Source organism: Lactuca sativa, chromosome 9, assembly GCF_002870075.4.
Source record: "Lactuca sativa cultivar Salinas chromosome 9, Lsat_Salinas_v11, whole genome shotgun sequence".
NCBI classification, from domain to species: domain Eukaryota; kingdom Viridiplantae; phylum Streptophyta; class Magnoliopsida; order Asterales; family Asteraceae; genus Lactuca; species Lactuca sativa.
In genome coordinates, this window is record NC_056631.2 from 199,869,219 (window position 1) to 199,933,899 (window position 64,681).

The 64,681-nt window shown below is 36.8% G+C and overlaps 3 protein-coding genes across 5 annotated transcripts; 2 read left to right on the plus strand and 1 right to left on the minus strand.

Moving 5' to 3' along the window:
- Window positions 1-23,211: 23,211 nt before the first annotated feature.
- Window positions 23,212-27,115, plus strand: LOC111918222 (uncharacterized). The gene is made up of 12 exons (XM_023913889.3): window positions 23,212-23,553; window positions 23,731-23,888; window positions 24,041-24,110; window positions 24,194-24,280; window positions 24,405-24,524; window positions 24,799-25,152; window positions 25,226-25,584; window positions 25,698-25,797; window positions 25,955-26,014; window positions 26,099-26,185; window positions 26,366-26,494; window positions 26,596-27,115. Exons 2-12 carry the CDS (start codon window positions 23,851-23,853, stop codon window positions 26,896-26,898), a joined length of 1,707 nt encoding a protein of 568 aa, XP_023769657.1. The 5' UTR covers window positions 23,212-23,553; window positions 23,731-23,850; the 3' UTR covers window positions 26,899-27,115.
- A 974-nt stretch (window positions 27,116-28,089) lies between these two features.
- On the minus strand, window positions 28,090-29,053 carry LOC111918221 (mitochondrial import receptor subunit TOM6 homolog). Its single transcript, XM_023913888.3, has 2 exons — window positions 28,747-29,053; window positions 28,090-28,264 (listed from the first exon to the last, which is right to left on the minus strand). Exon 1 carries the CDS (start codon window positions 28,942-28,944, stop codon window positions 28,780-28,782), a length of 165 nt encoding a protein of 54 aa, XP_023769656.1. The 5' UTR covers window positions 28,945-29,053; the 3' UTR covers window positions 28,090-28,264; window positions 28,747-28,779.
- Window positions 29,054-55,203: 26,150 nt separating this feature from the next.
- LOC111918220 (extra-large guanine nucleotide-binding protein 1) lies at window positions 55,204-59,233 on the plus strand. 3 transcript variants are annotated; one of them, XM_023913887.3, is made up of 9 exons: window positions 55,204-55,391; window positions 55,837-56,823; window positions 56,931-57,068; window positions 57,141-57,245; window positions 57,341-57,526; window positions 57,612-57,786; window positions 57,874-58,109; window positions 58,204-58,370; window positions 58,491-59,233. In XM_023913887.3, exons 2-9 carry the CDS (start codon window positions 55,879-55,881, stop codon window positions 59,077-59,079), a joined length of 2,541 nt encoding a protein of 846 aa, XP_023769655.1. In that variant the 5' UTR covers window positions 55,204-55,391; window positions 55,837-55,878; the 3' UTR covers window positions 59,080-59,233. The 3 variants fall into 3 exon arrangements, with proteins under 3 accessions (XP_023769655.1, XP_042753965.1, XP_023769654.1); XM_042898031.1 differs by having other exon boundaries at window positions 55,385-55,521; XM_023913886.2 differs by lacking the exon at window positions 55,204-55,391 and having other exon boundaries at window positions 55,400-56,823.
- Window positions 59,234-64,681: the final 5,448 nt, after the last annotated feature.

Sequence of the window (64,681 nt, forward strand, 5' to 3'; positions counted from 1 at the left end):
ATCCATGGTCTGCTCCCTGCCCCCACTAGTCTGCCACTTACTCATACCAGCCTACACTCTTGGCTAACTGAAACACCGCTGACTTTCAAACAGCTAATCAACCTCAAATACCTGTCGATCCTCCTGAGAATTTTCCAATTCTCCCCACTTAGAGCACTGACTACCAACCACTGGTGACCCAACCGGCATCACTTAAACATTCTTACTCAACAAATTCTCTTTTACTTGAACTGAATCAAAATGAGCAACCTCCACAAAATCACTTATTCGACATCGCACGTCTCGAACTCTAAGGGAGTTCGACTCTTAGCTGAACACTTCTCAAATCGCAATTGCCATACCCGACAACAAGATCAATCAACCAAAATCTGACCATCAATCCCTTGGATTCTAACTGATTTCAACCCCTAACTACCGACTCCTCAATAATACCATAAACCCGAAAGATCGAACGGATACAATACCATAAATTATGCGAACAAGACTAGCAGATATAATACTCCATAACAACCATAAGATAACAAGATATCAAGAAGGAAATGTACCCGCAGCTGCATCCGGCTCTGCCCTGACCTCCTCTACTATAAGTTGAAAAGCACGCCCTTGAGCCCTTGGGGGCTCTGCTCCACCCTGACCTCCTCCCGTAATCCTCAAAGTGGCCGGTGCTGGAGCCTGCACCGGTCCTGCAGTAAGCTGTGGACAGTTGGCCCTCATGTGACCAACCTGATGGCACTGATAACAAATCCTCATATCCTAAACTGGGGCTGACTGACGGCAATCCCTCGTATAGTGCCCCTCTCTCCCGCACTTGCGGCACGCACCACCAGACCTACAAACTCTGGTGTGACCCTTCCCACACTTCCCACAAGTGCGGCTGCTCTGATCTCCAAACCTAGTATCAGCGGTCTTGGACCGTTTCGGCGCCGGTTGCGATTGTGCTGGGGCCTGCCTCTGCTCTCTCAATTGTAACTCAATCTCCAACTCACACCGCCGAGCGGAATCCTGCAACTCTAACAAGGTACCACAACTCTGCGTAGACACAAACTGTCTAATATCCCTCTTGAGCATACTCAGATATCGAAGCACCTGAGCCTGCTCCGATGCAAATTCAGGGAAAAACATTGCCCTCTCAGTGAACATTCTAGTGATCTCCGTCACCGACTCTGAATTCTGCTCCAGTTCCAAGAACTCCCCAGCCAACCTCTCCTTCTCCACTTGTGGAGCATAACAGGCACAAAACATCTCCCGAAACTGCTCCCAAGAAACCGCAGCCCTCTGCGCCTCCGAATAAGCTCCCGTGGTCAACCTCCACCAATCCTTCGCCCCGAACCTTAATAGGTTCAGAGCACACCGCACCCTCTGATCGAGTTCCTCACGCTAGGGAGCCCCGGTGTTATTTGTGAAGAAGAAAGATGGATCCTTTCAGATGTGTATATACTACCGCGAATTAAACAAGCTAACCGTCAAAAACCATTATCCTCTTCCTCGAATAGATGACCTCTTCGATCAACTTCAGGGAGCCAGTTGCTTCTCGAAAATAGACCTTAGATCAGGGTACCATCAGCTGCGAGTTCATGAGAGTGATGTTTCCAAGACAACATTCAGGACTCGATATGGACACTACGAGTTTGTAGTGATTCCCTTTGGTCTAACCAATGCACCGACAATGTTCATGGACCTGATGAACCGGGTGTGTCGTCCTTTTCTTGACAAGTTCGTTATTATGTTCATTGATGACATATTTGTCTATTCCAGAAGTGAAGAAGATCACAAACAACACTTGAGGTTAGTGTTGGAAACTCTTAGATCGGAAAAGTTGTACGCAAAATTCTCCAAGTGCGAATTCTGGATTCGGAAGGTAACTTTCCTTGGTCACGTGGTAAGCGAGGAGGGTATACACGTGGACCCTTCCAAAATCAAAGCGATAAAGAATTGGTCGGCACCGAAGACACCCACATAAATCCGTCAATTCTTGGGTCTTGCTGGCTATTATCGTAGATTCATCCAGAAATTTTCCCAAATTTCCAAACCCCTAACTACCCTGACACAGAAAGGTGTACCCTTTTGTTGGATTGAAAAGCAAGACACTGCATTCCAAACGTTGAAGCGAGCCTTGTGCAGCGCACATATCCTGTCCCTGCCCGAAGGGACGGAGGACTTCGTTGTCTACTGTGATGCGTCCAATCAGGGCTTAGGCTGTGTGCTTATGCATAGGGGAAACGTTATTGCTTATGCCTCGAGACAGCTGAAAGCACACGAAGTCAACTATACAACTCACGACCTGGAGTTAGGAGCAGTGGTTTTCGCACTGAATATTTGGAGACATTATCTCTATGGAACCAAGTGCACGATCTTCACTGACCATAAAAGCCTGCAACACATCTTCGATCAGAAAGACTTAAACATGAGACAACGGCGATGGGTAGAGTTGCTCAGTGAATATGAGTGCGACATTCGCTACCATCACGGCAAGGCCAATGTGGTGGCAGATGTCCTTAGCCGAAAGGAAAGTTCAAGCCGCAAGGTGAAGACACTGACAATGACCATCTATTCCCACTTATCCGTGCAAATCCGAGAAGCTCTATGGAAGCCCTAAAACCAGAGAACGTGTCGAACGAAGCTTTGAGGGGAATGGATAAGAATCTTGAGATCAGAGGTGACGGAGTCTATTGTTTCATGGATAGAATCTGGACTCCAAAGTTCGGAGGTTTCAGAGAGGTTGTCATGAACGAAGCTCACAAGACTAGATACTCTGTGCACCCGGGTTCGGATAAGATGTACCTGGATCTCAAGAAACTATACTGGTGGCCAAACATGAAAGCCGAAATCGATACCTTTGTGGGCAAGTGTCTGACTTGCGCCAAGGTGAAGGTTGAATACCAGAAGCCCTCAGGTCTGCTCCAGCAGCCCGAGATACCGGAGTGGAAATGCGAGATGATTACTATGGATTTCATCACCAAGTTACCCAAATCTCCAAGTGGGTACGATACCATCTGGGTAATTGTCGACCGATGGACAAAATCCGCTCACTTCCTTCCGATTAAAGAAACTTTCAAGATGGAAAGACTCACGCAAATCTACATTCAAGAGATAGTCCGACTGCACGGTGTGCCTGCGTCCATTATCTCCGATCGAGATAGCAGGTTTACCTCGAGATTTTGTTAGTCCCTTCAGAAAGCTCTTGGAACTAAGTTGGATATGAGTACGAATTATCAACCTCATACAGATGGGCAGAGTGAGAGAACTATCCAAACCTTGGAAGACATGTTGAGAGCATGTGTCGTTGATTTTGGAAAGTCGTGGGACACCCATTTTCCTTTGGTTGAGTTCTCATATAACAACAGTTACCACACCAGTATCAAGGTTGCCCGTTCGAAGCCCTCTACGGTCGAAAGTGCAGATCCCCTCTATGCTGGGCCGAGGTAGGGGACACGCAGCTAGCCAAGGGTCGAGTCCCCGACAGTGCTCTCACTGGTCCTGAAATCATCCGTGAAACCACCGAAAAGATCATCCAAATCCGAGATCGATTGAAATTCTCTAGAGACAGACAAAAGAGTTACGCCAATAAGCGACGAAAACCTCTGGAATTCCAGGTTGGAGATTGTGTCCTGTTGAAGGTATCGCCTTGGAAAGGCATGATACGTTTTGGAAAGCGTGGAAAACTTAACTCGAGGTACATAGGACCTTTCCAGATCCTTGCTAGGATCGGCCCCGTAGCCTACAAACTCCGATTACCTCAAGAACTTAGCAACATCCACCCTGTTTTCCATATCTCTAATCTTAAGAAGTGCCTATCCGATGAAACCCTTGTGATTCCTCTTGATGAGATCGAAATCAACAAAAACCTGAACTTCATGGAAGAACCAATCGAAACCATGGATCGAGAGATCAAACGTACGAAACAGAGCCACATCCCGATAGTGAAGGTTCGCTGGAATGCCAAGTGGGGACCCGAATTCACTTGGGAGCGCGAAGACTCAATGAAACAGAAATATCTGCATCTCTTTCCAAATCCATGATTTGTATCTTCATTCTAAATTTAGGGACGAAATTTCCTCTAACGGGGGGATGATGTGACAACCTGAAATTTATTTCGTCACTGTAACCCATTTCCGTTAATAAAATTTATTTTTATTGAAATTTTCCGTTAACTTTTGGGTTAGGCAAATCAATTCATGTTTTTATTTTATTTTCATAAGTTCGAAACGAAATAAAAACACGTGAAACACCCTCGAATTCATTTGGAAAAGTTTTTAGTTTACGACCAAGTCGGGTTACGGCCATTTAATCGGGTACGGCCATAAACTCCGTTTAACGTCGGTATTGGGTGGATCCCCACCTAGCCACAAACTTAAACCCTATATAAGGGTTGAGTGGTCACCATTTGAGCCTTTTTTCCCACCCTTATAACTTTCTCTCTCTACTCTCTCTCTCTACAAGTTGAATTTTGGTCAAGAAACACCCCATTCAAGCTCCAAAATCGTAAGTAATCCTTCCTAGCTTGTTGTTTAGCTTTGTATCCATGCAAATTCGGGGTTGAATCATCCAAATACCTCAAAAACTTGTGTTTATGGTTGGGTAACACCTCCCAAAACCGTAAACTCCCATAAGGGGGTTTTGAAGCCCCAAAACCCTTCTAATGCTTATCTATGACTTAGAAACTTGCATGCATGAACTTAGAACCCCAAAATCATGTCTTTATGGGAGTAAACATGAGTTTACGATGCATGAACATTCATGAACCGTAAACACCTTTTTAAGGTGTCAAAATGCCCTTAAACACCTCCAAAAGCTTGCATAAGTCTCTAGAACCTTGTACCCTTTCATTTGAAACCCAAAATCATGCAAGAATGGGCCAAGCATGAGTTTACGGCCGTAAACTCATGTGTTTACAGTAGTAAACTCACCAAGGGTCCTTCAAGAACCGTAAACTCCATTTTCAAGGTCATTTCAAGTCCCAATTCCTTCCATAGCCCTTGAATCAACCCTAGGACCTTCCCTTGTGAAGTATGAGACCATTGAACACCCAAAAACACCCCACCCATGAGTTTACGGCCGTAAACTCATGGGGATATGGTCTTTTGGCCGTAAACATCCCTAAGGGTTTACACTTGAGGAGTAAACTCCTTATCAAGGCCCTACACTCCTTAGATGCAATCCGTATCACTTCCAACACTTGAGATAAGGTGTTTTCGCATATCGGAGTGTATTATCTTACTTAATTAGTGGTTCAATGTCTAATTAGATACAATTATGTATCACTTCATGTTACATAGGATCCTCGCATGTGTTAAAGCCCTAAATTGACACATAGAGTCCTACCCGGCACATCCTCGTCTGGTGAGTTCATACCCCTACCTATTATTTCGTATGAAATACTTATATGTTCTGTACGCTTTTAACACAGAAAACCATTTTTACCAACTGATTAAGACATTAACTTGTAGAGTTAGTTTCCAAACTAAAACAAGGAAATTTGTGAAACTCATTATAAAATGTTATATTTTATTTTTCACAAAGGATTCATGCCAATCATAAAACACGATTTTCCGTATTATTACTTGTAAATTCGTTATTCTTAAGATTGGAGACACGTCCTCGGTAACACTCCATAGAGATACGCGAGTGGAGGACCGACCCTGTAACCAGAATCTCCTGGAGGGAGAACGTGACTTGTTCGTATAGATCTATACGGGACTGACTATCTCGCACCTTGATGCTAGCTACAGTGGGACCGGCAGGTCTATGGGTGACAAAGTCATAAAATGATACTGGCCCCCGTTACGAGCCATATCTAGTTTATTGTATGGTTATAGAACTTGCAACTTAGATAATGGAGATTTACTTTTAGTAATAATGAACCTAGTGAACTAACCTCAAAGTAATAATTGTTTTGATTACTAGAGGGTATCAGCGATACCCTAAGGAATTAGTTCACTACCTACTGATTAGTTTTATATACGTGTTAAAACTAATGTACTTTTCAAGGATAACCAAGATTTCAGGGAAACTTCACTTAACAATACAAGTATGGTAGATACTTGTACACTTCATTCTGGATCGATAACCAACCACCAACTTTTAAGGAAAATAAGGGTTTTTCCTGAGATAACTTAACTTTTCATAAACAGGCTGTTTAACAAACAGATAACCAAACTTCTTGTATAAGAAAATACGGGATTTTCTTGGATAACAACTTTTCATGAAATCAAAGGAACGTTTTCTTTTACCAAAACTCAACCGCTTATGAACTCACCAGCTTTATGCTGATATTTTAAAACTGCTTGTATTCTCAGGTTCTCGTTAGACAGGTATCCCGTTACTTTTGGAGAATACGGAGCGTATAGAAGTCTCGTCTATACTTTTGTTATACTGATGTATATATAAACTACGTATTTCTCCACCTTCAAACAAATGTAAATATTCAGATGTAATGTCATGGTTGTGTTTACTATGCTTACTATGTACAATGGTTGTGATACTTACATGACGTCCTCCGTCCCGGAACGTTTCCGCCATCGGTTTCGGGGTATGACACATTATTTATAGTAAAACCCTACTAGATAGTCACAGATGGACATGCCCAATCCGGATACAAAACACAAGCCCATGACGCAACATAACAAGACTCAACAAGCGCGTCATGCCCTATTTAAATTAAGGAAAGTTCATGTGTCGATATACCTATTTGTGTGCAATAGGGAAACCTATTAGGAAGTAAAGTGGAAAAAAGGCAAAACCAAAAAAATATACATACACAAGACACAATATTTATGGGGTTCATTTAAGGTGACCTACGTCCACATGCAGGAGGCGAGTATTATTTATTTATAAGCTCTCAAATAGAGGTTTACAATTCACCAGAGATTCGCCTATCACTCTAAAATACAAGACACTTCGAATGAATAGCAAGCATCCCTATTTATACTGAAGAAATCAGACCTAAAACCATAATGGGCCAAGCCCATTGGCCCATAGGATTATGAATGGTGTCAACCAATCACAATTCTCCATGAAACAACTTTTGGAAGATTCATCCATGACAAATAACAAATGAGCACTAGCAACGCACATTATGGAGCACCGTGAGCCATAGTGGAGCATCATGAAGCACATGTGGCACATCATCCATCATGGTGGTGTATCATGGTGTATTCCTTGAGCATCTTCAACTTCTAAACATACTTGAATAATCTTGAGCATCATGGAGGACTTCACAGCATATGTGGCTCATCAAGGGATACCATGGATCATCAAGGAACCAAATCGCACATCAATCATGATGATGGCACATCATGTGTAAGGGTTGGCACATCTCATTTAAGAATGTTGCACCTTCCTCAGAAATGGCACATGAGTCTTCTGTTGGATTAGTGTCTAATCCCGTAACCATATTTGTCAAGTACTTGACCCGATTGTGCATGGTCCTTTTGGGTTGCCTTCACCAAAGCAACTTGACTGGAGAAATAATAGAGAAATAGGTTATTATGATTTATTAATATGTTATAAGAATAATATATTAAAGGAGAAATCATATTTGTTTAATTAATATTGGTCAATAATTAATTAAGAATTAATTTAGTGATCAAGTGTAATTAATTAAACTAGAGGGGCTGAATTGTAATTATGTGATAGTTACAAAATATGGTAATGGTTATCCTAGATATAGGTTGGACGAATTCAAGGGATAAGATATCCTTGAAATCGTCCAAAGATTAAGGATAAGGGTTTTCAAGGCTTATCTTATGGTTACTTGGTGGGCAAGCAACTAGATAAGGATAAGGACTGAAACCCTAATCTCTATACCTATATAAAGATCCCTAAGGCCATAAGAATTCGTCCATGCCTTGTCTAGGGTTCCTAGGGACGAATTGCATACCTCTTCTCTCTCTCTCTCTCTCTCTCTCTCTCTCTTGTCTCTCAATTTGCTCTTGGTGTTTGTGAGCCATTAGAGGTACTACACTTGTGGTACTTGCTTTCAAGACTTAGGGTTTGAAGATTTGAGTTGTTATTGCAATATAACAACAAGAGGTATGTGATCTAACCTTCTATGTGTATTTCGAAAATACTAGGGCATATTAGGGTTTCTATATGTGTTCATAATGTTGTGTATCTAATAGTGAAAACATAGATCCAATTCTAAGGTTGCATGTACACATAGGATTGTTTGTACAAAACCCATCAGTGGTATCAAAGCCATTGGTTTTTGCAATTAGCATACAAATGTATGAACTTTACAAATTAGGGTTTATGGCCAATAAACCCTAGGAGGCATGAATTTTCGAAATTAGGGTTCTTGAACCCTGATTTACGAAATTTGGTTAGGGTTTCCCAAACCCTTTCCTTAGCCTCCAAGATTTCGAAATTGGTTAGGGTTTCCCAAACCCTTTCCTTAGCCTCCAAGTTTTCGAATTCTAGGGTTATCCAACCCTTGAATTTCGAAATTTGCCTCCTTCCCCAAGATAAGATCCTATTTTTTAGGGATTTGGATAAATGCCTTATCTTGTAATTATCTTTTAAGTGTTTAAATTTGGTAATTAAAGATTTTGAATTATCCGATCCCATAATTTCGAATTTTAGGGGATTTAAGGGATTAGGTTAAATTAATTGTTTAATTTAAAAGATATCTTTACCAAAATAGAAAATGATTGTCAAATTAAATAGATAATCATTGCCTTATGTGATAAGTTTGATTTATTTGAATTATTTGATAGATTATCTTGCAAGAAATTGAACTAGGTCATATTTAGATAATTACTAATTAATTGGTTAATTATTATTATTTGTAATTTGATCTAGAATGTTCTTGCTTATGTTTTGAAAAGTTTCAAAACTTGCCCTCAAGTTTTGGAATTTAAATTTTGATTAAAAGTTTAATTTTAAAATGTTAAATTCTAAAACCTTAGTTTTGAAAAGTTCAAATTTCACCCTTTTGGTTTTATTAAGTTAATTAAAAGTATAATTAAAAGAAAGTTAATAAATCCATCATCATTTGGTTTATATTTGATTAAATTAAAAGTGTAATTTATAAAATTAAACCACCTAGTATTTTAAAAGTGTAAAATACACCCTTATATTATGTATAACATTAAAAGTCTAATATTATATATGTATAACTAAAATGCTAGTCTTACCGTTAGTAGGCCTCATTCACGAAGCCGATCTATAAAAGGGTATAAAGTTATGGCCTATAAAATGGCCGTTTAATGGGTGTCCACTCTCACCCACCGCTTCCTTGATTGGTGGAGGGTCGTTAGCCGAACGGGTAGGATAGGGGAAACCCTCTCCTCATTAAAGGTTTAATGAAAAAATAAAGTAGCCAAATGTTTTATAAAATTCCCAATCTTAGTTACTTTAGGAAAAAGTGAATTGATGCAATTCCATGAAATTACACTTTGTACCCTTGCTAAGACGTTAGTGGAGCGTGTGTGGTTAACCGGCACACTAATTGGGTTCTAAGAAAAGGTGGAAAAGGGTGACTCAATGTTTGTCATAGTTCGATGGAGCGTGTGTGGTTTACCGGCACATTGAATAGGTGACTGTAACAATGAGGACACCATGTCACACCCACTTTGTGATCCTCAGCATCCCAGTCACAAACAAGAGGGGCATATCGAGATTTAAACATGCCATTAAAAAGTTCAATGAATCTCAAAGGAAATCTAGGAATTCTAAATACATTTAAAACTTAAGCCTTTATGTTTTTCATGGTGAAGAATAAGTGAATCACCATTCACTTACCTCCGAATTATTTGCATGTTGGATTACGGCATCCCTCTTCTAATGTGTAAATAATGTTATTGGATCCTAGCCTTAATTTCTCATTTGGGTGTTTCATTAAGGATTCAATCAACTAACTTGAAATTTCTCCCGTTTTGTAGATGTCTGATTCTAACCGTGGTCTTTCCGAATCCCAAGGAAAAGGTATTTATGTTGAAAGTGAAAGTTTGTTCCAAAGTGAAGGATCAATGTGGACTAGCTTGATTTGACTCCCTCCTCCTCCACCCGTTGTTCTCCCTGACCCACAAGATCGAAGATTTGAAAGGTTCAAGATCACCGAAACCCTATTGGCAATGGAACAGGAAGATGGTAAACCCGTGTGTGCTCATGTCCTAGGGATGAAATCACACATTGATAGGTTGATTATGTTAGGTGCGTCTTTCCCAATAAGATTGTTGTGGACTGGGTTCTTCAGTCACTCCCTGAATCATATGATAAGTTCATAAGAGAGTATTATATGTTGGATCTTGACGCGACCCTCATTGACTTAACTTACATGCTTATTGCTGCTGAATCATAAATGATTTGGCGAAGTAATGGAGCATATTTGTCTGATAATTCAACCAACCATGCTTCTGTGGACACTCTAGAAGAACCCACCTATTTCTGCTGCCAAGAGAAGGGGAAATGGATACGAAGCTGCCCAAAGGACCTGAAGAGTCTAAGAGATGGGAGAGTCAAGAAGTATGGCTCTACTTCAGGTATAAAATCCACTATCTAACTCCATTTAAATTCCTATTCTTTATACATAATGTGATAAGATTACATTTGCATGTTTTGTAGAATTAGAGAAAAGAGAGGAAGTTTGATGGAAGAGCAAGATGAGTCTGATCACGAAGAAATGGATTACGATCGCATGGATTCGAAGATCAGATTTTGAGCTTAAGAAGTTATGATAGATTTGTTAGGAGTATTTGATTACATAGTTTTTCAGTTGAATTTTGCATTGTAAGGACATGTTTTCCGCTGCTTTTATGAATAAAATAAATTTTGGTTTTATCTTATTTGTTTATCCTTACAATGGCATATATGAAAAATTGATGTTTGTGTACTTCTATTATTAGAAAAATGGATTTGATTCTTAATTAGGTTATTTATAAAGTGTCAAGAGTTTACCAAATAAGGGAGAGTTTCTCATCGCCCAAGTTTCAAGTGGATAGGAACTTGGAATCGTGCAACAAGTATTTTATAATGAATGAGAACTTTCACATTTGGGAAATTTACACTAATTTTTGACAAAGTGTCAAATTAAGAACTAAGAGATCGAGTACACTAGGTCATACGTTGATCAAGTCTACCACAAAAGTGACAAAGACATTCGTCATGATTTACCAAAGTTTAGTGAATATGATTATACTTATAAGATTGAGTATAATTCTGGGTTGATTAAAAGAGTTTCAATTAATAGCAGAACGAATAAGAAGAATCAAGGAGGCAGAAAGATAAAAGTTTCTCTAATCTAAGAATAAGGGAGAGTACCTTTTATTATGTTTTATGATAGCAATTAATGATTAAGAATCATATCTCAATTGATCCTCTAAGTGAGTCTTAGTATAATTTGTAAGTCTAAAAAGAGGAATCGAGAATTGTGGAAATGGTTAAATCAAGAAGTCAATCATACTTCGTTCCAACATCAAGTCTTAGAGTTATACTCCAAGATTGTGAATTGAGTGACAAGTCTTAAGAAGGTTTATAACATTCATCAAATGTGGAATTTGGAAAAAGGATTTTCTTATTCTTGCACATTTGAATTGGTAAGTTGTGATGTCTTGAATAAGACGAGGACCAACTAGGACCAATTACGTGAAGTGTTTGTCTAGATAAAAGCTACACTAACTCTTGAATATTTGTTTGTCAAGAAATGTTTCTTGACAAGAGAATATTATATGTCAAGGAGTCAGTGGGAGTCTTAATGGTCTTGAAAGGTTTCAAGAACAAATCAAGAATAAACCTTATCAATCATCCTTAGCACACTACTTGAGGTTTACAACCTATCGTGTTGACACTAATTTTGTTTCTGTGCCATTCCAATTGAGTTAATTATGCATGTGAGTTCTACGAGTTCTCAATGGGTTGTATAGGGGCAAGGCACCTTGTTCAATGCAAAGTACATTGAAATGAAGGGGTGGGCTGCTCAATAACTTGGAAGTAATGGTGGGACCCTTGATGGCAAGAAATTAAGAAGAACAAGTTCTATCCATAAGAAGTTTGAATTTGTCACTAACATTATCTTGTGATTATAGTTATGACGAATTCACATGGATGGGAATGTATACACCACAAAGTCTAAGTGTCATAAGGTTTCTCTTATTCATGAAAATGGTTGTGAGGAAACGCTTTCACTAAGAGAGATTTTGAAGATAGCATTATGTGATTTGGGTTTCTCAAATTCAACTATGATTACGGCATACTTCTTCATAGTTCGAATTGTGGGAAATGGCAAATGGGTCTGAACATTTTAGACTTGTTGATATGAGTCCTAGAATCGTTTAGACATATACATATGAGCTGTCCAAGGAAAAGTGTATGAGTTTGAAAAGCTTAGATAAAGTCTTATCAAAGCATCTAGTATTAGAAATATGAACTTAAGAAATTGTTTTCTAGAAGTTAAGCTGATTTCTGAATACATGTCGAAGCTAGTGGGAGCATAAGTGTTATGCTGGTAAAGAAATAATCATTATGTAAGTGGGAGCATGATTATTATGGTAAGTATTACTAGTTAGCAATATTAATTATAGAAAACAAGAGTTATACTTTGCAAAGTCGTAAGGGTTGAAAAGTTGTTTTGCTATAATTAAGGGAGAGAATATTATACTTCGTTCAAAATCTAAAGCTTAGATTGAGAAATTTTAATAAATTTAGTCAAAGGATACATAGTGTGTTCTTAAATTTCGATTATGATTACGGTATCCTTCTTCATAGTTCGAACTGTAAGAACGTGACACATAAAATATTATGGCAGAAGATTGATAGAGTATCGTATCTTTATGTAAGACATTATGCATCGTGTCCCATACGCTTCGGGTAAAGGATCGATTGCAAGTGCTATAATATTTGACCATTCTAAAATTTTCCAAATGTCTAGCGCATTAAGAAGGGAAAAGGACAAGAATTGGTATTGACTAAGATAATTAAAAAACTATCAAATGACGATCTAAATTTCGCTGAGGATTGGTCACTTGTGAGTAGTTGGAAGTATGGTATTGAATGGACCATATCGACATTATTATGAATAGATAAGATTCTGTTAAGAATGAGTTGTCATATGGTAAATATGGAAATGTTTCCATAATTGGGAGTTGAAAATTAAGAATTTATGTCTAGATTAGAAAATTTTATGCAAAAGGATGTTCAAAGTAATGTACTTTGAGTGAGAGACATCACATCTATAAAATTGTTCTGTAACAATTTTGATAGAGTACCTTGTGATTTCGTTGGCCGAGTCTTTGTGATTTTTGTGTCGTGACTTCACAAGAGGATCATTGCATAAAATATTAGAATTTGACATATTCTAAAAGGTGGCAAGAATTTGGTATTCTTACACTAATTATAAGGATTGGGGATTGTGAAATGAGTTGTATTTGAAAAGTTTCAATTGATCTATTTCACAAAGTATGGACCATAGGAAACCAAAGTGTGCATGCTTTGAGCATGGGACAATTGTGGTTATGATTCGAGTTATAAAGTTGATTATCTGAAACATTAAACAATGGATAATGAGTAATCAATATGGTGATTAAATAAAGGTGTTTTATTTATACTCACAAGTTTGGGGTCATATAAGATTAAGTATTATCATTGTGTTTCTCTTTGCATGTTTTGACTTCCTGAATAATTAATTATTTCAGAATAATCAATTATTCGAATGGTCCACAGTCGTTCATATGTTGGAAGTAGGTATGAATAAAGACTGTCATGAATTGGTTTGTAGATTGTCTAAAGTGTATTAGACATAGCAAAGGTTTGCTGCAACGTTCATGAGTGCTTATGAATATGATTTTGAGCATTGGATTAAACCCAGACTCACTTGGATCGCTTCATGGATTTTATCACGAGCGATTGGTGAGACAATAATATCTTGTATTCTTGAAACCGAGATGTGTGAGTTGTATCTTGCGAATCGGTTACACATTGATAATATGTAAACGCACCAGTAACTTGGTGTTATAAAACTTATTGTTGTGTGTGATTTGGTGAGTGAGTGCAAGAAAACATTGAGTCGAAGTTTATCCGTTCCTTTTACCCAAAGTGGGATAAAAGCGGTATCTATGGGCCCCTCAATGATTTAGTGATGACAAACGTAAATGCTCGGCCGGACTAGGGCTAATTTGATTTGTTCAATTAGTCAGTCGTCGTAAATCGAAAATCGGGAAACAACACATAGACTGAGAGAATGATTTCAATCCATGTCTCACGTCTATATGATATCTAGAATGGAGGAATATATGATCCCTTATCTAAAGGACAGGTCCCTGATAAGATCAGAGTTCGACAGCATCTTTGAGAGCTATGATTGCTAATCGAGTTGTACTTGCATTTGTGGTTACTAGACTTATCCAAGTGGGAGACTGTTGGATTAGTGTTTAAGCCCGTAACCATATTTGTCAAGTACTTGACCCGATTGTGCATGGTCATTTTGGGTTGCCTTCACCAAAGCAACTTGACTGGAGAAATAATAAAGAAAGAGGTTATTATGATTTATTAATATGTTATAAGAATAATATATTAAAGTAGAAATCATATTTTTTTAATTAATATTGGTCAATAATTAATTAAGAATTAATTTAGTGATCAAGTGTAATTAATTAAACTAGAGAGGCTGAATTGTAATTATGTGATAGTTACAAAATATGGTAATGGTTATCCTAGATATAGGTTGGACGAATTCAAGGGATAAGATATCCTTGAAATCGTCCAAAGGATAAGGATAAGGGTTTTCAAGGCTTATCTTATGGTTACTTGGTGGGCAAGCAACTAGATAAGGATAAGGACTGAAACCCTAATCTCTATACCTATATAAAGACGCCTAAGGCTATAAGAATTCGTCCATGCCTTGTCTAGGGTTCCTAGGTACAAATTTCATACCTCTTCTCTCTCTCTCTCTCTCTCTCTCTCTTGTCTCTCCATTTTCTCTTGGTGTTTGTGAGCCATTAGAGGTACTACACTTGTGGTACTTGCTTTCAAGACTTAGGGTTTGAAGATTTGAGTTGTTATTGCAATATAACAACAAGAGGTATGTGATCTAACCTTCTATGTGTATTTCGAAAATACTAGGGCATATTAGGGTTTCTATATGTGTTCATAGTGTTGTGTATCTAATAGTGAAAACATAGATCCAATTCTAGGGTTGCATGCACACATAGGATTGTTTGTACAAAACCCATCATCTTCTGAGTGGCGCATCCTCCTTCACAAGTGGTACACCTTATTCAACAATGGCACACCATCCTTCCTAATAGCACACTTTGTCACTAAAGTGGCGCATCTATGCCTAGAGTGGCACACCTTGAGCATAGATGACGCATTTATGCACCAAGGTGCTCCATTCCAATCCCAGGTATTCCATACCTCTTCCAGGTGCTCCATATCCCCTTTTAGAAGATCTTTTCCTTTTTCAGATGATCCATTCCCTTCTTAGATGATTTGTTCCTTTGTCACATGCTCAACAAACCCCAAGTGCTCTATTGTGTTCCAAGTGCTCTGTTGAAATCAAATGTTTCATGCGATGCTCCAAATGCTCAAGTCACATTTAACAAAACCGACCACCATGCCACGATGAAGATATTACCATGTTGTTATGTCGCTAAAACTATAAATATACAAGATTTTCAACCCTATTCGATGTGCAACCATTGGTAGCCTTAGGCTGTGATTTTTATCTGACTTTTTGACGTCCAGAAACCCTAGGGGGTCGATTTCAAAGCTACATAGTCTACTGGAACAAGGATTTGAATATTAAAGCATTATTTGCATCGATATTTCACTTTGGGTTTGCTTGATGATCGTGTCTCTCAATCTTTTGGTGATGTTTTTCTGCTTTAATTTATTGTGGTGTAAAAACCTTTACTTTCGCTAGATGTAGATGAACCCTCATGAATATGTTTTGATTTCGTTAGTAAGATTATGTTGGTTTGGTTAATACTTGTGTTCAATAGATTGTTTATCTTTCATGTCAAAGTTGTGATTTTTATCGCCTATTGTTGAGTTATGTGTAGTTAAGAGGATCAATCTAACTACATTAACTTGCATCTTAACTGATTTATGATCATTAAACTGTTAGGACTAGAAATCGATCCATTCCTAGGGTTATGTAATATTAATTGTTAACTAGGACTGTGTTACAGAATCATAGATATACATGATATACTTCGATTAATTGTAATGATAATTTATAAGAATCTCTAGATCACATTGTTAATAGTTTGAATGTATTTAATTAATTATATGTTCACTAATTACATGGAATTTGTTTTAGTTGGTCATTAATTATTAGTACAAGGAAATCCAACCAAGTAATTAGTCATATTACAATTCAGTAATCACCTCAATATTCCATTTCACTTCTAATAAATCAAATATATAAACTTGGGAGATTCGTATTCTAGTGGAAGTACTTCTTATCTACTGTTTTAATTTAGTTATTTACTTCGTTTGATTAATTGAGTGTTAAAGCAAGTTTAATCAAAACCCCCCCCCCCTAATATATATATATATATATATATATATATATATATATATATATATATATATATATATATAATTTCATAAAAGTATTGAAATGCTTTTACACAATGTGGTTTTCTTTTTGTTAAATTAAGTCCAATTAAATATTATATGAGAAATTGACTTATCAGGGTAATTATCTTATCAAATTTTTAATATTTGGATAACTTCATTTTTTGTACATATCTAGGTAACAAAATTGTTGAAGTTTTTACATATGACCATTATGACCGGATGTTGCAATTTACAGCCGGTCATAATGGTCATATGTGAACACTTACAATAAGTTTGTTATCTAGATGTAACACCCAGAATCTAGAAGATCAATTGTGGAATAAATCCCCTTTTCCAAGGACCAACTTGTCGATTTGATGGTGGGCAACTCGACATGTTGGAGGATTTTGGGACACACGTTTTTATGGACCAACTCGGCGAGTTGGTGAAGGAAACTCGCTGATTTGGACTCTAATTGAGAAACCCTAATTTTAGGGTTTTGCACCTTATTTAAACACCTTAAGTCCCAGGTGTTAGCCTCATTCCCAGGCTCCATAGCCCCTAACCGTAATCTCGAAACCCTAGAGCCTCCTTGAGTGTTATGAGCTCATTGTGGGTGTGTTTTGGAGTGTTTGAAGCTCATTAAAGGAAGAGAAACTTAGTGCAAGGTGGTGGTTTAAGTAGGAGTTTTCAATTCTTGATTCTTTGCTCCATTTCCAACACATTTCGGGTAAAAGTTCTAACCTTGCTTTATATTTGCTTAGATCTCTTCTTGGGTTGGATTGTATGATGTTAGCCATGGATGGGTGGTTGATGGGCAAGTAGAAGTCCCAAGTGTTTATTCATTCAGATCTATGATCTTCATGAGCTCTTTTGGCATAAAGGAGCCAACTTTTTGGGTTTAAGGGCTTCATGCATCTATTAAGCCCTTCTCTTAGCCCTTTTAAGCTTTTGGGCTCCTTCTAGTCATGCTTAAGCATAAAGATGGAAACTTTACGTGGCCATCTAGCGTTATGGGGTCAGATCTGCATTTTTGGGTTTTGTCTTTGATGATTAAGTGCTTAATGGTTAAGCCTTCACTCTTTAAAGTCTAGGGTTTGGTTTTGGGCCCCTTTAGGTGGTTCCTAAGGGTAAAGTTGGAAACTTTACCCTTCTTGATCTCATATTGGTCGAGATCTGAGTTGTGGAGTCCCTGGAGTCGATAATGTTGACTTAATGTATTAAGATGTGGGTTTATGGTGAACTCGGTGAGTTTATGGATAAACTCGGCGAGTTGGCTTGACTTTTCCGACTTCGCAGATTGTTAGATGAACTCGACGAGTTAAAGGATGAACTCGACAAGTTGGGTCAACTCAGGCTGTTGACTTTGACTTTTGATCTTAGCCTTTGACCAAGTTATTCTAAGGGAGTATTTGAGGTAATCAGTTTTATAATCAGGAAAATTATGGGCTTAGGATAAGACCCATATGGGATTGGGCCTAATTTTTCCATAGTGGGCCTTTATGGATCTTTTGAGTTTGGGCCTCTGTTTTGGTTCATGATAGGGTCAGGGGTAAAATGGTTATTTTACCCCAAGTATGGTTGGTGGGCCTTGGGTCGGATTCTAATTGTTAATTGGGTATTATGTTGATCTGATAGTTCGGAGGTGTCGTCACGGCAGCAACTAAGGAATTCTTTCAGTAAGCTTCTGAATTCGAGGTGAGTCTCATCACTATTCTATGGGTCAAAGACACCAATGTTGGTCCATTTTGGTTTGTGTATTGTAGGAAGACCAGGGGGTGGCCCTTGGCAATCTATATGTGAGACTAGAGTTTAAACTCTGGCAGTTAACTAATTAGTAATGGTAGAATTGTATGATAGTTGTCTTTGTGGTGCTTGCATGGAAGACCAGGAGGTGGCTCCTGGCACTTGTATGTAAGACCCATGGTTGCCCGGCCTGGCAAGGAAGACCACGAGGCGGCTCGTGGCATAATGACAAGACTATGGTTAGCACATAACACTCCCATTGATTATGTTTATGTGTGATATGTACGGCTAATGATTTGTATGTTATGTAAGGCTCGTTTGATATGTCTGGTATGTGGTATTTGGGGAACTCACTAGGCTTTTTGCTTACAGTTTGTGGTATATAGTTTCAGGTAATTTCATTTCGAAAGGAAAGGGCCTGGCTGGATCGCAGCACATTCACCCATGTTTTCTGCAACGTGTTGTAACATCATGTTTCAGATCGTCCGTGATTAGGGTTCGTGGGCTGCAAACCGGGCATGAGGAGATCTCGGGGTTGCGACGAGTTGCTAGAAGCATAGGGCATCTCGTCACCTTTCCGTGGGTATAAGGTTCATGGGAATCGGGGTTATATTGAGGAAGCGATGGAAGTTTGAAGTTGTGGCAGGATAAGTCCCTTATTCGAGAAAGGTGGCAGCTGAGTACACTTGGTGTACATATGTGTACGATTAGCGTACTCATGTGTGTGATTTTTAAGCAGAGCCACCTAGTATGCTGGGCGTACTAGGCACATAATGGAAACCCTAACTTTGGATGTGTCCCTATATAAAGAATGAGATAGCCTCATTCCTGGCCACCATCCTCAGTCAATAAACCCTCTAAAACGCTAATCTTCCATTCATGGAGATTGTGAGTGCATTTGATAGCCTTAAGTGATTTTGGTGTGTTCTTGGAGTAAATAAGGAGCTTTGGAGAAGAAGAACAATGCATAATAGTAATCAAAGTACAACAACAACCATTGTATTTACAAAATTATAAGTTTTACAAATGTGATCAAAACATAATGTATATGAACTCAAAAGTACAAGTTTAAAAGACATGAGTTTATAGATCTCCGTCTTCCCAAAAGTTGTGGCTGAGAAGTCCATGCCTTGGATCTGAGCATATCTGAGTTGGAAGCTTCATATAGAGGTATAAAGCTTCAAGCCTTCTTACTTTTTTGTTTTGAGCATCATATTAGAGTATTTTAGGGTTTTGTCCCAAAAGGTGGAGACTTTATGAGATATTGAGCTCCAGAGACTATGATCAACCCCTTTGAGTGTGATTAGTAGTGTAATGTCATAAAAATCCAATCTTGGTCGTTGGAATCAAGCCATGCATGAGTTATGAGCTTTTTGAGATAAATGAGTGAGTGTTTTGGGTGTTTGTGACCATTTCAGCCATGCAAAGGCTTAAAGTCACTGACTTTATGGAGTAAGAGCCATTAGGGAGTCCAGATCTGGGATTTGAGGTAATGTATTAACTGATTAAGACCAAGTGAGTAGAAAGGGTGAATCTGGGGAGTACGCCGAGCGTAATTCCTGTATGCCCCATGTACTGCCCTAGTGTCCCCGATTGCCAATCTGGATTGTGAGTACGTTGAGCGTACCAAGGGAGGTACGCCCCACATAACCTCACTGTGGACTTTTAGGCTAGGTCTCATTTTGGGCCTTGAGTGTTGGGCCTGGAGTTTGGGCTTGTTGCAATAGAGTTTTGGACCATATGAATACATATATGTGCTTTGGGCCCTTGAGTTGGGCTTGCCTTTTTGATTTGATAGTTGGGCCTCGGGAGAGCCCATTTATTATTGGGCCTTGGTGGACCCAATAGGTTTTAGGTCATTGATGGGATGGTTAGTGGTCTACCTTTAGACCTAATGAGTGAGAGTTTGGACTTAGTTCCTAATTGGGATAATTATGGGTTTGGCACAGAGTTAGTGGTTGGTGCGTAGCAACAACGTTTATAGGGGTTGTTCATCGTCCGAGTTGAGTCTTCTCACTATACTTACCATGAGTGGTATCTTTGTGTGACTGAGATGTCTTATGTGCTTATCTGCGTATTATGATATTCTGCATTAGGTCTTTGTGATTTATGCTTAGTATTATTATTATGAGCTTATTGAGTTTGAACCGGAGGCTCCACCCAAGTTGTGGGACCGGAGGGTCTCCACTGAGACACATTGACTGGAGGGTCGTATTGAGTTAGCCTCGAGTGGCTAATTTGATGTGTGTGGTATTTTGGGGAACTCACTAAGCTTCGTGCTTACCGTGTTATGTGTTATGTGTTTCAGGTTTTTCTTAGGATTGCGGGAAGGCACCAGTTCGATTGTACACACCAGAGAAAAAGTTATGTTTTGAGGATCCTGGATTATTAATCAAACAAAATAATGAGATGGGTTTTGTAAATTAACTAAATGAGATTTTGTGAAATACGTTATGAGAATTATATGATTTTAAAAGGAAAATTATGTTTAGAAATTTATAGTGTTACACGTGTAATCTTTGGGAATGAACTCTGATAATTGTCTTATTTGAAATACTTTTAAATGTTTGGATAAAGTTACAATGGTGTTTTGATTATAATAAAAAATGAAATTTTTATCCTTGATTTTTTGGATGTTACACTAGATGTATACCAAAAAAAAATTTACCCAAATGTGAACAAAACAAAAAGGTAATAACCCTGATAATTAAAATCTTCTTCTTTTTTATTTTACCTTCTAATTTTGATTTGATATAAAATTTAACTTAAATGATTAATTATTTTAAAACCATATAATTTTGGTAAATATCTTTTTAAAATACACTACTTTGGTTATAAAAATAATAAAAAAAAAAAAAACTTATAATTGATAGGGAAAAAACATCATCATTTTATAGAATTTTATTGTTTAAGATATTAAATATAAAAATTAAAATTTGCTAGAGATGGAGATCAATAACATGAACGGAAATCTCTGATAAAGTCTGAATATTTTGGGTTGGATTATGATTTAATCCAACTTTTATTTTGAACAGAAAAGTTTTGATTATTTTATATTTTTCTCAAATTAATGAAAAGTCCTTATTTTTTTCAATAGAAATGTCACATTATCGTATAAAATTATATAATTGAGACTTTTCTGTTCGAAAAATAAATATTATGATTAAATTGTAAACTGACCCAAAATATTGATACTTTATTGAAGATTTATGATAATATGAAATGGAACACAATCTTCAATGAAATTTGCTCTATGTATTACAAGAAATTAAAATACAAAAAATAGAAGTAACTTTTATCTAAATCAATAGTATTGCTCCTGTCTCGTATATATAGAGTTATGTGATAATTATGCTACAAAAAACGGCTCTCAACATATCGTGTCCAATTTAAATGCTCATAAATTGTCATAAATATTATTTTAAGGAAATTTAAATAAATCTATTAATATTACAAATATTATAATTGATTGCCTTAATAAAAACGGCAATTGACTTATAAGGGTAATTACTTTTTCGTCTTGTTCACATCTGGGTAACTTCGTTTTTCGTTATACATCTAGGTAACGGACTTATTAGAAGTGTTCACATATCATCATTATTATTGACTGTAACTTGATACAGATGGTCATAATAGTAATATGTGAACACTTCAAACAAATTTGTTATCTAGATGTGTACAAAAAAACGAAGCTATCCAGATGTAAACAAAATAAAAAGATAATTACTTTGACAAGCCAATTTCCTATATTATTTTTTATTAAGACAAATCAGATAATATGTTTGTTTTGTGTGGATACTTCCTTGCTATCCATGATGGATATACATAGTTAGACAAAAAAGAACACGTTACCCAAATGGTACATATCTTTTCAAATTATTCCATTTTTTCTTTCCATTTTCACCTTTCACCCCTTTTGAGAGAATAGTCATTTTTTAAAGTATAAAATTTTACATTTTGGATTATGATTTGTTTACACAAAATATTACGAACCTATATTCTGTTTCTTTTGTTTTTATAGCATGTATAAATGTGGCTAGTCCATAAGAATTGCATTGACAATGTTTGAACCTGGTCTCCTAAAGTTAGATGTGTTAGTTTTTTCTTAATACCCGAAGTTTTTGTCTTCAGTTGTTTAATTTTTTGTATTTTCATAATTACTATTTGAAATTAATAACAATAATTTGCATCATTTGTTTTTATCAAAAAATATTACAAAATACGTGTGTTAATTTAGCTTGTGTTTGTTTTTTCTTAAAATATATTTTTAACCTTTTATGTCTGCGGACAACAAATGTTTTAATAATTTTTTTTTTTAAAATGCAGATTAAAAATATCTTTTAAAAGATTGTTTTAGTACAAGAAATATTTGATAGAAAAACAATCATGATGCTCTAATGATATGGTATAAAAGATCATTATTTCCCCCAAAATATCTTAGCCTGTGTAATGCAGCTTATTCTTGCACTAATGTGTTAGATATGAATATGAATAATATTCTTATGTTTTCATTTAGGAACAGGTTGTTTATTTTTATTTGTATAATAACAATTTTCTTTTAGAGTTTTTGTATTATATATCCTTCTGATGATTCAAAGTGTTAATTATTTATCAAAAAGAAACTACTATATATATACTTAAATTACTCTTTGTAATTTAGTAATTTTCATTTTCAACTACAGCAATTTCAAATGTTATTCGTAGGAGATATGAATGTTAAACCATACTATGAGCCTAGATTTTAAAAAGAAAGTTATAACAAATATATTTATTTGTCTACAAGATTTAAGTCTACTCTTTTAATATATATATATATATATATATATATATATATATATATATATATATATATATATATATATATATATATATATATATGTGTGTGTGTGTGTGTGTGTGTGTGAGAGAGAGATTACCAAATTGATGATTGTTTATATTTGTGTGATTACATGTATAGATAAAAGAGCGTGTATGTAGAGAAGTAGTAATATTTAAGCATTGAATTTGCATTTGGAATTTGCTTCTTTTGATGCAAAAGACAAAGGCTAACACTTTGCAAAAGCTACCACACGCAAAAGGTAGAATCACTTTCTAAGAGAGAGCAGTGACTAGTCAAAAGTATCATAAGCTCCCCTCCCCATCTTTTCCTTTCAATCACCAAACACACACCAATTCTGATTGCTTCAGCAAAATATTGTTGGGTTGGGTTGGGTATGAATGAATGATCAGTGAGAATTAGATAAAAACACATTCGATTTTGGGGTTTTATTGATCCGATATTCCGTAACAGAATTTGTAGGACCCGTGAAGGTGAGACATCTTTCTCTGTTTACCAGCATGTACCGTGTTTCTGATTGGCAGAGAGCCAGATAGAATCTTATTGACGTTTGTTCTTGGTGTCGTAATCTTCTGCCATTTGATAATTGTCGCATGATTTTGTTATAATAAGTTTGGCGTTTCTGTTGGAATGCTTGTTAATTTTGTCAGATTATGTGTTCTTCGCTTTGGGCAATGGAGTTTCACTAAGGATTTTTTTTAAAGCTGGGCCAGAGCAACTCGCGTTTTTATCTTCTTACTCCAGTTGCTTTTGAAGCTCGTGAAGTGAAAATGGAATTCATTGCTTCAAGGCACAAGCGCATGAAAAGGTATGCCCCATAACTGTTCGATGATTTTACTCTGAGAAAGTTTTTTAGCTATGATTGCTCTGTTTTAATGGATCTTACGAAAGGGTTCTTGAATCTGTGATTTTATAAGATCAAGTGCTCACATTCACTTTTTCTTTTCTTCACATTGACAGTGATCCAGCTACAGAAAGAATCCATGATGCTAAGAACGTCATTTTCACAGCTCAACCACCTTCAAAAAAGGTGAGAAATTTTCGTCACTTTTAAAGACTTTCAGTCATTACAAAAGTTGACTTGTTAACCATAGCATTGACTTGTTCCAATAGGCTATGGAGCAGGTGAAGATTTGTCAAGAGCCTGTACCAAAGCCTTGTGAAAGCATTGAAGTTAAAAACAACACTCTAAGAGAAGAGGTTTGTTTACCTTTTGGGCTTATAAATGTTCTTCTGCAAAATAAATGAACTTTTACATTGTTGCGAATGAAGTCTTTATCTTAAGCTTATTAACATTAATCTTTTTTTTTTTTTTTTAATGTAGATTGAACAACTCCAGAAGCAACTCCAAGACCAACTTGTAATACGCAGTGAACTAGAGAAGGCAACGACTACTAGTCAATCTTTCTTACAAGATCCCCTTGATGTAGCCTCACTTACAAAGGTTTGTGATCTTTCCCCTTGTGGTAGAAGGGCATTCAAGTCTTTTTACACAAAGAGAGGAGTTACGACCAATTTTTGTCCCATAAAAAAAAAAAGGAGGTCATTTATGCCTTTTGGACAAAACTCTTGACCCACCTTTTTTTTTACAAGAAGTTGCAGTCTTTTTGTCGACATCCAGTCCAACGCATTAAAAAATATTAGGAATTGCAACATAATGTTAAAACATGATTTTAATTAATTACAATCTTTCTCATTTTTTGCTATTCTTTACTCAGTCTTCCAAGGATCTAATCAAAGAAATATCCATACTGGAATTTGAAGTTAAGCATTTGGAGAAGTATCTTTTATCATTATACCGAAAAACTTTCCAAAAAAAGGAACAATCTTTATCAAGATCAAAGGAACAACAACAACAGTTGTCGATTGTCAACTCTACAACTTTTGTAACAGCTAGAGCCTCCTTCGATAATCCACCTAAAGATTTTTGCCCCATTATGGAATCACAGCAACTGGAAGATTCTTATGTTAATCGAAGCCACTCATCACTTTCTTACAGAACTCCACCACTTTACATGGCTGTTAATCATGCTGTGGATTCATACCATTCGTTACCCTTAGGAATGCTGGAGGTAACATTTTAATTGTAACATTTTCTAGTTTTTGGAAATTTCAAGATTTTCTTATTTGTCAACAATCTTTCAGCTTGGTAAAGATGATTATTCAAGTGTTAGTCTTTCTGAGCATCTGGGTGGATGTATTTCCAATAATATCCGTACATCAGCAAACTGGCTTTCAGAGGAAATGATCAGGTGCATCGCAAGCATATATAGTCACATTGCAGATCCACCCTTGATTCATCATCATGACTTCCTTTCATCTCCCATATCATTTCCATCACCACCAAGTGGGTCTTCACCACGAGACCAGTTTAGCATGTGGAGCCCACATTGTGAGGAATCAGTGGAGCTCAGTGGAAATTACTTTACTACCCTTGAAGTTCAAGGTATTTGCAAAAACACCCACAGACCAAGTAGTGTTGAACAGAAGCAACACACCTTCAGGCAAGTATATAAAAAAGTGCTAGTTATTACAAACTAGAGCATATATATAGTAGGAGTTTTTGTGCTTTTTAAAAAATACGAAAATGCCCTTACACCAAATAGCGTTTTTACAGGTCTCTTGTTTCTCAGTTAGAACAGGTGGATCCTAGAAAGCTGAAACATGAAGAGAAGCTAGCTTTCTGGATCAATATACACAATGCACTAGTAATGCATGTAAAGTTTCCTTCTATTTTTTACTCTTTTTGTTGTCCATTAATTATGCTTTGACTTTAAATGTCAAACAAACTAATTTTTTTTTTTTTTGTATTGTTTATAGATAGTGATTTGAGGTGGTTTAATTTGAATTTTTGTTCTCATGATTTGTTTTCAGGTCTTCCTGGTTCATGGAACTCCTCGTACTGCTCTCAAGAGGATATCATTAGTCCAAAAGGTTAAATCAGTCATTTTACATTTTCTACAAATATAACGTACTTTTAAATTGTTGTAACATGATACTTATTTTTGTGTGATACAGGCTGCTTATAATATTGGTGGTCATAACATTAGTGTTGGAGATATACAGAGTACAATACTTGGATGCAGATTGCCTCACCCTGGACAAGTATATTTTCATTAAACTTTTATTAACAATTTACTTTTATTGTAAATAATAAAAAAAATAATCAAGTATGTATGATGTAATAAAAAGAAATGAAAGTAGGATGCAATTATTATTATACACAAATAAACAAAAAGTAGGTTTGCCATTTCTTGCATTTAATTACTTTTTATTTGCTTCTAGTGGTTTCAATCTTTGCTATTTCCAAATCCAAAGTACAAGTCAAGAGATGCACGAAAAGCTTATGCAATGAAACAACCACAACCTCTTGTATACTTTGCACTTTGTTCGGGAAGCCGTTCTGATCCCATGGTAAACAGATTCTACGCTTGGAAATTACCAAAATGCCATTTTACAAAATAAATTAAAGACTTTATCATATTTGATAATATTTACATAATTTTGTGAATTAGGTGCGGATATACACGCCTAAAAGTGTCTTCCAAGAGCTTGAAGTTGCAAAAGAAGAGTACATTCATAATAACTTCAAGATCCAAAAATCCCAAAAGATGTTTCTCCCAAAGCTTGTGGATCTTTATGCAAAAGATTCGGGTTTGTGTCATGCCATTTTAATGGACATGATTGAACATTCGGTGCCTGATTGTTACCAAAAGAGCTTCAAATCGATTAGAAATGCAAAATCTTTGAAGAAAATCGAATGGGTTGCTCATGATTTTGCTTTTAGGTATATACTTTCTCCTGATTTAGCCAAGTGAAGTTCAAAATCTTGAAGGTTTTTGAAGGTTTAAATAGTGGTTATTGAGATTGAGATTGAGGCTCCTATGACCAGTGTTGTTGGATTATGATGATGTATTGTAGTGTGATATGAGTGCCATTCTTTATTACTATTATTATTCTCTTGCATTTTTATGTAAATTTTCGAATAGCAAGAGGTGAGTTTGATGAGATGTATATATATTTTCTCTTATTGTTTCTACTTTTGCAATATCTTTGAATGGAAATTTATTTAAAGAAGTCAAAGAACAAGTTTTGTAACAATTTCAATTTAATAGCACCTTGAGTAAAGGCTTGTTTTTATATTTCATTACGCCATATTGAAGATGGATGGCTAAGGAGTTGTCTTTATTTTTAATGAGTAAAGTAATAATATCTTTATTTATAAGGTTTTTTTTTTCAAAGCCGAACACATCATCTTAATGTATATAAATCTAGACTAAATAAACCGTATTAATGTGCATAAATGATCATTTTATCTTTAAAATTCCAAAAAACAAATTTCACATTCTTAAAAAATAATGACAAATAGGTAAAGGGGTGGGGGCTGCATACATTAAGCTGGGATTTTTGGTTTTAGGGTGTGCTTGGCGTATTAATTAACTTGTTTTTTGAGCTTAATGCGTGAAATTACTAAAATAGTTTTTATAAGCTAATTTCTTAAAAAGCTATCCAATATTGTTTATTAATTAACTCATCAGCTTTTCCTCAAATTTTCCAAATATACCCTTATAGATCTAAAATCTTATTTTGTCATTTTACATTCATCATCTAGCTTTATCAATTAGGCTTTAGCAAACAGCAAACACTATTACTTTATCTGCTATGAATAAAAATTAAGGGGCTATAAAAACAACCATTTTACCCTTCACTTTACAAGGGAACAACATCAAATCATGGAACAAAGACTTTGCCACAAAATTCAAAGCAATGATGATGTAATTAGTGGTGCTTCTCAAGATGAATGGTTGTTTGGCATTGCGGTTAGAAGCTGATTATCATATTATCAAAATTTAGTGTTTCACAGTTCTAGAATTTGATTCTGGATGTTGAGATTTGGTGACACTTGATCACAAAATGATACGCAAAAAAATGATTAGCTGGTCGTTCATTTATGATACTATTTTAAAGGTCTAGTGTTTTGTATCATAGTATATACTTGTTTAAAGCAATTAAATCTTTCAACGACAAGTTTATATAAATGTAGTGCCATAAAGGGATTATATAAAATCTATTCTCCTAGTTTCCTGGATTCAAAAACATAAACATAAGCTCAAGAAATTGAATCAACAGATGAGATTTTGTTTTCAAACCACACTTCTTCCACAAAGCAATATCCCAACATAGCTGCAAAAAAATAAAGATAAAAGATTATCAGATTTTTCTAGATCAAGAAATGAGGGCTTATAGTTAGAAGAAAAAACACCTGCAAAGGATTCCAAAAGCATCATAGATAACTAAGATCTTGTTTCTTTTTTACTTAAAGGAATCAACGAGAATGTGGCTGAATCAAGTAGGCTTATATATTGGTTTGTTTTACTTATTACAGAAAGAAAGACATAATAGAAAAAGCATCAAACATTAATCGAAATATGATCATGGTGCAATTGATTGTTCTAATTGATGGGCTGATGGCATAACAAATGTATTGGTTCTCATGTGTTTACTTAATCTGATCTAAAAGTGATAAATTATATTTTCTATATACCAAAATCACTAACCCTAACTTTTCATAACACCGGATGGATCACAAATTCGAGCAACTTGACATCAATTTAAAATTAACACAAAAAACCAAATAACTTCTAAGGCAATTGTTCAGTGATTACCTCTAAAATCAAGATATCATTGGAAGAACAGAACTAGAAATCAAGAACGAGCTCATCTTTGCTGCCGGAGAAGTAATGAAGAACATAAGGAGCAACACGAATGGCGACAACCCACGACCCGAACATGGCAACGTGCACACGAAGCTGCTTCAGAGCAGCTTCTTTGTCTGGTTTGCGCATGAACATACCGGGAAACATCTTCGATCCGATATGTGTAGCGTTGGTTTTCCTTTTGCGATTGATGAGATTTTAGCGAATCCGAAGAGCAATTCAAAAACCCTAGCCCTCTCGTCTTTGTCGACTCCTACGCTATTTATTTGCAGATCTAAGAACTGAAACTTTTCAGCCCACGTGATGTTTCATAGACATAGGCCCCATACCGGCCCAGTTTAGCATACTATCAAAAAAAAAAAAGAATTTAACACCTAATTTTATTAGAACCAAGAGCTAGAAAGAAAAACAAAATTACGTATAAAAATGCATGTTTTGGAGCCAATCGGCCAATTTGATATGAGACTTATGATTTCAATTAAAATAGCATAAAAGAGTGGCTACCAAAATGGAGACTTGCTTATCGTTATTGTTGATAAAAAGCAAAGTGTTTTTAAAATGCCAAAGAACCCACCATTTCGTGTAAATAATGACTTCGATGACAGTTTTCTTAGAAATATTGACTTGTAAGTCATCCACATCTTGAGCTCCAAGTCACCTCTCAATTGTGTAACGCTCGTAGATTCGGATTAGTCAATTTAAATATAATAAGTGTTAAAAATGAATTTTTGATAGAAGATTATTTAAAATAAATAATCTTAACCAAAATAATATATATATATATATATATATATATATATATATATATATATATATATATATATATATACGAAGAACGCTGAAATTTGACTTATAACGAAAAAGTTATGACCCGTCGAAGTTTTGCGACAAAACCGGCACAGCGTTGCGTATCATAAAGAGTGAATTTTTTATAAACTACTTTTTATCTTTAGAGATCTAAACGAAAGTCTTAATATGCGTTAAACCGAGAACGTACATAAAAATAAAAAGAAGGTCCAAATTTGATTTCGTTTTAGGAAATTATGATTTTTCTAAGATTTAGCGTAACAGCACACAGCCCGGAAATCGAATTTTAGATTGGTCAATTTTTATACAACACAACCTAAACTAGAATTTAATATCTCATTAATAGGAGCTCAACGATTTAAAGACAGCCGAAAACGGAAGTTGGATGAAAAAGTTATGAATTTTTAACGGACTTTAACTGTCTAAGCATGTTAAAATATAACTTTAAAAATAAAGTCAAAATTAGTCGACGAAGTCTAAACGAAAGTTGTAGATCAAGTCGCTACCTACGTGTGGATATAAAAAACGTCAAAACAAAGCTCATATGCGAAAGTTACATATTTTAGAAGATAATTAGTTTTTTGAGTGACTAGCAAGTAACACGTGGCACCATCTCAGCCACAGCTTCCTCCCCACGCCTTGTCATTAGATGGTGACACATGACACCCTAACACGACGTGTTAGGCTCAGTAACACGTCGTGTTGCTTGATTTCCAGCCTATAAATAGAGGCGCAAATCACCTCATTTCCATACACCTTCTCTCAACCTCTCTCCCAAACCTCCCCAAAGCCTCAAGGCTTTTCTCTAGTCCTTCTTAGGAGTTAGAGGTGAGTCCTGGAGCGCCAGAAGGCTTCGAGAAGAAGAGCTTTTGGCTCATAAGGTCTGCCCGCGTAGAGCCTGGTTCTTCGCTAAACTCTTTTGTAAATGAGCTATGTTTACCCTACTTTAAGTATAACTTATGTTTAAGTTCATTATCGTTATTATGAACCTATAAACAAGATTTATCAGTGATTCAAAGTCGTTACACTGATTGATCTGCTTATGGTATAGGTAGGGGTGCAAACGAGCCGAGTAAAGCCCGAGCCTGGTCGGGCTCGGCTCGGGCTCGTTTAAGTTATATGAGGCTCGAGCTCGAGCTCGGCTCGATTCAAGCTTTCTTTTACTAAGCTCGGCTCGAGCTCGTAAAGAATTATAAAATCTCGGCTCGGGCTCGGGTTCGACTCGTTTTTCATTTGATGTGCCTAAATAAGCTTAAGCTCGGTTCAAGCTCGTTAAGAAGCTCGTTTACTAAAACCCGAAATCCATACTTTCCCAAATATATTTTTATTTTATATATAAAAATAATAATAAATTATATTATATAAAGGCTCGTTTAGGCTCACGAGCCTAATCGAGGTTAGTGACATAGGCTCGAGCTCGAGCTCGTTTAATAAACGAGCTTAATATTAAGCTCGAGCTTGGCTCGGGCTCGTTTAAAACCGGTTTCGAGTCGAGCTTTTAATGAGCCGATCCCGAGTAGCTCACGAGTAGCTTGGCTCGTTTGCACCTCTAGGTATAGGTGTCTAAAATGGTCATGTTGGGTTTGGTTGTTGGATTCAGAAAAGTTATATGTTGAAATGGTCATGTCCTCCAACTGTCATGCCTGGTTGATCCTTACTTAATAGATCATGAAAGTATAATTTTAGTTAATGATGAATCTAGAATAATAATTAGTCGCAATAAATATTAAACTAAAATCTAGTAATAGTGATATTAGGTTTCATCGAAGGAAAAGACGGTTGTTAGAAGCGAAGCGCTGTCCAAATTCCGAGTCATCACTTTAACAAGTGAGTGCATAGTCCATTTCATGAACATGATTTTAATACAAGTATTAATGTAACGCCCCAATTCGCATGTATTGCTTAAATAAGATTTATTGGGTTAAGCTCTATTCAACGAGTTGGTTGACCTACTCGTCGAGTAGCAGCGGGATGGGATCGCATGTTAAGTGGCCTACACGACGAGTCCATATTGGGACTCGGCGAGTAGGAGCTGGCAGAGGAAACACTAAATTCCGGGGTTTGCACCCTTATTTAAAGGGACCTCATCCTCCCTTGGATCTCTTTACAGATCTAGAGAGTCCTTATACGTGTGTGTGAGTGCCGTTGTGTGGTGTTTGAAGCTTAGAAAGAGAATCTTGGAGGAAGAAAGCTAGGAAGTGCAAAGGAATTGAAGCAAGGAAGGCGTGGCAAGTAGGATTTACCTCAGCTAGCATCCTTTGTAGGTATCAAAGTGCCATCCTTATTTCCCTTTTCCCTTTTGTTGAGTTTCTAGGGCTTTTTATGAATTTTCAAGTTGGTATGATGAGCTATGGGCCATATCTGAAGTTGTAACTTCAGATCTGGACCATCCTTGGATTTTAGAAGCATAAAGTCATAGTTTTGGTTGTGATTAAGGCCCCTCTTGAGCATGAAGTTCCATTAAGAACTTAAAATAGGCATTTAGAGCCTTTATAGCCATGCATGCACGTAAAGTTTGCAACTTTACGTGATAAGCATGCCCTAGAAGCTTGGATCTATGAGTTGGAGTCGTTGCATGGCTCAAAACAAGTCTGTATGGAAAAAAGACTAAATGGACTCGGCGAGTCGCAAGGTTGACTCAACGAGTCACATGAAGATGGCCATGAACTCGACGAGTTGGATGAACAACCCGGCGAGTCTGATGAAGATCGTTATAAGACTCGACGAGTGGAAGAACAACTCGGCGAGTCGGATGAGTTTTCTCTTGGATATGTATGAGTGTGTATCCGTCGAGTTGCAAGGACGGAACTCGACGGGTGGCCTTAAAGTTTGATCGAGAATCAAAGGAACTCAACGAGTCACTTCGATGACTCGGCGAGTTGGAATGTACTTCAGGGAACTTGGCGAGTAGCCAAGGGTACTTGGCGAGTTAAGGTCAACATGGACTGTTGCCCTTGACTGAGGACTTTGACTTAGACCAGGGGTTGACTAGTGGGTTATGTAGTACCTTATAAGGTTAAGGACTTATGAGTATGATGTAATATGATGATAGGTGGTGGAACTGTTGGAATAATGTCTAAGGCTGCAACTATATTAGGCAAGTATTTGACCCGGTTGTGCATGGTCCTTTTGGGTTGCCTTCACCATAGCAACTTGAAAGGATGATTTATTATGAGAGAAGAAATATTATTAATATATTATGAGAATAATATAAGTAATAATAATATTATTATTTGATTAATATAAGTCATAAATTAATTAGGAATTAATTTGGTGACTTAAAGACATTAATTGAATAAATGGGTATAAACTGTCAATTGTATGATAGTTGTACTTTGGGCTATAAATCCCTTATGGATAATGGTGGACGATTTCTAGGGCTTTGGATAGGCTTAGATTTCATCCAAGGCTTATCAATTAGGGTATTGGATTGCTTAGGGCCTAAGTTATCCAATTAGGATTTAAGGGTGAAACCCTAGGAGCTTTACAAGTATAAATAGACCCCAAGGGTGAAGGGAAATTGGACTTGTGCTTTAGAAAGAAACCCTGACCGATTTTGATCCCCTCTCCTCTCTCTCAAATCATCCTCTTGCTATTTGGTGTTCGTAAGCCATTAGAGGAGTGACAATTGTGACTCTAAAGCTCCAAGGACAAGAAGATCAAGCAAGTGATTCAAGGTAAACTTCTAATTCTGATTTCATATTGTTATTATAGTCTATTATCCATTAGAAGTCTTGGATTGAATGCATGTTTAATTAGAGAAACCTAGATCCAAGCATTAGGGTTTGCATGCGCACATAGGAATGTTCATATGGCTAAAACCCATCAGTGGTATCAGAGACTAGATTGGTTTCTATTGAATTGATGCATTGTTTGCTTGTTTGATGCTTGTTAAATTCGAATTTTATTTTTCTGTCTGATGGACTCGGCGAGTCCCATAGTGGACTCGGCGAGTAGGCTTGACTCGGCAAGTCCATTGGGGTACTCGGCGAGTCCAAGCGTCAGAAAGAGCAAATGTCGGGATTTCTTGCTGTTTATCCTTGAGATACTTGCCTTTATCATATTAGATCAATATAAATCTGATTTTATGATATATATGAGTATATTCTTGATCTAATTGAAGATATTTATCAATTAATAAAATATTTATTTCCTTATGTGATAATTGGTTAATTATTTTAATTAATTTGGTGAATTGTTTTGCAAGAAATTATTAAATAAATCAAATATGGATAATTATGTGATTAAATGTTAATTTAGATTATTTGTTATTTGATCCCCTATGTTTTGAAAAGGTTTAAAACTTGCCCTCAAGTTTTGAAATTTATGTTTTGTGATTAAAAGTTTAATTTAGACAATTTAAATTTCAAACCCTAGAATTTTACAAGTTTAAAATTCAACCCTATATTAATATAACATTACAAGATATATATATATATATATATATATATATATATATATATATATATATATATATATGTATGTATAATTAAAATGCTAGTCTTACCGTTAGTAGGCCTCATTCACGAAGCCAGTCTATAAGGTGGGTATAAGGTTGCTGCCTATAAAATGGCGCTTAATGGGTGTACACTCACACCCACCGCTTGCTTGATCAGTGGAGGGTCGTTAGCCGAACGGGTAGGATAGGGCAACCTCATCTCTTCATTAAAAGTATAATATGAAATACAAAGTAACTACATGTTTTTCAAAAATTTCCCAATCCTAGTTACTTTAGGAAAAGTGAATTGATGCAATCCCATGAAATTACACTTTGCACCCTTGCTAAGAAGTCAGTGGAGCGTGTGTGGTTTACCGTCACATTAATTGGTTCTAAGCAAAAGTGGCAAAGGGTGATTCATTGTTTATCATAGTTCGATGGAGCGTGTGTGGTTTACCGGCACATCAAATAGGTGATCGTTACAATGAAGGCACCATGTGAATTTGCATGGTAATTCACACCCGCTTTGTGATCCTCGGTATCCCAGTCACAAATAAGAGGGGCATATCGAGATTTAAACATGCCATTGAATAGTTTCAATGAATCTCATCCGAACCTAGGAATTCTCAATACATTTAGGACTTAAAGTTATGTTTATATGGTGGAGAATTAGTGAATCATCATTCACTTACCTTCATATTATTTGCATGTTAGATTACGACATCCCTTTTCTAATATGTAAATATTGTTGTTGGATCCTAGCCCTAATTTTTCTTATTGGGTGATAATTAGGGATTCTTAATCTAATCTATCTTTGTCCTTTTTATTTGTAGATGTCGAACGCAAACAACGCTGCTGCTAGTTCTTTCACATTGATGAGCCTTTGTCAAAAGGTCACCTTCGATGGGACGAACTTTAGCGAATGGATAAGATACATCCGCACCATTGCTCGCTATGAGGATAAGGAGTATGTCCTCGATGAGAAGCTCGAAAAAATCAACCCTGAAATCGCTACTCCGGCTGAAATGACCGCTTTTGAAACTCACGAGCGAGATGCAACGAAGGTACATTGCATCATGATAGCCACCATGAACTCCGAATTCCAAAAGTCCTATGAGGACATGTACCCGTACGAGATGCATCGAGACTTATTGGAGAGATACCACCAAAATGCGAGACAAGAGCGTTATGAGATTTTCACTAACATGATTTCCGCTAAGATGGGTCATGGAGAGTCTCTTACCGTGCACCTGCAAAAGATGCAAAGGTATGTCGACCGTCTTCGCAAGTTGAATGTTGACTTTGGGGAAGACTTGGCGATCGACATGGTGCTTCACTCTTTTCCTCCGTGTTACAATCAATTTAGGATGACCTACCACATGAACAAAGAAGTGGTCACCTTAAGTAAGCTCCAAGGTCTCCTTAGGGTTGCTGAAAGCAACCTCAAGGACAAGTCTGCTGCACCAACTCCCAATCCACCCGCTACTCCTGTTTTGGCCATTGGGCAAGGAAGAGGAAAGAAGAGGAAGGATTCGTCTAAGAACCATCGCAAGGTTAAGTCCCGAGATGGTGCCTCTTCTAGTGGGACCAAAGTTGATCTTGCTAAACCCTGTCCTAACCCAAAGGAGGCAGAGTGCCACCACTGCCATAAAATAGGACATTGGAAGAGAAGCTGCCCAGAATACCTGCAAGCTATCAAGGAAGGAAAGATCAAGCCATCTTTTGTAGGTATTTACACAATTAAATCTAATAATTCATCTCATGCTATTTCTTGGGTCCTTGATACCGATTGTGGTTACCACATTTGTTCTGATTTGCAGGGACTAAAAAGAAATAGGGATGTGGAGCATGGAAGAATAAATCTAATCATGGGGAACTGAAGATCGTCGCTTGTGACCAAGATTGGAGTGTATTCTTTAGTGCTTAGGAATGGTTTATGTTTATATTTGAACAATTGTTGCTATTCGCCAGAAATGGCAAGAAACATCATTTCATTTCATGGTTTGTTTAGACAAGGTTTTAGATTTTCTTTTAATAATGAGAATGGTTATATTCTTGCTTATCTAAATGGTGTCTTATATTTTGAAGCAATATCGTGTAATGGAATTTATGAAACTGTTATGATTGTAGATAACTTAGGAAATGATGTTTTATGCATGGATTCTTCGCATGGTATGGATAGATCATCCTTGTGGCATTGTCGTCTTGGACATGTCAACAAGAAGCGCATAGCCCAACTCCAAAAGGATGGAGTGTTGGAGTCATTCAACCTTAGGGAAGATGACACATGCGAGTCTTGTTTGCTTGGAAAGATGACTAAGTCACCCTTCACTAGTACGTGTGAAAGGGGTGAGGGTCTGTTGGACCTCATACATACCGATGTATGTGGACCATTTAGATCAACCACGAAGGATGGAAACCGCTTCTATGCAGGGGCGAAACACAAACACTAAAGTCGGAGGGGCCGAAACTAAACTTCAAAATAGAATAATATAAACTAGTTTAATAAATTCTTTGGATTATAAAATATCAAAAAAAATTCTTATACATTATGTTTATTAGTCCTTTTTCTAACAATTACGAACTAGATATTTGAATCTAAACTATCAACCAACTAACAACTATTTTAATGAATCTATAATAATATATTAGCATTATCTTTTAGAAAAAATACCTTGATGATAAAGATTTTTCTCAAAACGGTTTTCTAATAAACTATTTCTTTATTTCTCCTCAAATCTAACTTACACAATTAAATAGTAAAACAATATACTGATACAAAAATAAAAATGAACAAGACTAATGGTTTATACATTTGTTAATAAAGATACCTCACTATCTTATATGTTTTGATAAAATTAGTAACAAATATATATATATATATATATATATATATAATTATATACTATCACACATCTATTCCAAAAGGCTAATAAAGGATATAGTGATTCTGAGCTACATGTAGTATACCTAAGGTAGTCTATAGTTCCTAGTGTTTGATAGAAAAGACAACTCTTATAGAGACACACAAACACATGCAATGTATTGTAGTCTTTGACTCCTTTTAATAACACTATACCATAAAAAAACTTAAGCAACCACCGAGAGTGGAATAAGATACAACGAACAAGTCTAGAGTTACAAGTAAGTGGAGCGGTAAAAGTGAATCTTCGTCGACGCAGAGGCTGAGAACCCAACTAGTGATAGCATTCAACGACTAATGAAGGTTGGGTTCACAGTGATACCAACACCAGAGATGAAATCAACAAAGATGGAGAATGGTGGCACATTCAGTCATATTTGTGTAGACATTTTAGTTTTTTCTTTCTTTCATAGTTATTATCAAATAGTTTGACATTTTACATTTTACTTTTGGTGGATCGTGATTACTTGAAATTAGGACTTCTAGATATTCACAAAACTTCTAGTTTTTTATTTTGTGGTGTTCAGTTCCTTTCCAGAGTCTCCAAGGCTTCGTTTTTGTTTAATATCCAAGATATAACTTTTATATATATATATATATATATATATATATATATATATATATATATATATATATATATATATATATAGGCTGAAAAGCGAGGGGGCCATGGCCCCCTCTGGCCCCTACAAGGATCCGCCCCTGCTTCTATGTGACTTTTACCGATGACTATAGTAGATATGGGTATATCTACTTAATCAAGCAAAAGTCAGAAACGTTTGAAAAGTTCAATGAGTTCAAGAATGAAGTGGATAATCAATTGGCCTGGGCAGGAAAATCAAGATGCTTCGATCCGATCGAGGAGGAGAGTACCTAAGTCTTAAATTCCACGACTATCTCAAGGAGTGTGGAATAGTTTCACAATTGACGCCACCTAGGACACCGCAGTTGAATGGTGTGGCAGAAAGGTGTAATCGAACCTTGTTGGACATGGTTCACTCTATGATGAGTCGTGCTTCGCTACCTATCTCTTTTTTGGGGTATGCCTTAGAGACTGCCGCCCATATCCTTAACCGAGTCCCTACTAAGAAGGTTGCCAAAACACCTCACGAGATGTGGACAGGGAAAGCTCCCTCGTTAGCACATATCAAGGTTTGGGGTTGCGAGGCTTTCGTAAGACGAGATACTTACGACAAGCTCGAACCTCGTAGTGAGCGATGTATTTTCATCGGCTACCCGCAGAAATCCTTTGGATATCTCTTCTATAGACCGAAGGACAATGTTGTCTTCGTTGCGAGGAGAGGAGTTTTCCGAGAGCGAGAACTCATAAGCCAAGGAGACAGTGGGAGGCAAATCGAGCTTGAAGAGATTCAAGAGTCGATAGATGAAGGAACCTCTACCGCTGGCACTCAACCCGAGGAGGAAACTCCGGTTGAACCGATTGACGAGTCATTACCTCTTAGATGTTCCGAAAGAGTTAGAGTTCAACCCCAGTTTTATGGTTTTCATATTACTACTGAAGGGGATACGTATATTAGTGATGGTACACTAATAAACCTTGATGAACCTAATAGCTATAAGGAAGCCATGGCAGGCCCGGAGTCTGCAAAATGGAAAGAGGAAATAGGCAACGAGATCCAGTCCATGTATGACAACCAAGTTTGGAATTTGGTTGATAATGTGCCCGGATGTAAGACCGTTGGGTGCAAATGGATCTTCAAGAAGAAGACCGACGTGGATGGAAACGTACACACATATAAGGCGCGATTGGTTGCGAAGGGCTTTACTCAAACTCCCGGAGTTGACTATGATGAGACCTTCTCACCAGTTGCGAAGATAAAGTCTATTAGAGTGATGCTAGCTATTGCCGCATTTCATGATTATGAGATTTGGCAAATGGATGTCAAAACCACCTTCCTTAATGGAAAGTTGGTTGAGGATGTTTACATGGCTCAGCCAGAGGGTTTTGTCGATCCGAAGCATCCAAATAGAGTGTGTAAGCTTGAGAAGTCCATTTATGGACTTAAGCAAGCGTCTCGCAGATGAAATCTTTGCTTCGATGAGAAAGTCAAAGAGTTTGGATTTGTACGAAGCGAAGATGAATCATGTGTATATGTCAAAGCCAGTGGGAGTATAGTAAGCTTCCTCGTTCTGTATGTCGATGACATACTACTCATAGGAAACGACGTCCCAACTCTGCAGGAGGTTAAGTCCTGGCTTGGGAAGTGCTTCGCTATGAAGGACCTCGGAGAGGCTTCCTATATTTTGGGAATAAGGATATTGAGAGAACGAAGTAAGAGACTAATAGGACTTAGTCAGAACACTTACTTGGATAAAGTACTGAAACGTTTTAGTATGGAAAACTCGAAGAAGGGAGAATTACCGATACAAAGTAATGCCAAGTTGAGTACGACTCAAAGTCCGAGTACCGAAGCTGAAATAGCATAAATGAGCCGAGTTCCATACGCTTCCGCAGTTGGCTCAATCATGTATGTTATGACTTGTACTCGCCCTGATGTAGCCTTTGCTTTGAGCATGGTTAGTAGATATCAAGGGAATCCTGGCAGAGCCCATTGGATTGCGGTCAAGAATATCCTTAAGTACCTTCGGAGGACGAAGGAATGGTTCTTAGTCCTCGAAGGGAGTGATGACTTGAAGGTGCGAGGGTATAGTGACGCCAGCTTTCAGACCGACAGGGACAACTACCGTTCGCAGTCGGGCTAGGTCTTTACCCTGAATGGAGGAGCAGTAACTTGGAAAAGTTCCAAGCAGGAAACCCTAGCTGATCCAACGTGCGAATCAGAGTACATTGCAACAAGCGAAGCGTCGAAGGAGGCAATATGGTTGAAGAACTTCATCGATGATCTTGGAGTTGTACCTGCCATAAAGGAGCCCATGGAGATTTTCAGTGATAATGAAGGAGCGGTTGCCTTGACCAAGGAACCGAGGGATCATGGTAGATCACGACATATCGACAGAAAATATCACTTTATTAGACATCGTGTAGAAGAAGGACAACTCGTAGTGAAGAGGATATCATCAGAAGATAACCCAGCAGATCCGCTTACGAAGGGACTGAGTAGGGTTAAGCACTTGCAGCATGCTAGGGGTATTGGGCTGAAGGATGATATTAGTATAGATTAGATAGTAGTATTGGAAACGTGTAATAGATAAATGTAATTAACGTTTGATGATTAAATAAAAGAGTATTATTTATGAGTAATGTTACTGTCTTATGTTAATTGTATAACTATTGTTTCACTTTGCATGTTTTGACTTCTAGAATAATTGAGCTTATTAAGAATAATCGAATTATTCAAATTGTCCACAATCGTTCATATATTGGAAGTAGGTATGAATGAAGATTGTCATGAATTGGTGTGTAGATTGTCTAAATGGTATTAGACATAGCAAAAGTTTGCTGCAACGTTCATGAGTGCTTATGAACTAGTTTTGAGCATTGGAACAAACCCGCGCTTGCTGGAATCACCTTATGGAATGTGATAAAAGGGTGATCGCAAGACGATAATATCATATAGTCTTAAAACCAAGATATATGGTTTGTTATTTGTTAATTGGTTGTACATTGATAATGCGAAACCGCATCAGTAACTTGATGTTATAAAACGCATTGTTGTATATAGTTGATTAATGAATAAGTAAATGCATATAAGTCGAAGTTTATCTGTTACTTTTATCATAAGAGGGTAAAAGCGATATCTCGGCCGCTCGATGATTTGATTTAACTTATGTGTCGGGCCCGGTCAGAAATGAATTGATGTGTTCAATTAAGTTCTATGTCAAATAAATCGGAGATCGAGAAACCAAATGCTAGACAGATTGTTCCATAGAATTATCAGCATGATATCCGAACAGAGGACTGTACGATCCCTTATCTAAAGGACAAGATTGATTAGATCAGAGTTTTACAGCGTCTTTGAGAGCTACGATTGCTAATCGGATTATACTTGTATATATTTACTAGACTTATCCAAGTGGGAGACTGTTGGAATAGTGTCTAAGGCTGCAACTATATTAGGCAAGTATTTGACCCGGTTGTGCATGGTCCTTTTGGGTTGCCTTCACCATAGCAACTTGACAGGATGATTTATTATGAGAGAAGAAATATTATTAATATATTATGAGAATAATATAAGGAATAATATTATTATTATTTGATTAATATAAGTCATAAATTAATTAGGAATTAATTTGGTGACTTAAAGAGATTAATTGAATAAAGGGGTATAAATTGTCAATTGTATGATAGTTGTACTTTGGGCTATAAATCCCTTATGGATAATGGTGGACGATTTCTAGGGCTTTGGATAGGCTTAGATTTCGTCCAAGGCTTATCAATTAGGGTATTGGATTGCTTAGGGCCTAAGTTATCCAATTAGGGTTTAAGGGTGAAATCCTAGGAGCCTTACAAATATAAATAGACCCCAAGGGTGAAGGGAAATTGGACTTGTGCTTTAGAAAGAAACCCTGGCCGATTTTGATCCCCTCTCCTCTCTCTCAAATCATCCTCTTGCTAGTTGGTGTTTGTAAGCCATTAGAGGAGTGACAATTGTGACTCTAAAGCTCCAAGGACAAGAAGATCAAGCAAGTGATTCAAGGTAAACTTCTAATTCTGATTTCATATTGTTATTATAGTCTATTATCCATTAGAAGTCTTGGATTGAATGCATGTTTAATTAGAGAAACCTAGATCCAAGAATTAGGGTTTGCATGTGCACATAGGAATGTTCATATGGCTAAAACCCATCAGGAACTTGTGTCAAGTGATCCGAGAGCTGGAGTTTACCTTTCGTGTTGACATCTGCGAGGTGAGTTATCCTCACTATATTGATAGGGTCTACGGCACCAAGGCCGGACCTTTAGTTGTTATTGTTATGGTATGCTACATGTGGTTATGATCTGTTAGATCGGAATCAGGGTAGACAGTATGTTATGCTCTTATGATCCGTAAGGATTGGTATGTTAGTGGCCTGCTAGGTCGGTACTCTAGTTACAGGAGAATTCTATGATTGATGATCAGTGTGATAGATATGTTTGAGGTTTGTATATGCTCGTATATGATAGTATGTGCTCATGGTTATTTGCTTGTGGTTGGGTTGAGGCGGTCATGCTTTGTGTCGAAGGCCAATATACCCTATGAGCAGTCCGGGGGGACTGTAGGCCCACGTAGCGGACCAGTCATGCCGAAGGCTTGGGATAGATTTAGACAGACTGTAGGCCCAGTAGGGCGGACCAGTCAGGCCGATGGCCCAGTATGCATGTTGATTGATTGATTATTACTGATATGGTATTGTCAGTGTGGTATTGGTATTTTGGGGATAGCTCACTAAGCCCTCGGGCTTACAGTTTTCAGTTTATTGTTTCAGGTACTTCATGAGATCATGGAAAGGCGAATGCGTGACCGTACCGCTCCTCATCCTTATGTTATGATTTTGGGACACTCTGATGGATTTGGATTTGAAAACATTTTTGTAAACAAACTTTGTTTGATTTTATTTATGATTGAAAAAGTTTAAATTTGACGTAAAATTTATGGATGTTACAATTAATTAAGGTATTAAATATATGTTTATGTGTGAAATATTTGATATTTCCTGAAATACGTGTTAAGAGCATATCTAATAATATATGATGATTTAGGATACAGAGTAAATCTAAATTAATTAAGAGGAATATCGGGTAGTATCTTCTTACGAGTAAGAGTGAGATATACACGGAGGGTAGAACTTTAAAATTTGTTATTAATCCGAGAGCATGGATTAGACATAGTCATTCGTCCTTAGTCCGAGAGTATGGAGAAGGCATGATCATTTATCATTAATCCGAAAGCATGGATTAGACTTAGTCATTCCAAGAGTATGGAGTGGGCATAGTCATTTCTCATTGATCTGAGAGCATGGATTAGATATACCTGATTCGGGAGTATGGATTAGGTAAATTTGTTAATTTTAGATCCGAGAGTATGGATCATGTCGTTGTGAGGATCGACGGGGTAGGGTAAAATTGCTCATATGAGGTGAAATTGTATATATTGCGAGTTCTAATATATATATATATATATATATATATATATATATATATATATATATATCATTGTGGGATTGAAATCCCTATGTACTCACCAGGTTTCCCAACCTGGCCCACTTAGTTTATTTGTATTATAGGTGTCGATACGAAGTTACACTACACTAAGAGATTAACGGAGATGTAAACCATTAGTGTAAATGAATGTAAGATTTGATTATGCTTATGTTTATGTATTGACGATGACGTCCCAATGTTTTAATATAAAACACATTTATTCGGAAATGCTTTGATAATATCTTTATCATGTTTACTGGGAACAAATTATTATTCTTTAAAATGGATACTCTGATTTTTAAATAAGCATAAATAAATTTTTTTAAATGACTGTGAATTTGGGGATGTCACAGTTGGTATCAGAGCATTAGTTTAAGCGAACAAGTAATTTTATAAAATTTCTAGACTTAAACCTAGAATGCTAAGCGATGATTGTGAGATGAGTGTCTGCTATATGCCTAAATAGACACGGGCACTAGCTTATTTAGGGGAGATGCCTAAATTTCTTTTATGTGCTAAATGATTTATGTTATAATATCCCTTATATGCTTTATGATGTTATCGTTTGATCGGATCTATGGTCTGTTGCTGATCTGGAAACTTTATGTGTTCAGATTTCTAAACATTTAATTATGGTATTAAAACTAGCATGTAACTTTTCGAAATGATAAGGAGGTTTATACGTCTATCGTAAATAAAGCTTTCCTTGTCTTAGTTCTCATCACTACACACTGAACGTCTGATTTGGTGTATAGATCGACATGGTGAGAACTCGAAGCCGATTGGGAACCAGTAACCAGCAGCCTGAGCTACGAGTGATTAAGCGTACACCAGAGGTAGCAGCTACACCCGAGCCAATCACGATGGCAAGAGTCCAAGCGATGATTCAGGATATGATGGTCGAACAAAAGGAGGAGATGAGACAAATGTTGCTCAATAGGGATGAACCTACTGTACCCATTGTGCAACATGAAATGAACGAGGGACAGTCAAAAGATATCATTATGAATTTAAGACATGGATAATGGTCGATCTCATAATTCAAGATTATGTTTCCCAATAAATATTTGTCACGACTTCATTTGACTACTAAATTGAATACATCAATTTCAATCAGGACCCAACCATGTACTTAAAATGTCGGCACTAAATCATCAAGGGACCTATAAATATCACTTCTTCTGTTAAGGTAGAGGGAACAAATAAACTTTAACTACATAGTTTTTTCCTGCTTCACCATATCATACATGGTGTCACACCCCCGAACCAGATGGCGGAAACGTCCGAGGGCTCGCGTGACTTAAATTGAATATCATCACAATGAATATACATGAAACATAACATAAACATCACCATGCATTAACACATTACAACTGACATTGTTCACATCAAGTACATAGTCTAAATATTACATATCCATAGCATAAATTGTTTGAAAGTTTTCAAAACATAACATCCTAACATACTTGGTATTACTCTTCAGTTTACTTGTTACCTGATAATACAAGTTATTTTGAAAACGTCAACATATGGAATGTTGGTGAGTTCATAAGCAGGGTTGTTATGTGTAACACCCAAGAATTTGAAAGCCAAGAAAGTGAAGGAAACCCTAAATTTAAGAGGGACTCGACGAGTCCAAGGGAGGACTCGGCGAGTCGGAGCGGGATCCGGGTCGATAAGAAAGTGACCAACTCGACGAGTCGGCCAAGTGGACTCGGCGAGTCTGGTCTGTGCGAGGAAAACCCTAAATCCGGGGCTTGGAGCCTATTTAAGCATCTCAATCTTCTTCCTAGGGCTCCTTTACAGCCTCTCACACCCAGAACGCCGCACCTTAAGCCCCCATTGTGTTCATTCAAGCTTTTAGCCATTTTGAGTGGTTTTAAGGAAGAAGAAGGAGTGGGAATCTTTGAAGCATCAGGGAGTGGCTTTGGATCTGAAGTTTGGGAAGCATTTCAGAGCATTGGAAGGTATCAATTCGTTTCCCTCCTTTAGATTTTCCTTGGTTATGAGTTTTGGGGCTTTTAAGCCATGTTTAAGACCAATCTTGAGCTTGAGGTCCAGATCTGAGGTTGCTACCTCAGATCCATGCTTGTTTGGTATGGAATCCCATAAAGTATCAGCCATTGGGTGGAAATTGGAGTCTCTTGGTCCTAAACCCTAGCTATGGGTGTATTTTGCCTAGATCTCACTCTTTACACGTAAAGTTTGCAACTTTACGTGGGAAATAGGCTTGGGGAGGGTAGATCTACAGTTTGGAGCTCATGCATGACTCGGAAGTCCTCTGCATGTAAGTGGATCTTAGTGGACTCGACGAGTCCTTCGAGTGTGACTCGGCGAGTAGCTTGAAGATGGGGAGGAACTCGACTAGTGTGATGAACAGCTCGTCGAGTCGGATGAAGTTAGGCATGAACTCGGCGAGTTGGATGAACAACTCGGCGAGTTGGATGGAGATTGCCGTGTGCTCAGCGAGTCTGTTCTTAGACTCGGCGAGTCAGGTCGAGTGGTCCCAAACCCTTCGAGTTAAGACTCGAGTCAGCGAGTCGAGCCAGGACTCAGTGAGTTGGACAGGACAGGAATCGAGAATCAGTAAACTCGGCGAGTCAGGGGCTGACTCGGCGAGTAGAGTCGCGAGTGGAAGGACTCTGGATTTATGAACTCGGCGAGTCAGTAGGGTGACTCGGCGAATAGGGTTGACCTGGAAGGTTGACTTTGACCAGGACATTGACTTTGACCAGAGTTGACTTGGTTGACCTTTGGAGGTCAGTTAGACTAAGTGTTGGGTTGTTATTGGTAGCTCGGGGAGCTAGCGGAGCAGCAGTTCGGAGTTAGCGGTCAGGTAGCGGTCAAAGGGGTTAGCAGCAGCAGTTCAGCAGTATCAGGTGAGTTTCCCTTTGTATGAATGGGTCTACGGCCACAATGCCGGCCCATGTAGTTATGAGTAGAAGACCCGGGGGTTAGCCCTAGGCACAGTATGCTAGTATGATATTTGGACGAGGTCCAATGACAGAGGGCGGGTGCCCAAGGAGCGGTTTATGTGATAGTTTATACTTGTTGTCTGTGTGATACTTGTATGTGCCTGGTAGGGAGGTGAGAGAGGGCGAGGTCCCGTATCTCACCAATAGCAGAGTGTGGATGGTGTTCCATATCTCAGTAGTAGCAGAGCAGGGGCGAGGCCCAAGTTAGGGAAGGAGTGAGGGTGGGCTGGGCCCGAACCTCACTGTCAGCAGGAGTATGGACGAGGTTCCATGACTCATCAGTAGCAGGACTCGGGCGGGGCCCAGAGATAGGCGAGGCCTTAGAGCAAGAGTTGTTAGTATATGTTTAGCTTATGTAATGTTATGTGATACGTTTATGTGCTATTATATGTTAGTGGACGAGGCCCTGTGACAGGCGAGGCCTAAGTGAAGCAGATCTGTATCCGAGCGGGGCTCGAAGTCAGGCGGGGCCTGGAGCGGCGGGGCTGTTGTAGCGGGCGAGGCCCGAAGTAGGGGGCGAGGCCCCGGATAGCGGGCGTGGCCCAGTATGTGCAATATGTGGTTATGCATGGTATGTGGTAAGGTGGGGAACTCACTAAGCTTCGTGCTTACGGTTTTCAGTTTTGTTTTCAGGTACTTCCGGTAGCGGAGGGAGGAGCTCGGGGTGATCGCATGGCACGCACCATAGATTAGTCAGCCTGGGAATGTTTACTCTGATAATAAACAAGTGTTTTGAAAACTTATACTCAGATTATGTTTTGGAATGATGTCTTTGTTTAAAGTAATGTTTTCTTAAAAAAGAAATTTTTGGTCTTGAATTTTGGGATGTTACATTTTGAAAATGTTTTGTGCAGTTTATAAAACCCAGATATTTTCTGAAAAGACGATGGTTTATACTAAAGTGTGAAGATCCATAAGTTTGTGCATGAATGATTTCAAAGCGTGTATAAACGAGAAGTTTTGCATTATAGTCATTGAAAAATACAAGTGAATGGTGTTGATTTCCTCGAAAAACTCGATGTTTGCCGATAATATAATATAATCGTGTCGAATTATTATACCGTCACAATGAATGATTTTGAACTCCCTTGATTACTCAAATAGCATTGGATTTATTATGTGGGTCGTTATAACCATGCATGATAATGACTAGTTCGTTTGTCTTGGCATTCTAGCGAACGCCGGAATTGATCTTAAGATTTTGTCACCCTAGACTGGCCGAGTTTAACTATAGCGAACAGCTAAGGTGTGGGGGAGTCACCCCCGTATAGATCTATACACAAACTCTCGCTCTCCCTCCAGGAGATTTTGATTATAACTACAGACTATGAACGACACTTAAAGGTGTCGCCCGTTATTACTCACTTAATCCAAACGAATTTGATTACCATTGATTAACGACCTGAATTTGTTTACTTAAATTGAAGGTAAGCCTAACAAACGAGGAGAAGAGGATTATGAGGCCCTACTAGATTACATATGTTATTTAAGGCTGTTGGGTATACGAAGGACGCATTGGCCCATTTCGCATATGATTTATTTGGACCTTACTAGCAATGCTAATGGGCCACTGAGGCCCAATAGCATGTAAAAGTCATTGAGGGTCCCTTAAGCATGTAATTGGGTCACAGGAGGCCCAATAGACATGTACTATTATTGTTAGACCCAAAAGTCATGTTTATGGGTCACGAAGGCCCAATAAGCATGATTAGAATCTTTCAAGCCCAACAATTTGAATATTTACTTCTTTTAGGTATAGTATAATTTTCAGAAGTTTGATTGAACAATTGTTAAATCGCAAAGACACGAAGCTTGTCGATTGTTTATAACGATATTTGAAAATATACGTATATTCTTCATTCTATTTTCATAAGTTATAATTTGTTATTTTTGACCCAAATATCTTAATAATAAAACAATTGACTCAAAAATATTGGTTTGACCTATTCAGCCCTTCTTTAATAAAAATGACAATCTTAGTCCCTTTTAAAAAAAATGACATTTTAGGCTCTTAAACTATTTTCTTGACATTTTTGGCCCATAGATTTACTTAAATAATGTTTTAACCCAAAATGTACTCTTTGGCAGTTTCAGCCCGTTTAGTAAAGAATTTTCATTTAAAGTCTAAACTTTTCGCAAATTTTACATTTTTGACCCAAAATCCAAAAACTTTGCATTTTTTTATCCTTTTTGGCAAAAAGGTCATTTTAACCCCTGAAATAGATTTATTTACCCTTTTACCCACTTTTTGATAAATTTACCATTTTAACCCCCTTAAAACACATTTTTTTTTCGCAATTTTGGGCCTATGGGCCAAAAAGCCCAAAAATTAGCCCATTAGGCTACAATTTACATTTATAGTCCTTGGATGAGCATAATACTCATAAAAACATCTATTTTAAATGTTTTGACCCTTTTGGTCCTTATGAAAACCGTGAATGACAACCTTTAACCCAAATTTTGTTTATTTGACAAATATGGCCCAAAAATGAGTTTTATGTTGTGATATGTTTAATATAACCTTAGTGGGTAATTTTTCTTGACTTGTTTAATGTAATATATCTTAGATCACGTTTATTTTCCTCCTTGAGCTATAGATCTCGCGATTTCTTTCCTTTTTGGCACATATATACCACATAAACACATGAAATCACACATACACATAGATCTACACATTTTACTTGTATTCTCCCCCTTAAAACTTGTGAAAACCGAAAATAGAGGGGTATGAACTCACCTTGCTTTGTTGCTCACGGTTTTGAAGAAAATATGGTCCTAGCAAGCCTTCTTGGGTGGATCTCGATCTTGGGGGTTTCTAGGATGATGATCATGAGTTTATATGAGTTAAGAAGAGAATTTTGATAAAACAAGGAATCTAGATCATGGATCCAAGCATCGACTTACCTAGTATGATGATTTTTGTGGACAATCCTACTTGTAATGCCCAAGATCTTCGAAATTTTGATGAAGGAAAGGAAATTGTTCTTGAGAGAATTTGGAATGAGAGTTTGAAGATATGTGTGTGTGCTTGGTGACCCTCGGCCATGAGTAGAAGATAAAGAGAGAGGAAGTGAGAGATGAGGTGACATGCATGGGGATATGAGATTGGTGCATGGGTTTCCAATGGATAGTTATTAGGTGTCATTCCCACATAATTCTACATTTCTCCCTTTTTTGTTTCCTACTTGGGTCGAGAGTAGAGAGAGAAAAGAAAGAATTTGGTCCCTTAAATGCTTGAGTCCATAATATGGGTCCAATTTGATGGTTTTTGGTCCATTGGGCCTTTAGAGTAGTTCACGGCTCAATTTAGCATAAAGGAATGGATTTGAGTCCAATACAACTATTTGGATTTGTTATGGCCCAATATGGCCCATTAAGGATAAACTAGCCCATTTTAGGCTTATAAGGCCCAAAAGGTTAAGTTTTATGAAAGTGGGTCCAATTAGAGCCTATATAAGAGTTCTAAGCCCAAAATAGTCAAATTGGAAGCTTATTGGTCCATTAGGCCTAATAAGAAAATCCTAGTCCAAAATGGACTTGAACCGGGATTTTTAGGGTTTCCAACCTTTTGTTGACTATTTGAACGTTTGTATAGAGTATTTGATGGAATTTTGTTGTCATTGAATAAGCACCATACATGTTTTCAAGTTTTAGCTACATTGTTATCTTTGTTAAGGGTTTTACAAAGCATCAGAATTCCTAGTTGTGACACATGGACATACCATTTATTGCTACCAGTTACAGATAGTGTCGAAGTAAACCAATGTATAACAAAATTATAAAGCAAAACCCCACATATATTTAGGTTTGAAGAATAGAAGATGTTATCGTCTTATAATTACTTGTGACTTAATCCATGGAGTAATCTCTAAGTGCAGGATGTTCCAATACTTAAATCTCTATTAAGTAGTCATGAATGTTAACGCAATCTCTATGCAATGTCCATTTTCAATGGACAATCCACCAATAATCATAACAGTCTTGAATCCCTTACTCACTTCCAGGAATACAAATCAATGTAGAGGTTTGAGCAAATTAATACTCGGGAAGTGGGTTCTAAACATGAAAAAAGAAAAACACGGTAATAAATTTAACAATTATAACATCACTAACACTTTACTAAGCCTCCATAAAATAAACACCAAATCGGTTACAATTCATACTGTTAAATGTTTCAATACTTTATCAAACTAACAACTAAAAAATTACATCATATCATCTACAAACCTAATACATGTAGATCTAGTATGACTATCATGCTTGATCCTTGATAATGGCTTCGTGAATGGATCAGTTGGATTCTCCTTTGATGATACTTTGTTCATGAGAATGTCTCCATTCTCGACGCATTTCCTTAATACTCGGGAAGTGGGTTCTAAACATAAAAAAACAAAACACAATAATAAATATAATAGAAATTATAACATCGCTAACACTTTACTAAGTCTCCATAAAATAAACACCAAATCGGTTACAATTCATACTGTTAAATGTTTCAATACTTTATCAAAGTAACAAATAAACAATTACATAATATCATCAACAAATCTAATGCATGCAGATCTAGTATGACTATCAAGCTTGATCCTTGATAATGGCTTCGTGAATGGATCAACTGGTTCTCCTTTGACGATACTTTGTTCACGAGAATGTCTCCATCCTCGACGCGTTTCCTTACATAGTGGTATTTCCTGAGTATATGTCTTTAGTTACCATGGTAATTGGGTTCTTTAGTCAATGTGACTGCACCCTCGTTATCACATGAGATTTCCATAGGATCCTTGATGCTTGGAACGACACCAAGATCATGAATGAAAGTCTTTAACCATGTAGCTTCTTTTGTACCTTTACTAGTTGCTATATACTCTTAGGGGTCATTTGATTTGCATTCTAACCGGGTCCAAAGTAGGACTGGGTCCTAATTTCTCAATTAACATGTTTGATTTACCATTTAAAACTTTGGATTCCGTCCAAAATAGGGACTCGGTCCATTAAAGTTTGTTGGTTCGGTCCTTAACAAATATGTGAAGGACTGGGAACGAAATTTATGATCTCTATTTTGCCCCTATTTTGCTCTCTCTCTCTCTCTCTCTCTCTCTCTCTTTATTCAACGGTGATATGCCCCTGTATACTCTCGATCAAGAATCGTAACCGCACCACCGCTTTCTTTACGTAAGTAGTTGCCCTGTTTCTTTCAGTCCCACAATAACCCTAAAATTTTCCTCCCATTCCATCTCTATAATGTTGGACGCACGTAGGAGCTATCTACCGGAGTAGTTATGGCTCTAGCGGCAACGAAATAGTTGAATACACCAGAATCTCCAACATGGGGATCCCAAACTGTTGACTATTTTGAGAAATTGGAACATATCGGTGAAGGAGAGTATCGTTACCGAATCCAAAGACGTTAATACTCAACTCCAATGCAATCTCTGGTCAAATCCCAAATTTAATAGGAAGTCTTTCACATCCAGATACCCATCTAGCGCCATCATCCTTAACGACTGCAATAAGTAGCCACCATAAACACCACCGTGAACAGTGTTCCAAGTGCAAGTACCCACATTAAGAACTTGTTTCTCAGAGGAAATCCGGTGATCAAGATAACAATTCTGCCCAATGAAAAAATCATAGTGATTGTATTATACATCACGAAATTGTAGGACTGATCCATATCTACTTCCGTTTGAACTGCGTTTCCAAGAGAATACCGACCCTTTTGGGTGTTAGTAATTGCCCCTCCGAGAGGATTGATAGCGGAATGGTAAGCCATCGCCACCACCATCAAGGCGACAACTATGAGAATCCAATGTTGCTTTTCTAGCCATTGTTTGTCGTCATTCAATAGGAAGACTTTCGTATGTGTATAACAATCTGTTGACAAATCTTACAACTTTGAAAACTTTAAGGGGTGAGAACAACAAGTTGACACTACAACTGCAACCAAGTGTTGATGAAGACTGGGTTCCCTCTTTCAAACTAAACCTGTTGAGAATTGGGTCTTGGAATTTAGGACAAGGAACTAAGGATGTGATTCACCAATAAGTATCTACAAGTGACGTGCAATACATATTGTCATTAAATACTCTATCTTTTTTGGTACTTTTATAAAAAAAAAAAAAAATAGGTGTAATTTTTGTTTTTTTATAAAAATGTTGTTAGGATGTTGATTTTGCTTTTATGTATTTATGTGTTGGGTAAAAATGTAATGTTATAAATTAAATGGTAAATTATAAACGAATTATTATAAAAAAATGTTGTTTGAGGGTAATATAGTCATTTTGTATAGTCAGTCGAATGCAAAATCAAACAACAAGTTTCATTCAGAAGTTAACTCAGTCAGAACTTCTAACCCAGTCAGCTTCTAATCCAGTTAGCTCTAACCCAATTATCAACTATCAAACGACTTACTCGCAATTTGATAATCATTTCCAATAGAGAAAATTACAAAAACGGTCCTTGTGGTATGACATAATAGGCATCTATAGTCCAACTTCAATAAAATGGACAAACTTGGTCCTTGTGTTATTTTAATACTACAAACTTGGTCCCTTTGACGTTAACTCTAACTGCAGAGCGTGTTAAATACAATACAATTAAATTTTTACCCTCACCTTTTTTCATTTATATATTTGTCTTTTTTTTTAAGATGCCATATAATTACAAAAATGGTCCCTCTCACCCACATCCACCCCACTAATCAAACGACCTTCAAGTCAAAATTCCAGAATTCTTGCCCCAATTAGTCAATCAATGCTTTTTTAGCGTCCTCCCTCCACCATAATTCATCGGAAAATTTATGAATTTCCGATCACAAAACCTTAACTCGATAAATTGTTTGTGAATTCTGAAATTCGGATCACGTTTGTGCTTTTCTTATATATATCGAGTCATCTTCGGTCATCGCGGAGGATGATGTCCAGTGTTTGCGAGGTCTTCAGAATTGATCCACGAACAAGGATCGACGTTCTTTACGTGGAATTTTTCCAACACTGCTATAGGTTTCATCTACAGCTTCCTTGGTGTTACCTGCTGGAACGATTAGAAGAATCGTGTAATTACGCTCACACTTCATGAAATTGGACTCGTCAGATTAGTTCCTTCAAATTTACAGTTCTGTTAGAGCTTACAAACATGGATCTCTCCGGTAATAGTCGCATTGGTTTTATTCCTAGCAAAGTTTGTACCTGGTTGCCTTATTTAGTTAACCTATATTTATCAAACAACAAATTTACCGGAGAAATTCTAGCGAGTCTCAACAATTTCTCGTTTCTGAACACTATAATTCTTTTGGGAAATAAGTTACCTAGCAATATACTAGTTCAGTTCTCCAATTTAGGCAGGTTGAACAAGTTTTCAATTGTCGACAATGATCTTTATAGTTTGATTCCACCGAGGTTGTCAAATTTTGACTCCTCGAATTTTGATGGGAATAATGGACTCTGTGATAAGCCTCTTACCAAGTATGGTAATCTAAGCAAAAAGAATCTTGTAATTATCATTGCGGTCGATGCTTTGCACTTACAATCAAGAGGTTGAACACATGTAAGCTGCACGAGAGGCAATTTCATTGGAGTTGAACAGATTAGGTCGGCTTATACATCCTAATCTGAATCCTCTATTAGGTTATTGCATAGTTGAAGAAGAGAAACTCTTGGTTTACAAGTACTAGCCCAATGGAACTTTATCATCAACATTGCATAAAAATAGGAGCTTATTATTTCTTGCTTCTATGAAAGAATCAAGAGATGTTAAGAGAGGGCCGATAACAGACTGCAACTTATAATTTGTTGGAGGTGATGGTGATTGTCGAAATGCCGGAGGTGATGGTGGTTGCAATATATTTGAACTAGAGATGGTTGGATGAATGTGGGCGAGAGGGACCATTTTTGTAATTATAGGACATCTTAATAAAAGACAAATATATGAATAAAAAAAGTGAGGGTAAAAAAGATAATTTTACTGTATTTAACAGACTTTGCAGTTAGAGTTAACGACTTAGGGACCAAGTTTGCAATATCCAAGTAATACATGGACCGAGTTTGTTCATTTTTATTGAATTTGGACTATAGATGCTTATTATGCATACTACACAAACCATTTTTGTAATTTTCACTTTCCAATATATCAATATTTAGGTTGTGCGCTATGGGCCAAAAAATGGTGTTGAGAGGCTGATGTGTCTTTGCTTAATGTCGCTAAGGCCATAGAGACACCACCCCGTCTCATTTGGTGTTAAGCTCCATTGCCCTCTCAACATTTCTCATCACAGGTTAAGAAAAAAAAAAACGACTTCACTTTTTTTTTAAATAGTGTGGTGGGTAGTTCCTTGTAAAAAATAAAAATAGAATAATGTCAAGAATGACATGACAAATGATTAAAAAAAAATAATGTTAAGAAAAAGACCATACCCATAAGTCTTGTAAAATATCAACCAAAAAAAATGTTTTGGTCATAATACCAACTTGTTTTAGCCTGGCAACCAACATGAGTGTTTCATCGCCAATAGGCAAGGATGTCAACTTGTACACATAGATTGATTGTGTTAAAAAAATCAACCTTAAAAATTTTCTAACGAAAAAGAACAAAGTTTGTCTACTTTTTTTATATATAAAAAACATTGAGAGTGAACATGTTAAAAAACATTGGGAGTAAACTTGTAATAAAACATCGTCTACTCTTATATGAACAAAGTTTGTCTACTTTCATGTTGCACCCATCTCATGGTCACACGAGAGGTTACAACCATGGATCATCCACCAGAATCTTAGTAAATGTGGTAATGTGAAAACTAATTTGCATCTACATTAGCAATACAGTGGATGAGAAAACCGAGTCCAACTTATTTATTCAAGGACAAAAGTACGATTTTTGTTAAATGTAAAATCTAAAATTTTTAAATGATAGTGATTGTTTTGTATAAACACCATGATTTAAACTGTTTTTATTGTTTACCTTTTTTAATTGGCAATGTTGAAAAAAACCACACTTCACCTAAAAAAAAAGAAAAAAAAAAACCTAAAATACTATACGGATCAAACTTAGAGGGGCTTGATTTGCTAAGCTGATATACTTGAGGGACCTGAATAGTTCGACGTATCTTACGATAAGTAACATTGACGAAGACCAAATTGAACTATGGAAGTCAAGTCCTTAGACCTTGGGGTTAGTGATGGCGGATCAGTGTTCCTTTCGTCAAACTTGTTCGCTATTATTATATGTTGAACGCACTGAATGAAGAAAAAATCAAACATTTTGAAGTGGTAAAAAAAGAAACTTCTCTGATGCCGACATATGAACTTTTTTCGTCTCTCTCCAACTTCAAGTCAAGTCTTCGTTCTTCAGTCTGGTACCTCATTGTCGATTATCTATTTGATATAGCCGCGTTAAAATTTTCCTACATCATGGCATTTTTAACTAAAACTTCACGCTTCATTTTCATGCAATTATAACGATTACATACTCTGTTTTGTTTTGGGGTAAGCTTCAATTTCGGACTCTTTGAAATGGTCGTTGCATCTTAGATTGCGACATCTTAATATTTTTCGTTTCCCTCAAAGTCAAGTCTCTATTCAATCTGGCACACTTAGTATTGTTTAATTTATTTAATCCAGTGTAGATTTGGTCTCCCTTTCACATTTGATTTTTCATGAAATTGGGAGGACTATATACTCTGTTTCATTTAATCTAAGCTTCAATTTCAGTATATAAGGTTTCTAGTTGAGAAATTTAATTAGATTAGCAAGATGGGTAGCATTTTAAGAAGTATATTACCGATTCGATCTTCAAAACAGGATGAAGATGACGATGAATTCAATCCGGAATACTCGTTTGCCATGGAGTATACTGGTCCTCCAGTTTCTTACGATATTCCTAGAGCAGTTCCCGTTGATGTTGCATATATTCCAACCGCTTCAGTTGTCTCCACACCTTTTACTTCTGGTAATCTGTCATTACCAGTAATTCATCCTGTTATTAAGAGAGAGCCAAAATCAATCTCCTCTGAAATCGAAGATACTTCTTTAGTATCTGGTTTGATTGTTCCTGATACACCACCAGAGGGAGAGGGAAGTTCTGCTTCATTAGGGTTTTCTGATAGTCAAGAGAATTCTCAAGAATTCTCCATGAGCTCAGAAGGCGATGGTTTGGATAACTATTGCCATGAGATTGTAGAGTTGTGTAATTCCAGTCAACAAGATGAAAACCAAAACGAAAGCCATGAGGAGATTTCAAGTTACGATAACAGAACTCAGGTTGTCACTTTCGGTGAACCCGAGTCCATTTCCATGGTTGAATCAGAAACTGATTACAGTCAATCTCAGACAGGAGTGGTGGTTCAAGAAAGGCGGCATGCAAGTTCTCAGGTCAAAAAGGGGTTATGCCACCGATGTCTTAAGGGCAACAGGTTCACCAGTAAAGAGTTTTGCATTGTTTGTGATGCGAAATATTGTAGTAAATGTGTGTTGAGAGTAATGGGGTCAATGCCAGAAGGTAGAAAGTGTATTTCTTGTATTGGGTACCCGATTGACGAGTCTAATCGAGGGCATATAGGGAAATGTTCAAAGGTCCTTAAGCAATTGCTCACAGATTTCCAAATTAAACAAGTAATGGATTTTGAAGAAGCCTGTCAGATAAACCAACTCCCGTATTGGCTTGTTATCGTTAATGGAAAACCTCTTTCTTTAGAAGAAGTTGTTCAATTACGATCATGCCTCTACCCACCACAAAGACTTAGACCAGGAAGCTATTGGTATGATAAACTGTCTGGCTATTGGGGAAAGGTAACTTTTTACAAAATCAGATATATGTATGTTCTACATTGTTGAATATGTTTTGGATTTTGGATTTATATTTATAATAATAAATTTGGTAAAATGATGAACAACAGGAAGGGCATAAGCCTAGCCAGATTATTACTCCTCAACTGTCACTTGGTGGTTTAATCATGGAAAATGCTAGCAATGGAAACACAAAAGTAAAGATAAACAATCGGGTGATCACTAAAACGGAGCTCAAAATGTTGAAGGTCAGTGTCCTTAAAAAAATGGTCAACCTTACTTATTCTTTGGTCAATATGTAACTTTCTTGAAATATGCAGTTTGTAGGGATCAATTACAAAGATTGCACTGATTTTTGGTTAGGTCCTGATGGATCAGTTCTAGAAGAGGGACAGAAACAAGTAAAAGGGAATATGTGGGAAAAGGTTTGTAGCTTTTATATAAATATTTAAGGTCTTTATACTTTTTTTTTTTTTTTTTTTTTTAATTCGGATGCTGACTAGGACAAATTGGGTTTCAGCCAGGAATCAAGATGGTGTGTGGTATCTTGTCTTTGCCAATGCCACCCAAATCTTTTATGTCATCCGAGGACGAAACGGTCAACAATGGGAGTAAAATTATGCAGAAAAACATTGATATAAAACCACTAACTAAAATACTTCTAGTTGGTCAAGATCAATCTGGGACAAGTGCTATATATAAACAGGTAAAACAACAGTAAAAATAAATATTTTTTTAAGTATTTTGCATACCCTTTTCATGATAATTGAGTTCTTGAACATAAATATCAGGCCAAGACACTTTACAAAATCCCATTTTTGGAAAATGAGCGTGAAGAACTCAAGTCTTTGATACAAAGAAACTTGTATCTTTATATAAGTATTTTGCTCGAGGGGCTTATAAAATTTGAAGAAGAATATTCAATACAAATCAGGAACAAACTAGTTGATCAACCTTCTACTTCAGGTATGATGAGTGGAATTGATAAATAAAAACGTTCAAGAATTAAATATCTACTTCAAGTTTTTTATAATCTGAAGCTTCTTTATTCAGCTGCAGGGGGTTCGATTGAAAACATATATTCCTTAAGTACAAAACTGAAAAATTTCTCGGATTGGCTTCTTGAAATTGTGAAGTCAGGCAATCTAGGAACTGTTTTTCCTGCTGCAACTCGTGAGTATTCAGGGGTAGTTGAGGAATTATGGAAAGATAAAGCATTTCAAGCAGCTTATGCTAGAAGAAGTGAAGTTGGTGCATTCCCAATAGTTGCTGATTATTTCTTACCTCGGGTATATTTTACATTGACAAATCCAATTCAGAAAGATTGGGCTTGTTCAGAACAAAATTTCTAAATCATTGTATTTTTATTTTTTACTTTTTTAGGCTGTTGAAATATCGAGTGCAAATTATGAGCCTTCTGATGTGGACATTTTATATGCTGATGGCATTTCATCTTCAAATGGACTTACTTCAATGGAGTTTTCAGTTCCCTCTTCATTTACAAATACCTACATGGAGGTTACTGAGCACAACCACCCTCCACTGCAAAGGTTAGCAACTTACTTTCTTCAAAAAAAAATTATTATACTTTGATTTCTTCTTATTACACTTTAAAAATCCTAAAAAGAAAGTTGAAACGAAAGTAAATTGTTGTTTTTGTATTTCCACAGGTACGAATTGATCCGAGTGAACTCAAGCAACCTAGGAGATAATTGTAAATGGCTAAGCATGTTTGAAGACGTTGACTTAATCCTCTATTGTGTTGACCTTACTTCCTATGATGAATTTTACATAGACAACAATTTAATCTTGAAGAACAAGATGTTAGAAAGCAAAAGCCTCTTCAAAACCATGGTCACACATCCAAGATTCAAAGACAAAGCATTCCTTTTAATTCTCAACAAATTCGATCTTTTAGAAAACAAGATTAAAACAAGACCACTCACGGAATGTGAATGGTTTCATGATTTCAATCCGTTTATAAGCAACCATACAAACAATAACAATAACAGTAACAATAATAATGATTCGTGTGTAGCACAGTATGGATTTCAGTATGTGGCGGCTAAGTTTAAGAGGTTGTTTGGTGAGTTGACCGGGCGGAAATTGTATGTGACATCGGTGACCGGTTTGGAAGCGGATAGTGTTGATGTGGCGCTTAGGTATGGGGGTGAGGTTTTGAGATGGGTGGATGAAGAGAATAAACCAAAGTCTAGTAATAATGAGTGGTCTTCTGAAAGTGTAGAGACTAGTTCATAAGGAGGTGAGGTTGGTATCACATTTTTTGTTATGTAGATAATGTGATTTACCTATCATTGTATTTATTGTTTTGTTTTTGAAGTAATGGGAAATTGTAAAAAATGATTAATGATAATTTGATAAGTAATTGGTAAAGAAGACAATTTTAAGTTGAGCGGCTAACATGCATGGTTCGATGAATATGATGTATGTTTACTGTTTCGTCAAAAAAAGATACGGTGTACAAGCAGTCAATGCACAAAACATGCATTAATTGCTTGTCATCATACGTTTCTTATGAACCAACGTTTTTTTTACAATGTAACGTTATGAATTTTGTTACAAAAAAAGAAAAAAAAAAGGGTAAACCATAGGTTTCGTAAGAACCTACAGTATACAAGCAATTAATGCGCGTTTTATGCATTGACTGTTTGTACACCATAACTTTTTTGACGAAAATATAAATCATTTTATATCTACTCTTTGGGGAACCGTAAACTTGTCAGAGCAAACAGCAGACCATTTAGAGGTCTACGGTTTTGTATGTAAATTTAAAAAAAAAAAATCTCACGTAGTAAAGGCTAAAAAAATCTCATATAGGAAATTGCTACTTTCTTGCATTATGTTAATAGTTTGTACATAGCGTATGCAAGAAACAAAAAAAAAATACAAAAGGTTGTAGCTGCCTGCAAAACGATTGGAAAAAGTTTTAGTTATTGCAAGAGGTTTGTGTCTGAGGGTGTTTACCACCAGCCGGAATAAAATTCATGCCACTCCCCTCAGACTCCAAAGTTGATGAATATAAGTAAGTTTGATCATTAAATTCCAATATACTAAATGAGTTATTTTGATCCATTTTTTAGAATCTTGCAACAACTGCAGTTTTTGTAGCCTCAATTGTCTTTCCCCTCTTACTTCCATTTAGATCAACAACAGAAAGCACTTCCTTCTTTATAGTCAATCATGTGAAAACATAAAAAATTAGCATGAAACCATCTAAAAAACAAAACTTAAAACTTAAAAAGCAACCTTTTGCTGTGATTTGTTGTGATCAGGCCTAGAAGTAAGTATAAACAAAGCATCTCCCTTTAGTCAACACTAAAGGATGATGGAGATTGCTTAAGGACCCATCAAATGCAGGAGATTGCAAAAGGATCCACCAAATGCACTACTTGTAGAAACCTGAAACATGGTAAATGATCAATTTTAAATATTTTTCTAAGGTAAAATACTACTATTTAAACATGAGCTCATTTTTTCCATGCATAACATATTATAAACTTTAATTCAAGACTGTCATCCACATTTAATGACTTAAATAAATCATACTCATTAAAACAATTGAACAAACATATTACTTATGTTTATGTGTTACTAAGTAGCAACCAATTTCTAAATTTACCAATATTTTAAACATTTGTTTGCTTATCGCATTATGCATACCGTCCCATCTTTTCACCACTATTCATTCCTCACGTTCCATTCTAAATCTGAATAAAGTGATCCAAGAAACACAAAATGTAGTAAGATATTGAAGAACGCTAAATTTAGTTATTAAAATTGTCTATGAAAAACGAAATTATGCAAAAGTCTAATTTTATCCTAAGGTAAGTCAAGGTTACATGTAATAGACTATTTGCACTAGATTTGAAGTAGATAATTTAATTTTGAATGTTTAAAATTCTATCAACTTTCTCCACATTGTAGTAGAGTCAATGTTTTAATTGACGATGAGCTTATCAAAAACTAAGAGAAGATTGAAAAAGAAATACCATCACAACGATTTGATGCGTAAACTTGACATAATGAAATGTAGAACCTGATATGAATAAGTTGAGTCTGACTAACCTTTAAGTCTGCAGAACTCCCGCTGCTACAAGAAGAAGATGAAAGTAATAAGGGCATACATCATTACATCTATAGTCCAGGATACCGGCACCAACAACATATCAAAACATTGGTCACTCTCATATTTGTCCTTTCATTGTGCCGACAAAGCATTAAGCTCAAATACAATATTTCGCTGTTTAAAAAAATATATAAAAAGTATATGCGAAATTAATAAAATATGTTCGCTAAAAATCAGATTAATTGTTGCTATATTTAGTAAAAATAAGTTACCTGATGATATTTTCTTTCTCGATTATCGATTTCTATATTTACGTTTAACTCAACTACTTTTGCTTTCATTCTATAGAAAACAAAAGATGTCATGTGTGAAAAAGACAAAAATACCCTCGGTATTGAATTTTCATCAAGCTCAATTCCTTCATATGCAAAGCGTAAAGAAATGGAACTGAATTCCATCAACTAACCCAAACGTACGTTGAAGTCATTTTTTTGATGACCAGCGGCGCACATCACCTGTACATTCAAAAAAAATTAGGGCCCAAATAATCAAACATGAAAAATTGAACATTCAGCCACAGTTCAATCCATTCAGGAATCATACCTGATGTAAAACTTGGTAGAAGCAGCCGTTGATGCAAACCCTAGCGAAGATAGGCGACGGTGGTGTAACATCCCAACCGGTAGGTATCATTATTATTCTATTTAGATTTCATGTTTTAAGGTCTACTCGACGAGTTGACGTTGTGACTCGTCGAGTAGCAGCGGGTCAGGACACGTCATTTAATGAGTGACTCGGCGAGTCGGCATGGGGGACTCGACGAGTAGGAGCTGGCAGAGGAAACCCTAAATTTCAGGGTTTTTGCACCATATATATTGGACCATTAGCGCCTCCCACTGTCCTCTTTCAACCCTTGAGAGCCAGAAACCCTATTTTTCGTGAGTGTGAGCTTGGAGAGTGTTTTGGAGCTTTGGGAAATGATTTTTGTGAAGGAAACTTGTAGATCAAGTGGCTAGCATCAAGGATTTTGTGTGGATCCAGAGTCTACTTCAGCTTGGGCACGTTTTGGAGGTAACAAGATGTTACCTTGACCTCTTTTCTTCTAGAATCTTTCATATGTGAAGATTAGGGCTTTCTTTAGCTATTCATGAAGGGATTATGGTATGGGAGCTAGATCTGAAGTTAAAACTTCATATCTGAACCTCTTTTGAGCCCTAAGTTCATAAAGTTCTTAATAGGGTCATGAAGGAACCCTTGTTTATGAGTAAAGTCCCATTTCAAGCTTAGATGTGGAATTTGAGTCATGCAAATACGTAAAGGTAGCAACTTTACGTTGCTAATGCAATCTAGGGACCTAGATCTACTGATTAGAACAAAGGGGTAGTTCAAAATCGCTTAATCATGAGAGTATGTGTATGGACTCGGCGAGTCTGGGAGATGACTCGGCGAGTCGGGTAGGGTTTTGTCCCAATTAGTCCCGCATGGACTCGGCAAGGTCTGGGAGATGACCCGTGAGTCAGTTTGGACTTCCAAGCACTTGGTCGCGTATCGACTCGGCGAGTCTGCTTGAGACTCGTCGAGTCAAGTCGAGAAATTCTGGAATCAGGAGGGACTCGAGGCAGAGAAAGTTATATTCAACAAATAGGTCAACATGGACTGTTGACCATAGACCAGTGACTTGACTTGACTGTGGGATGTCTTGTACCTCCCAAGGGCATTTTGGTAATTTGAGTGATTATTGTGTGGACCACTTATGGGTACAGGAGAGGTGGTTGGAGCTATATCTGGAGGTGTGGACAGTATCATTTCGAGCAGTAGCAAGGTGAGTTATCCTCACTATATCAATAACGTCTAAGGCACCAAGGTCGGCCCTTTAGTTGTTATCTTGGTTATAGTATGTTACATGTGGTTATGACCTGTTAGATCGGTATCAGGATAGACAGTATGTTGTTATGCTCTTATGATCCGTTAGGATTGGTATGTTAGTGACCTGGTTAGGTCGGTGCTCTAGTTATGAGAGATTGCTATGATCGATGATCTGTGAGATAGTTATATCTGATATATGTATATGCCAGTATATGTTAGTTATGTGCATATGGTTATTTGCTTGATGTTTGGGTTGAGGGGGTCCTGCTTTGTGCTGAAGACCAACACACCCTATGAGCGGTCTGGATAGACTGTAGGCCCGTATGGCGGTCCAGTCATATCAAAGGCTCGGGATAGATCCAGATAGACTGAAGGCCCTGTAGGGCGGTCCAGTCAGGCCGAAGGACCAGTATGCATGTTGTTGATTATCTGTTATTGATATGGTATTATCGGTGTGGTATTGGTATTTTGGGGGTAGCTCACTAAGCCTTCGGGCTTACAGATTCAGTTTATTGTTTCAGGTACTTCCAGAGATCATGGCAAAGCGAAGGCTTGACCGTACCGCTCCTCATCCATATGATTATATTTTTGGGACACTCTGATAAATAATATTTTGAAAACATTTTATAAAACACTATTGGGTTTCATGGTTGAAAAAGTTTAAATTTGGCTTAAAATTTTTGGATGTTAGCACCAATAACAAAATTTAGGTCCCAAAATTATGACCAAAAATCAAATCGCTTGTTAATTTGGGGTGAGAGGATACTATGTTTTGACTATTGACACTTTGGTTTGACATGAGATATTATTATGAATGTTTTTATACTATTGGTTTTAAGTAATAACTTAATTAAAATGAAATTTTTGGTCTTAAATTTTGGGATGTTACACGCTCCATTGAATTATGATTAATATTAAGCTATCCTTTGACACGCAGTGTCGGTTCAGATTAGTGTGCTGGTTAACCACACACGCTCCACTAACGACTTAACAAGGTGCAAAGTGCAATTTCATGGGTTAGCACCAAATTCACATTTTTCCTAAAGTAACTAAGATTGAGAATTTAATAAAATTTTAGTTTATTTATAATTTTCATTATACTTTTAATGAGAATTAATGTTCTATCAAACCCGTTCGGCTAACGACCACCCACCAGTCAAGGAAGCGGTGGGTGAGAGTGGACACCCATTAAACTGTCATTTCATAGGCAGTAGCCTTATACCCCCCTTATAGATCGGCTTCGTGAATGAGGTCTACTAACGGTAAGACTGACTTTGTTCTTATATATATATATATATATATATATATATATATATATATATATATATATATATAATAGTATATATATATATAATAGTATAAGGCTGAATTTTAAACTTTAAAATTCTAAGGTTTAGAACTAAGTGTTTCAAAGTGAGACCTCGTATTTACAAATTCCAAAACTTGAGGACAAGTTTTGAACTATTCAAAAACTTTTGGTATCCATAACTTATGAGTTTAATATAGGTTTTATGAAAAGACTCTTGGCATTCCATAACTTGAAGACAAGTTATGGAGTTCATAAAAGCATTTATGTAAAACACGGTTCAAGTTCCATAACTTGAGGACAAGTTATGGAAGAGTTAAAACCATTTTATGATGACATTTAAAATGAGACATTTCACTTTCCATAACTTGAGGACAAGTTATGGATTTCATAAAAAAACAATTAGATCAAAAATTCCAACTAACAAAGTCAAACAATTTCCCTATGATCTAATTAAACTCATATGTTAAGATAATTCATATCGAACAAGTTTCAAGAAATTAGGCTAATCATATAAACTAATACAAATCATGAAACTTTGACAATTATCTATTATTTGAATGAGAATCATCATTACCATATCAACAAAATCAGATTTTATG

What these genes read in the sequence shown, in the direction of transcription:
- LOC111918222 (XM_023913889.3), top strand. Translation starts at nt 23,851, where the DNA reads ATGGAATTCATTGCTTCAAGGCACAAGCGCATGAAAAG. An exon ending in GATTGCCTCACCCTGGACAA is followed by an intron (nt 26,186 to 26,365) that starts GTATATTTTCAT and finishes ATTTGCTTCTAG; the next exon opens with TGGTTTCAATCTTTGCTATT. An exon ending in GAAGCCGTTCTGATCCCATG is followed by an intron (nt 26,495 to 26,595) that starts GTAAACAGATTC and finishes TTTGTGAATTAG; the next exon opens with GTGCGGATATACACGCCTAA.
- LOC111918221 (XM_023913888.3), bottom strand. Translation starts at nt 28,944, where the DNA reads ATGTTTCCCGGTATGTTCATGCGCAAACCAGACAAAGAAGCTGCTCTG.
- LOC111918220 (XM_023913886.2), top strand. Translation starts at nt 55,789, where the DNA reads ATGGGTAGCATTTTAAGAAGTATATTACCGATTCGATCTTCAAAACAG. An exon ending in AAGGGAATATGTGGGAAAAG is followed by an intron (nt 57,246 to 57,340) that starts GTTTGTAGCTTT and finishes ATTGGGTTTCAG; the next exon opens with CCAGGAATCAAGATGGTGTG. An exon ending in AACCACCCTCCACTGCAAAG is followed by an intron (nt 58,371 to 58,490) that starts GTTAGCAACTTA and finishes GTATTTCCACAG; the next exon opens with GTACGAATTGATCCGAGTGA.